General features: G+C 36.9%; 2 protein-coding genes across 2 annotated transcripts; one reads left to right on the top strand and one right to left on the bottom strand.

Annotated features, from left to right (window-relative positions):
* Positions 1–29,190: 29,190 nt before the first annotated feature.
* Positions 29,191–30,543, top strand: LOC146747388 (beta-1,4 N-acetylgalactosaminyltransferase 1-like). The gene has a single exon (XM_085498414.1). The coding sequence runs from the start codon at positions 29,191–29,193 to the stop codon at positions 30,541–30,543; it is 1,353 nt and encodes a 450-aa protein (XP_085354540.1).
* A 5,510-nt stretch (positions 30,544–36,053) lies between these two features.
* On the bottom strand, positions 36,054–37,646 carry LOC146747387 (beta-1,4 N-acetylgalactosaminyltransferase 1-like). The gene has a single exon (XM_085498413.1). The coding sequence runs from the start codon at positions 37,644–37,646 to the stop codon at positions 36,054–36,056; it is 1,593 nt and encodes a 530-aa protein (XP_085354539.1).
* Positions 37,647–72,089: the final 34,443 nt, after the last annotated feature.

Genomic DNA, 72,089 nt, shown 5'->3' with positions numbered 1-72,089 from the left:
CCAGAGCCCAAAGCTCAAGCACATGGGGGCATTAAAAATCATATGATGACATCTTTCTACCAACACACCACAAAAAGATCATCTTTCATCCTCTACCAAATTTCTTACATGCAAGTATCTGTTAGTTGGTGTAATTCTATGTAATAATCGAAATTGAACATCTCAATGAAACATCGTCCATAGTTGTATATGGCAGAATGTTAATATCTTGGAATTTTCAGTTTGCAAAAGAAAAAAACCCGCTCCACTTTCTTATAGCAGTAATGATATCGCTGTTAGACTTAATTGACGAATGTAATAACTATAAATAGTTTTAGATATTTTCTCATTGCCACCGGGAATATAACATATATCCGTCTTGCATGTTGTCTGTTTATTTTTTTTTAGTTTTGTTTCCCAATTTTTGGAGATTGCAGTAATTAAAGATTGATATTGAAGACCTTTTGGGGTAATATTCCATTTTTGGCTAAATACATTCAATGGCATAATATTTTTACTTTCATCCAATAAATCCCCGATTACATCAATTCGTTTGTAATGCAAATTCTTTTACATTACAGTGTTATTTCCTATCAATATTGCTGGGTTATATAAAAGTGGTTGATTTACAATATCTGCTTCCGTTTTGGTAATACAAATTTCTTCCCAAACAGTAAATACATCTTTCCAAAATGGATTATCACTCATTATTGTATCTCTAATATAACGTATTTGTTCCTCCCCCATACGCTTGAGCAAGTGATGTTTAAATATTAGTTGACTATTAAAAAGTTGTTTCAATGTATAAAAGTCATCACTGAGTAATTTGTAAATCCAGGATGATTTCATAAATTATAATAAATGGGTCAATTTCATGCCACCATCGCTGTATTCTAGGCACATTCTATTTCTATTAATTTTATCATAGTTAGTGTTCCAAATAAAAATGTAAATTATTTTTCCAGGTCTTTGATGATATTAGCCGGCATGTTTGGAAAAACTGTCAACAAATGAACCAGTTTTGAAATTGCTAATGTTTTTACCACTGTAACTTTTCCTATGAGTGTCAAGTGCCACTTTTCCCATGACATAAACAACTTTTTAATACCGTTGATATCGGGAATATAATTAAGGTCACATAGTAGATTTAAATTCACATCAAATGTGACCCACAGTACTTGAAAAGGATTGTCTGTCCAATTTAAACCTCTGTCTGATAAAAACTTATCAAGGCATAACACTATTATTTTCGTAACCTGGGCGAAGTCCTGAACAAATAGGGAACTTATCTAAGGTATTGAGCACTTCCCCCAGCGACCGTTTAGTTCCATCTAAAAATAAAAAGGCATCATCTGCATATTGCCTAAGCAAATATTCATATTTTATCAGGGTAATCCCTTTTACTTTTTCGTTATTTCTAAGGTAGATTTTCTAAAGTCTAAGAGAAGTAACATGCCAGAAATGTTTTGTTGGATTGCAAGAAACAGCACATCATAAATTAGTCTTGTATTATCACTGACGCTTCTGCCTTTCATAAATCCAATTTGGTTCTCACTAATAATTGATTGTAATATTAATTTCATTCAATTTGCCAAACACGCTGAGCCAATCTTATAATCAGTGTTCAGTAAAGATATCGGACGCCAGTTTTTCAAAAAGAATAAGTTTTTGTTTGGTTTAGGCAGACAAGTTATAATGGCCTGTTGTACTTATTTCTCCCGTTTCATAAGATTCATTTAGACTCATTAAAAGGTAAGGTGAAATATCTCTCCAAAAGAAGTTGTAAAATTCACTGGGGAAACCGTCTAGACCAGGTGTTTTTCCATTGACCATATTGTTTAATGCATTGGCACATTCTTGTATTGTAAGCTTTCCCTCTAACGAATTTTCTTCCTCTGTTGATAATTTTGGTATATTTGTTTTTAGAAATGAAAAATGTCGATCAGAAATATTCCCGATCGTTTGATTGGCAGATTAATACAAGTTTTTGTAAAATATTTCTTTGATTCAAAATGTATGAACCATCTGTTTTAGCCAGTTTTCCAATCGTTTTATTTACATACTGTTCTTTTTCCAGTGCACACAAATATTTAGACGGTATCTCCCCATAAAAATCAGTCATTACCTTTGACCTTACCATAGCGCCCTTCAACAGTTGAGAGCGCATTTGTTCCAGTTCGGACTGTTTATTTTCCAGTTCTATCAATTGGTTCTTTTGAATTTTTTTATTAATTTGTTGTATTTTAAGGTCAATTTCCTGTTCTAATAAATATTGTTTTTCATTATTTTCTAGTTTCCTATGACTGGAATACAATAGTTTTGCCCCTGATATTTAGTTTTAAAACCTCGAAAAACAACTGGTTAGAAATAGAAAACGTTTATCTACCTTATAATCATTCACCCTTTCCTCTATTGTTTTTTTGACAATATTAATGTATTCCTTATCCATAAGAAGGTCTACATTAAATTTCCAGAAACGTTTTCCTTATATTTTCCCTATTCTGGTTAATAATGATCGAAATTAAACTATGATCAGTCTTGTAGCCTGGTTTTATATCTACATTTGTAACATTAGATGCAATGTCGGATGTGGTAAGAAAATAATCTAGTCTACTTTGTTTAGGCTGATTATTTTTCCTCAATGTAAATGCTTTATCATTTGGGTGATGTTCTCTCCAAATATCCAAAAGGAAATATTCGTCTGCTATTTTATCAACGTTTTTCTTTTGCTAATGGGTAGTTATTCATTGAATAACCCATCGAGTCCTTTTTGTAATCTCTTACCGCATTCCAATCACCACAAATTATACATGTTGGTATAGCAAAGTCATCTAAGTACGAGGTCGCATCGTCAAAAAAGTCGGGTGTGTCTTCATTCGGTGCATACAGATTTACTAGGCATATACGCTTTTCTTGAATGGTCAAGTCAATAATGATGTAACGACCACGTGGATATGTTATTGTTTTATTCACAGTATATTCAAAATTTGGCCTGAATAAAACTGCCACTCCCACACTGTTACTGGAATATGCAGTAAAGAAGGACATCCCCCGACCACTCACCATCTGTTTACTACTCCTTCTGAGCAATGGGTATCTTCCAAACAATAAATATCAAAGTTATTATCACATAACCAATTAAATACATTTTTTTCTTTTTTTAGTATCCATGAGACCTCGTACATTCATGTTACATATTTTATAACTGGCCATAATATATTTCCAGTTTGGGAATTACCTGATGATATACAATATTGTAATACTGAAAGATCTTAACTATTTTGACAATAGCACGTCCTTTTCGTTGGACCCTAATTAGGTATTTAAATGTAATGACATAACGTAAACAATGGAAATTTTCGGTGTTAATATATGGACAAAAATTAACAAAATGATATACGTTATTGCGACCTCGCCGAACACATGTCTTGTTTCACTTTTAGAATTCATTCGAAGTTAAAATAGGTGCTTATCATGTCTTACACTATTAAATGGTTTTGTGCCCTCTACATTTCTTATCTTATCTTATCTTATCTTATCTTATCTTATCTTATCTTATCTTAAAATTCGTCAAAGAGAGGACGTACTAGACAGAAATACCCCTTGTCGTTGTTAACGAAATGAATACTATGTTTAGCATTAGTACTCTTATGTTTCAAAGGTGTTTAAGCGGTGATAACCAGTGTATTCCGGAAATAAAGCAGCCAATGACCAATCCAGTGAAGGAAGAAATGGAAGTGATAGAGGGACTGTGATGGAACTCAGACAACTAATAAACAAACTAACAACGCGGCGTTTTCTATTGAAAGATAGCATGTATATGACACCAGCTATCCTATGTTTCGGCACCCCTGAAAACAAAAACAAGAATTTTAATACACAAAATGACATCTTTCGAAACGCAGCGATATACCCTTCCGCAAATCTACAAAGCGAGAAATATCGTTTCAAAGTTTCTCGTTATATATTCAAACACTATTTGAGGTATATACATAGCTCATACCACTAATTGAAACTCCATATACGACAATGTTAACGACATTACCCTATGGAAATGATAAACAAAGTTGAAAATATGTGAAATCAACATGCCAGTAATCAACCACATGAGGAAAACTAACATGTTGGCCAGCTCAAACTCTTGCAAATATCAGGTAAACAAGACACACCTAGAGAAATTACTGGGAAAAACCAAGATTAGAACATCCAAATACAAACAGGATAAACCCACAGGTTCACAGCCGCTAATAAGTAAACAAAAGATCACATGTTAGTCTCACCTTTGACCCAGGTGATCACGCCCTCAAACAGCGACCACCTGAGAATATAAAAAAAATCATTGGTTTAAGGCTACTAACGGTCATTGATTGATTAGTGCATGAGACATACTAAGATATTCAGTTTCTTGAAACTCGCCTAAATGTTCGATTCTTAAAATTCATACACATCTATCGTAGTTTGAATCTATTTACGAAGAAATACGCAATTTTCGAAATGTGCAGAATATCCGTTGCTCGGTAAACTTCGCCGGTGTCTATGTAAATACGACTGAGCGTGGCACACATAGCATAAACAATAGGCGTTGCCAGTCTGTTGTATTAGTTATCTGTGGATGATCCCATGATCGTTTGTCAATGTTTGTTCACAAATATTTCAATGTTTGTGAACAAACATTGTTTCCTGTTAGCTATTTAGTAGCACCTCCTTACAATGGATTACGCTAATCTCGAGCATTCGGTACTTCTGAGAATGGTCGGAATCGATAGACGAACTGCGCATGTGAATATGTCATCTAGTTTGAATGTTGTAGTTTGCGAAGATCTTCGCGAGTTCAATGAAGAATTGGCAGATAAAATATCGATTGAAGAAAAATTGATGAACTAGCGGGAACCCTTTTGTATTTGTTTCATCAGAAACTGAATCAATGATTGATTGTGGCAATAATGGATTTGACGCCCGAAACTGTTCCCAAAGAGTACTGTCCACGATATTAGGTATGTTTTTTTTTTGTATTGTATTCCCGGTACTTATCTGATTGTGTTAACAAGTGTCGCTGTATTTTAAATTACTGTAATATACTTTGCGTGCAAATGTTGAAATTGAAGCTTGTTTCAGTTACGGAGCCGGGATGTGTGAATTCATGTTCTCGACCCTATTTAACTTACTTTGCTATCGATTAGCCTCGAAAATTATTAAAAAACATATAAGAATTTATTAGTAAACATTTTCACCGTTATTTCGCAACATGTCGACAACGTTTAGCCTTGCAGCTTCAATTGGTATACTGCTATTTTTGTCACGCATTTTTTTCTCCGCAGGCATTTTAAAACTGAGGTATACATTTTTTGTTTCGCTATAACGATCGCATTTCCGATAGCATTGCGATGCAATTCAGTGGCAAAATTCAAAACTTAAAATGCTCGGTTAATTACAAATAAAAAGCACTCTGGGAATTACAAAAAAAAAATCGGCAGCGTGATGCTGCGATGTTTTTAAACATCACGGAAACATCACGCATTCGGCGATGCCATCTTAGGTACCTTAATTTTAAACCCGCTTGTCAAATAGCATGCATCTGTTGCGATGTCGCAAAATACGTTGTACGGCCGTGCTTGGCGACCTCTGGTACCAAGGCGCTCTATGAATGAGGTATATCCTGAGTTCAGGGTTCGTTTCATTTGTATCGACCAGTCTCGTCTGTAGTTGAATGAAACATGTATCGATTTACACTACTTTCACTTCCATTTCAATTTTTCTCACCGGCGTTTGAGCGATTGAGTAGTAAAAACTGCGAATAGCCGTTGTGTAGCAAAATATTACGGCTCATTTCAGTGTAGCAGTCTTACTTCGCACGGACCATTTCACAGTAGATCGCGCAAAAAGTGCGTCATAAAAAGTATTTTTTTTCAAAGGTTTGAGGAACAGGTAAATTTAGACTAAACCCACCCAGTATTTATCTAACTGTGTGAATATCTCATCGGCTTTACGTAATCCATTGTGTCCCTCTTTCAGAGGCAATGATAACACGACGCCATGACATTTTTCACTCGGCGGACGATTTTACGTCAGTTTCCTTACAATTTTCACACTATTTTGACGACGTCTTCAAACAAAAGGGCGTCTGGGCTTAATTTTAAAGCTTTGCATTCACGGACAATGACATTCGAAATGTGAAATACTCACCGGGATTGAATGTATGGCACACATCCTGCTTGACAATTTTGTAATATGAAAAAAAAACATACTATACGCCTGGACGCTAATATTAGTTGTTGTTTTTTTTGTTTTTTTGTTGTTTTTTTTCAAATAAAATTTTATTTTCTAATAATGTTCACATAACAGTAAAAACGTCACAGACACAACATACAAAACATTACAAAAAAGTTTAGTACATGGGATGATCATTTCAACAACGATGCCAACGCACCCCATTTTAAAACGTAATTTGTTTCGTTCAAGACATTTTTTTCAATAGATTTCTTTTCTTTGACAATCTTTATAAAATAATCAAGAGAAGGCGTTACATTTTTAAATAACTAATATACGTTGTGTGAAAGTGTCACTTGAAATAAACAAGAATTGTGAGAACTATTTAGATTTGAACTTCTCTGGTAAACGGAAAAAAAAAACATTTCAAGTAGAGATAATGACTCATTTACATAAGTAAGAAGTTTGCTAATGTTCATAACTGAACTGACTATAACGGTTTCAAATTTTAACCTATTATCGTTTTGTAAGAAGTTAAATATAGTGCAGAATATAGAGACCCTGTCATTAATTTGATTCACAATGTTTCTTTTTGATTATTTATGTACAGCTTTCTTAAATATTGCTAAGCATTCAAAAGAGAGAATGTTTGTACCTGTTATTATATATTTTAAAATCGTCTTTTAAGTATCTTCCAGTATTCACAATGCTGCGAAATTGTAACAGCCTATAGCTAATAATGTTTGGATAATAAAAAGCCGTGAAAAAGCCCCAAAAATATCCCAAGTGCCCACGAACCTACATCTATACCTTAATTGACAGGCTGTGGCCAGGGCACAGTCACTTGAATGTATCTGTACAAGTTTTCATTCATTGTAATTAAATAATGCATTTCAGGTCATTTTTGAGAAGTTTCTAATTTGTAACTTGATTATATCTGATATTGCCAAAACATTCCTCATTCAATTTGTCGCAGTTGAACTAAAGTCTTCCATTTGCTTCGAATGCACTTGAAACACTTCTACTTAACATCTGCAATGGAGCGAGAAAAAACAAAATGTTTTGATTGGCACAACACCAAAATAAAAATATGAAGATTAACAAAGATATGAACTTTGTGTATGACATGCGTTACATTATCCAGTACTTAACATTAGACTATTCTGAGCTATCACCTGAGCTGCCAGTTTCACTCGCATCTGCAAAGATGGTTTCAAGTATATGTGTTTGGAAGTTATTCGTGGTAGTCTTCGGAGTTGTGCTATATTATCAGCCCATATATCATCCTCAACCAATTGTATCAGTTGTGGCCATTTTATAGTGGTTTTGGTATTGTGAATAAATGCATCATACGATTAAAAGACTATTGGTGAACCGTAGTGGTGGGATTATGTTCATATATATCGCTATTTCTAATTTGTTCGCTATTTCTAATTTGTTCGCTAATGTAATTTGTTCGCTAATGTATTAGCGAACAAATTAGAAATAGCGATATATATGAAAATAATCCCACCACTACGGTTCACATGCAAAAGTAATAATAACTTGTTTTCCAACATACACACACACAATTTTTATATGTGGTATGCTATATATTGTGAATAACATTGTAAAAAACTCACATGTATATTCCTACTCTTATTGTTATTATGTGTCGTTTTTGTGAGGTGAGGAACGTCACACACAAGGTATTTTTTGTTGCTGCTGTCATAAGGGTTTGGGTACAGTCCGGGTTGCCATGCAAGCGATACAACTTTCGGTTTGGAGTTGCGCCATCCGAAACAAATGCTCGCACTTTGAACCCAGATTATTCCAAAATACCCACACCTTCCCGCAAATCCCAGTACAACTGATGGGTGGTGAAACTACAGCATGGAAACCACCCAAAAACATCTCTTAAAGGTGAAACAAAATTCCGATTGACATAAATGTTAGAATATGCGTAGCCACGGGAGTGTTAGATTCATCACCATTAGGATCAGACATTTGTAATGCTTCTACATAACTGTTTATTTCCTCAATGACACCATCCAGGTTACACAATCGTACCAGCTTTCCTGGTGTCTTGTTGTACACAAGTATACTCTTTGTCTTGACGTCATAGACGACCAATGTCATTTTTTTGTAGTCAGGCATTTGACTGAATTCCCTGTCATTTTGTATGCGCTGTAATACTTCTTCATTAATGTCATTTTCTGTTGTTGTGAATTGTGTGTAAAGATGCACAGTGTTCTCATGTGGTAAAACCATTACACTTGAAATACATGAAAATCTGTACGCCAAAGGTAATTTTGAGTGAAGTGCAATGCACCATTTTATGACCAATGGATGCCATCTTTTTGGTTAATTTGTAACGAAAATTGTAATGAAAGAGACATAAAAGGCGTCAATACACGTGATGATGAATCTTACACGAAAATGTGGGATACAAAATGAATGTAGTAATAATCATTTAAATTATGATTTCATTTTCAGCATTCATAACGACGAATATTGTGAAATAAATGCCACTAAAACAGCGGAATATTGTTTTCAACACATAAATTCGTAGTAATGTATTATTGAATTTGTCCATGTGTGTCCGGGGTTCAGCTTGAAACAAAAATCGAACTTCGGCAAGAAAAGATAATATTTTTAGATGTCCTTAGGAATGTTTTTGTGAGACGATCGAAATCTTGTTGCTTTTACAGCTGCGAATAATTGAAACATGTGAAATCTGTTGAATTTCCGGTTGTGAAATGCGTAGCTTCACCTTTCACATCTAAACAATCCCAGTGCGCATGTGCGAACACCCTAGTTTCATAATGCGTATATATTTTATGATCATGTTAAAAAGTCAACGGAGTTATATCATGCTCTGCTATCCCATTACTTGTGTAAACAATGGCAATGTTAGGTAGAACTTGGATTGAAACAAAGAGAAATAAGACAGTTACGAGGCTTGTGTGGCCACTAGAGAGGCGTGGTGTCTCCTTTCGTTAGTACCTTCCATGGGCTATACAAGTGATCGACAGCACACTTTAGCATAGCCAAAAAAAAAATGAAATATGTAATATTACGATAGCCTAAAATATCATTCGATCGTGATTCATGATAGGTGATCTAAATGTCATTTACATTACAGTGTAAACATAATATCATAATACTATGTAGTGTATTGCAATATTTGATGACCAGGGGAAATTTCGTGATTTGGGTTTTTAAAGATTATATTACAGTAGGTTACTGTAACACAATTCTTAAATGGAGAATATCAAGGCCCTTACGAAAATGATATTGGTGGCTGGTAACTAGTATAATATCCATGTTCTGGGATTCCGGTCCTGGATTCATTAATTAGTCTAATTGATACTAAAATTCAACACGTGCCGAGAATCGTGCCGGCCGATACAACCCGGAACGTGCGTGTGAGCGGTAAAAACTGAGACGGCGCGCGCCGAATTTTTTTTACAAGTTTAACCGAGAATTGCTGCCTAAAAACTTGGTACTAGTCAAAATAACACCTTCGGTGGCGAACTAAATTTTGGAAGAACATACACTGATTAATACTAGTATGACATGGCGATGAAAGGAAGTGTAGATAGATATGGTCGGGTATTGTAGTAATGAATGGATTGAATGCAGAACAATATGGTATCGTCTGCCATGTTTACGTCAAATTGGCATCAAGTGTCATAGCATACTAAGCCTCAAGAGCCTGTTAACTAGTAACGGTTACGGCATTCCGATTGGTCAATCAAGTTCTCATTCTTTGTTCTATTTCTCATGGTTATCTGGCTTCCAACATAAGTAAAATCTGACATCATTTTTGCATGACACATTCAAAACACATTTTTTTCCTGAAAAAAAAAAATCTGCCTTTGAATTACTTCACCAATAATACAAATACGAGATGCGTTCAATAAGTAATGCCCCTGACTCACTTCCAGTTGTCTGATCTAGATGAAATTTTGCATGTGTAATGATTTACACCACCATGGTTATGTTGCGAAAACAGCTCTGAACTAATTGTGGCTTCTGATTTACAGGTGTTTGAATTGAGTCAGGTGTGAAATGGAGCCAGCTGAGTGTCGCACAGTGATTCGTTTTTTATGTATTTAAAATGACGAAACTTTTGATGAAATGAATGAAACTTATGGGAATGATGCCCTATCATATGACCTTGTAAAAACGCTGGCATCAAACATGGCCAGAAGTCTGTGGAAAAAGCTCCCAGATCTGGTCGTCCCTCTTCTGCCATTGATGAGGCATCTGTCCGTCAAGTTGAGTCATCCATTTTGGAAGATCGACGCATTAAAGTTCGCCAAATAGTCCAAGAGGTAAAGATTAGTACAGGCTCTGTGAAAACTATCATTCATGACAATTTGCATATGCATAAGGTGTCTGTCAGATGGATTCCCAGGTTACTCACACCTTTTCAGAAGCAATAACGTGTCGAGTGCTCGAGGATGAATTTGGAGATGTGCCAAGAAGAGGAGTCAAAGTTTATCAAAAGACTGGTTACGCAGGATGAAACTTGGGTCTATCACTATGATCCAGAGTCTAAAGCCTAGTCAATGCAGTGGAAGCACTTGGACTCACCACCTCCGAAGATTGTTTTGCACACATCGATTCTGTTGTAATTTTCAACTTATTTATTTCAATCAGACATTTCATTTTCGTAATTGGAGCGTCCTGAAAATCAATGTGTGTCAATATTTTGTACGATACCTTGACAATATTAGTAGTGTTCACAATATACAAAGTATGGGCTAATCTCATATGTTTGTATATCGGATAGATCAATTGCGTTCACGCACTAAAGGGGGCAGTAGTTAGCACGGTCTAAGGGACGCACAGACTATTAATATTATGCAAGAATTTTCAGTTTTTTTAACTATGATTACTAAGTACAGTAACTATACAAAAAGTCATATATTTAAGTTCTACGGCTATAAAACAAAGTCAAAGGAAGTGCAGATTGTACAATAACAGGAAGTATCACTATGTATCATCGCTATGTCTATTGTTAGTTTATTTTTTTCTCAAGAACAATGTAGATGTGGTCGCATTGACTGTCATGTCGGAAACGCCATGCCGAAATTAATAGATATCATGTTGTAACCGGCCTTTAACACCGGGTCCAGGTACGCTATGCCAAATGATGTTCACTACACTTATTATCATTAACAACAACTTATTTAATAATTAATAAATCTTATAACTACTAATACTCAACATTATGAACTCAAAAGTCAGTCACATCCATACCGAGTGCACGTCACCTAAAGATAATGTACTTATTATAACACAACCAGGACCACCTAGTTGGTAACCAGCAAGTTAGATTAGAGTGGCCACATTCAATCAACTCAATTTTTCTCTGAATACTTCAGGTACACTCTCACCTGTGTAACGTATACACGGTAGTTTAACAACCAATAATGGCAATAAACTATTATGTAACAATATGCAATACCGTGGCGCCTGAATTGCGGTAATAGGCACACATGACCACCGCCGGTAGAACCCGCGATTAAATAACACATGTTAACATATACAATTAACAATAATATAATAAAATACAGTTAACAAATCACTACGGTTCACTATAATCTCTTCATATATCTGCAATAATTGCGGCAGCAAGGTAGTTATCCAGCGTGACAACGCGTAGTCAGGTTCTTGCACATTCGTAACTATGGTGGTATTTTTGGTTGATACCTATTTGTACTAGTTTTTCCCATCTCTGAATGCTTACAGTCAATATATGTGTTGTATGGAATATGTTGTTCATAATAGTCTTCATCGGATTCACTACTAAAGTTGACAATGTGAATACTTTTCTTTTTCTTAGTGTACTGTCTGGTTATAGGGCGAGATATGGGTGAAGGATCTGATTTGATTGCGGTTACAGAAAAATAAACCACAGCTAATAGCATATTTCTGTAAACTGTTCTTTCTGGTCCATCTCCTTCTATTGGTCGAATCACGTATACTGGAATACAATCACCAACTCTTTTGACCACAGTATGCAACTCCGGTCTCCATCTGACAATTTGTGTTTACCCTTTAGCCCACAATTACGGACCAAGACCTGGTCACCAGCTCGGAGGTCGCAAACTCTGATTTCGCTATCATATCGCCTTGTGTTGTTAGTTACTAATTTGTCTGCCTCTCGTGTAGCAAGTTTGTAAGCATTTGTAGTCTACATTTTAGTTCTTCGGTACACTGCAAGTAGTCTGATCTGGAGTTCCAGGTGGACTCTAAATCAAAACAAAGGTTGAACGGGAGTTTCTCCCAAGCATTTGGTGCAAATATAAGCATGCACCAGGAAGTTGATATGCTGGCTCCAATAAGGTTTCTGCTTTTTCTCTAAGGTACAAATAAGTTGAGTTACGTACGATTGAACCGTTCATGTTGCGGGTCTCCTTGAGGACGATATGGGGTAGTTCTAGATTCATGTACACCTGCTATCTGTAATACCTCTTTTATCAACTGGCTTTCAAAGTTTCTTCCTTGGACCGAGTACAAACCCTTTGCTACAGTCTTAGCTTCTTGGTCGTTAGTGGGATAGGCCTGAGCATAGCGTGTAAAGTGGTGAGTTACTACCAGAATACTGTGATGGTTACTACGATCTGGTTCCACCAACAATTAATAAAGGCAAACTAGCTCCATCTGTCTACTAGTTGAAAAGTTTGCCAATGGCGCTGCCTTTTGTGGCAGACTTTTGCGCTTCACACATCGATCACATCTTCTTTAGTATATTGTGATGGGATTGAATCTGGAGATATCGATATCGTTTCAATTAAGGCTGGTGTAGCATTTGAGTAGTTGAGCAGATATTCGTAGGCAGATGTAGTGTTATACAATACATTATAACCCTGGGCATCCACAGCTTACTCCATTACACGCCGATGACTCATAGCAATAGCGCCAATCACTGCACCAGGTTGAACTTCTTTAGTTTCTTCTCCCTGCCCTTGAAGCCGTGACTTAAAACATGGGATTTTCTGCTCAGTGGTAAGAAAGTGTGGGTCATCAATGGGGGGACCACTGGGACATGTTGACAGTCCATCAGCATTGTGGGGCTTCTTCTGTACTACAGGGTGGGGTCATATGCAGCTAACGCGGTTACTGGATTATGAGTACCTTGATTTTAGCACCATACAAATATTCCCTAAACTTGTCTGTGATGCAACATTTTAGTGCCAGGAACTCTAACTTGTGCACATGGTATGCTTTTTCACTTTTGGTTAGGTCACGGCTAGCATATGCAACAGGGCGCAAATTACTTGCTTGTTCTTGGTAGAGTACACCTCCGAACCCATTCAAATTGGCATGTACATGCACAACAAACGACAAGGTAAGAACTGCAAACGTCAACACTGAAGCCTTAGTCAATCTGTCAATGATAGTCACCATTGCTTATTGACATTGGATCGTCCACCTGTTACCAAATGGCACTATCGCTGACTTGTAGGCGAGTGTTTGGTTAGACTAGATTGTATGTTACTGTGTTAATTTGAGAGGAAGGTAGCCAATTGTTAGATCATTCAAAGGTTTAACAATTTTTGAATAACCCTCTACAAATTACATGTAGTACCCAAGAATGACTATAGTTGCTTGATATTAGTAGGAGTGGGCCATGTGACTAAAGCTTCAATCTTGTCTGAATCAGGTTTCACACCCTCTTCACTGAGTACATGTCCAACATACTTGACGATTTTCTGAATAGCTGGCACTTCCCTGGTGACAGTTTTAAACCATGTCCACCAATATATCGAAAACTTCCATTAGCCTATCGTCTGCTTCAGTCAATGTTCTGCCAAATACAGTCAGATCATTCAGGTAAACAAGCACATCAAGGAGATGCATATCACTCATACACTTCTCCATTAACCACATAAAAGGTGCAGGGGTACCTGAAACACCCTGCGGCATTGATTCAAACTGAAAGCAACAAAGAGAGCAATTAAAATCAGTTTTTTTTTCTTGTCTTCATCACACATGGGAATTCGATAATAACCAGATTTTAAATATAAGACATAAAACCAAACACATCCATTCAATGAGCCCATAACTTCCTGAATATTTGGGACAGTGTACTGATCAAGAATTGTAGGCTGATTCAACGTGCAATACTCGACACAGAGTCTGGCCCGATCAGACTTCTTGCGTACTACTACTATAGGAGAAGCATCATGCTTCGAGAAAACATTGGCACGTTGGTTAAGATTATTTAGGATATGAGACATATCAAGAGGGGTTGAAAGGTGAATCTCCAAAGTCTAGAGTGTTTATTTATTTGTAATTATATAATTACACCAGAAAATGAAAATATTCACAACACGATTAATTTTTCCTTTTTACCACTGGAAAGAATTCTGGTGTGGGTCATGGAAATAGCTCATTTGAACTAGTCGAGTCCTTGACCCGGAATAAGAAATAATATTTTACTGACGTGAGGATTATCATAAAATTATCATATGCATATATTTATATAGTGATATGGCGCAAAACTATAGTTCAATTACTAAGTCTCAAAATTAAATAAATAAGTCATTGAAATTACCGAGTGAATATGAACATTATTTTGTCGCATAATAAACAAATCACTTATTATATTAAATTACTAAACTGCAGAATCAAGCAAACTATCAGTCAGTCGATCAATCAAATATATCATGGTAGTCATATATATGTATAAATGATTGTTATGCTCTATTCCGATATGGTGAACAATCATAATTCAATTGAACAAATAAGTCACTTAATTGCAAAATAAATAGATTACTATTTTTCTAATCGTAAAACAATCATTCACAATGTGCAAACAATCAGTCAATTAGTCGGCTTGTCAATCAGTTATTCAGTCAGTCCGTAGTGAGTTGTCCAATGCTTAATTGATGCAAACTTGTTATGCTATGCTGGGTTATAGAAAGTTTTGTTTTTGGTATAGAGAGGCTGCCATTTTTATTTAAATCGAAAATAAATAGACAAAAGTGGAATTTACATAGTTTGTGAATGTCCATAATTTGAAGAGAACGGAACAGTGTTGCCGAATGTGAGTTCCATTTTGAAAAAAAAAATCATAAGTCTTTTCTGGATCGTAGAATCGGTTCAAGAAGGGTAGAATAAGAGTTTCCCCATATTTCAACACAGTACGGTATTATATACTAGAATAAGAATATACTTTGGGACATAATGTCGAGTAAATGTATCAGACTGGGACTCTCCATTGGGTGATAAAGTGTTCACCCAACCAGGTAGCTATAAGTCTGCAATTATGGAGTGCGGTGGAAGTGAAATACTATGATTAGTATCATTATGAACCATGACATTTTTTTGATATCGCCCAGGCAAGAATGTAACAACACTGTTCTTTATAATCAAGACATTATGTAAATTGGAATTACATGGTCCTCTACCAATACTAGGGTCTTAGGTAGGCCTAATCCATTCGCCACTACAACTGTTAATTTTAATACGTTTTGACCTGGGTATGCAAATTGCTCCACATTTCGGCACCGTAAGTCGGAGGTAGGAAAACATGTCGGTGGGGTTAGTATTTTTTTGCTTCTGATTTTATAGTCATTTAAATGACGCCGTGTTAATGTTGCTGTCTAAAGAATCTTTGCAAATAGAAAATGATATTATCTTGGGCGTTGTCTATACTTCTTCGGAAGGGTCAACAATTTACAGATAGTGGAACCTAACGGAATTGTTAGGTTGGGAAATTGCATGGATGAGTATATTACAAAGTATGGCTTTTGTGATTTTATTTTCGGGGGTGATTTCAGGCGTGATTTCAATGCAAGAACAGGTGATATGTTAAATTACGCCACTGATGAGCAAAATATAAATATGCCTTAATTTTTGCAATATGAACTTGATGATTTTGACGTTAGTCGAACATCGAGGGATGGGTTAGTTGATAATGTTGGTAGATCTTAAATTGAGCCGTGTTATAAATATAACATTAATTTTTTTGTATGGTCGTGTATAGCCAATCAAGGTGCAAGTGTTGTCGATTACATAATAGCATCATCAACCCTGTTTAAACACAACACTAAATTCGTGGTCGAATCAATTGACGCCTCTGACCATTTAGCTGTTGTTTGTGAACTCTGTTTTCCCACACATTCTGTCAGAGGTCCCGAGTTAAATAACGTAATTCTGTTTCACCATGGTCTCGATATTCCTGGAAACCAGATATATGTGACAGTTTTCTTTTTAATCTTCAAAATGATGCGTCCCATACCCTTTGGAATGAGTTTGAAGTCATGGTTACAAACTTGCATATTGAAGCGGTCAATATTTTGAACGACGTCATATCCTTGGCTGCAAATAGCATGAAATTGCGGCCATAGCATGAAATTCTATAAAGGAAACCCTGTGTGGGAATCTGAATGTGAAAAAGTTGTTATATTTACGGAACTCTCGGGCTTCAAACGGGGGGGGGGACTTGGTTGAATATAAGTTTATTAGAAATAATTTTAAAAGTTTATGTAAAACTTAAAGAGTACCAGAACAGACAGAAAGAAATGTTGATCAGTATTCGTTATCAGCATAACACGTTTTGGCAAACAATGAACAATTTGTTGGATAATAATGGTGTTGGCCTTCCAAATGAAATCCCACCATACAAATGGTTTGACTATTTTAGTGAACTATTAAGCACACAGAATTCGAACAACCAAATGTCAGACTATTCTTTAAGTATTGAAAAGACGGTTGAAGAAAAAGATTGTAATAAATGTAATTTTAGTCTCCCTTTGTTGCGAAATAACTTAATTTCCATTGACGAAGTACGGTCTGCAGTAAACAAGCTAGCAGAAAACAAAGCACCGGGCCCAGATGGATTATTCCACAATTTGTTAAACGTTCACTCACTTTTATATCTCCATATATATGTAATCTCTAATGCTATTATGAATTGGTGAATGGTGCAAGGGTATTATCTAATTATTTAGAAAAAAGGGTTCTCGTTTCGATGTTACTAATTACAGGGGCATCTCACTTTTACTTTTTATTGTAAACTAAATTTTTACCAGCATTTTGAACAAGCGTCTTTATGATTGCGCCACTGAAAATGCTATTATTATTGAAGCTTAAGCGGGTTTTCGGAAACAATATTCTGCAATTGACAATATGTTTTAGTTTACAGGCCATTGTACGAAAATATTTATCAAAGAAGAGGGGAAGCATGTATTTAGTATTTATCGACTTCTCGAAAGCTTTCGATAGGATAAATCATAATAAATTGTGGCACAATTTGATTACAAAAGGCATACATGGTAGTATATTGAGGGTTCTTCGCTCAATGTACTCCCAACTAAAGTCTTGCGTTTGTGTTAATAGTTCCCTTACTAAATATGTTAGTTGTACTGTGGGAACAGGACAAGGATGTATTTTAAGCCCCTTTATTTCTCTATTTTTATTAACGAGTTGGCTATTCATGTGGATTTTGGACCAGGGGGAGGAATTTATGTTACTGAGGACTGTCCATCAGTCAGTATACTTTTATATGCAGGTGACGTAGCAGATGGAGCTGACATGCCAATGTATTTACAACGTAAATTAAATAAGTTGGAGTTATTCTGTCAACACTAGGATATGCAGATGAACCTTGATAAGACAAAAAACAGTAATTAGAAAGTTGCGTGGCATTTCGTTATCTGCTGCTTTCAAACATTTTGATGCGATCTGGGGCTACGAATATAGTCAAATTATTGAACGTGTTCAGGTAAAATTTTGTAGATTTTTATTAGGGGTCAATAACAGTGTTAATAACATAGCAGTTCTGGGCGAATGTGAACGAGTGCCATTATGTTGTATTTATTTTAAGCGCTGCATCGCCTATTGATTAAAACTTTCAAAATTAGATAACAATAGATACCCGAGAGCATGTTACAAATGTTCAAACGTTTGGATGAAGCTGGTAGTTTCTGTTTTTGTGGTGTTGTAATTAGTAGTATGTATTTCTTTCTCTCTGTAAAAACATCTCTCCCTACGTATATTTTTAAATATTGTACGATGGGTCACTGCCCAGTACTGAATAATGATAGATTGATTGATTGAATCTGCTACGCAGTTACACCAGTCCAGTTACACCACTTTGAATTGTACGACCACTCCTTCCAGCCAAACGAACGGTCCTAATCACCCAATCAGACATGCACTTCTCCAACGCTTCTTCTTTTTTGTATGCATTGGCACAAACATTGATTACATTACACACCCTCAAATAATTTCTTCCGAACATTTGTTTTACAGTAAGTAAAAGCTAAGGTCGTGAAAATCGTTGTTGTTCCTGTGACTCCCTCTGGAAAGCACATTTCCATCTGTATGAAACCATCATGTAGAACCACCTGATCAGCTGAACCTAAAACCACCAGGTAGTTCAATGGCTGACGCGCGAAATGAGCTAGATGCTCTTTGTAAAACCTATGGGACAACGTAGTAACTTGGGAGCCACTGTCCAAAAGTGCTTTGAAAGGCACACCTTCAAGAAAAGTGTCAACTTTTAGCATATCCCCAATTAAACCTTCAAGTACATCATTATTAGTGGTAGATGAAAAACTATAGTTGCTGTTAATGGTTATATTAGGTGTTGGTTTAGAAGAATCTTAGATTCTTTAACTGTGTTGGAACGTTCTTGTGATATGGCACCAATACGCCCCTTTAGTGGTGCCCTTGACCGTTTCGGTTCGACTCAAAATACCACTTGATAAACTTCTTGCTGACAGTTTCGGGGTTACCTCTTTTCTAACATGTGCGTGCTGGATGCCCTTCTTCACCACACTTGAAACAAAAGTTCGGTTGACTAGTAGGTGACTTGGGCATTACATCTGAAGGAATAGCTGGTTGTTCATGAGTAAAATTGGTAGTTGCGTACGAGGTGCCTGGAGTAATATTTGGTGTCTACTTCTTAGTGTCTTGCAAAGGTTATTTACTTGGTGGTTGGTCTAACGCATGAACTGTGGCTTGACTAGCTGAACATATTTTCTGTGATCACTGAGCTTCTGCTCCAGTATATTAATTCTTTCTAACAAAGTCTACAGCACTGACGATTCACTACTGTGGTTATTAGTCATGGAAGTGGCACTCAATGAATGGGAGTTATTCCTGTTTGATGACTTCACTGCGTGTAGTTTCCCTCTTTAACTGTTCAGTCTCTTTTTCCCTAACCAAAGACATTAGAGTGACACAGTCAGGGGAAGAGTCTAAGTTATATCAGAGAATCGTTATACAAGACCCCCTTTCCGAACTGTTTCCGAACAGCACTCGATCTTCAACTGATACTGCTTTCTTCAACACTGCCCTATTGAGAAATTTCCATAAATGATGAACTTAGGTTGTTGGTGTCCATTTCGGTCGCGTATATGCATCCTCTCCGTCTCCAGTCAGTCCAGATGCTTTCTCCAATGCGCTTAGACGGTCAAGGGTGGTGGCATCTGGCTTGGATTTCTTAAATGCTATGATAGTACCAATTGCTGGCTTTTTCGAATTTTCAGAGATTCGTTTTCATTCTTTTAGAAGAATCTTCTAACAGAGAATCTTGTCTGGCTTTTTCAGAACAGGCTTCATATACTTCTCCCCAGAGGGTATCGGTTCAGTTCCTGAGAAAACAGTTACTTAGAAATATTTTCAGTTTCTGATACTATGTAGACTCTTGGGTTTACAATACACTGCATGGAAATTCGAATTTCTGTCATAACGTCTTTTGCAGTAAATCCGTTGTTTACAATTGGGTAAATAAACCCTCGCGTAACCGTCAAAACTGAAACGACGTAAATTTAGAAGTTGGGTGTTTGATAAGTCTAGTGTAAACAGCGGAGATTTTGAAATTTGCTGTCGTTTTACGTTGCACAAAGAACTGATATACTACATTGCCCGTTGTATATTTTCAGCGTAATGGGCAACTCTGAGTTTGTCGTTGTTTTTCGTTCAACATATTAAGCGGAAAACACGCAGCTTGAACTGCAGCACTACTGGTTTGACATAGTAAAAATCAGTCACTTGTCATATAAACCTGCTTCCGTGCCCCGCTCTAAAGACTATAGAAATATATTTCTAACTAATCTGTTTATAAGTTAATAATTCATCGTAAACTATATATTTTGTGTTGTGTGCATATATTTATAATGGTGTCATTTGAACTAATACCCAATGATTCGATTGTGGCGGAGTGCTTGTCTAGCGACTGTAAGTATACATTACATAAATATGCCGTTATAAACTTCACAATTCAGTATCATGGCTTACACGATTGAATGGTTGTACGCCCTCTGGTTGTGCGCCCTCTTTCAGGGAAAATGTTGTGATCTTGTTTTATAAAGATGATGTCTACTCATGGGTTACTGTAGCACACGAATCTACAGGAGTGTTTTTGTGAACGGCATGTCGACCCTGGGATTCTGGCCCTGGATTCACGCGACTAATTGACGTAATTTTAAAACATACGACAATTTGTTCCACGCAAACCACTCTGTAAAATAGTGTTATTTCAAACAACACCAATGAGCATTAGTTAGTAATTATCCCTCGAGGCTTTTTATTCGCACAACATGAAGCGGGTGCGCCAACAACCAACAGCCAACATAGCGACAAACGTATTTATAATTCTTGTGACGTTGCTTCTCTTTCACGGGCTAAAAATCGTTCTACGATTACATCACTTCCGCTTTAATATCTCGTAGTTGTGACAAGCACTACGTTTGACGCTGTGACACCACGTCTATTCAGTCTTCCTACTTACATTTCATAATTGAGATTGTTCTAGCATTTACTAATAGTGTTGACGTTTATTATTTGGGCTTAAATGTAATATTCAAGATAATAAATGTTGTTGGATATCGATAATAAGGTGGTTTCACATTCACTCAGTTGTCGTGTGTGTTGTATCTAGTCCATGATACACCCAGTTTCGATTTTCGTAACATGCGACAGTAAAAATATACGTTTCACTTGGTATCGCATTAGAGTAAAGCTGTGGCGATGGCGCAAAACTGCAGGATATTAGATACCCTTAAACATGCAATTAAAATTACGTGCATGAAGTGCATTCTAATTATTCGTCGCAAATAAAACAACAATAAAAATAAGTACTTTTCATTATCAAATTTACATAATACTGTACATAATAATGACCGAGAAGACTGGTTGTTACAGTTGTTTACAGAAATATTTAATATGTAGTCTATTACGTGATATCGGTGATCAGTTGTTCACAGAAATATTTAACTTGTGTACGTGGTGATTTAACCCCGAATCGTTGGAATTTTGAAAAAAAGTTATTCGTTCTGACTCCTATCAACAACCAACTCCCAATCTGAACGGAAAGAAAATAATGTGCAGATGGCAGCTTATTGTGATTTGGTAGCACTAATGATTATTTTGGTCATGTTGACTGAAACCTGAACAGAACCAAAATGAGAGTACAAATAGAACCATTATGCATTCCGACTCGTCGATATCACATCTTATATGTACGACCGACAGTTTCAGTGTATGTGTGGGGGGCAATATCACACAATAAACAATGTAACACAATATCCGCCTTGTTTCCAAAAGAACAGTCGTTACCATGGGTTTGGTGAAACAAGAGAATAACGAAAATATTACATTACAGTGGTGATTTATTTTGGCGTGTTTGGCTAACATAGAGACGAACATCTGTGTCATAGTACTGAGTTTATATTTTTTGATATTTTTTGTTCTCGTCGCCATACATGTATGTACGTTTCCTTCCATCATGTGGCAGTTCCAAAAGGTAGATTTAATGTTGCATGTTTTGTGTCAAGTTACTATGCAATCGCAGATGTGAATTCACATAACAGGCGATGAAATGAATTTTGCCTTTCGATGTGTCGCATTCTAGTCATGTTTTACAATAAAAATGAAATCACACGAAACGATGAATTGTCTAAATTTATTATCTTTACAATTGCTACGCAATAGTAGCATTGACGTCGCCAGTAATTTAGTGATGTCATTTCGTAGGGACCAGAGAGTGAAAGTGAATAGTTTGTATATTGTTTACCGTAGGGAGCATGACAGCACCCTAACGGTGCTTGCATATATTACTGGTCACCGCCGTGGCATCGTGATTGGCAAATGGTTATGATATGTAGCACGTTCCAGATTAACTCCGTTATTAGTGTTGCTGTTACTAAATGGATATATAGCTCAGGTCATTGATTTAAGGAAGTATTATTAGCTTGTAAATAAACCCCGAAAGCAATCTTTGAACAGAAAGATGTACAGTCAATATTAGCTAGCTGGACGTGTACCCTAAAATATAAGTGGAACTTCAGTTCTCTTTTTGTTTAAATTGCAGCTAAAAACATAAAAAGTAATATTTGTTATATACAGTAAATTACATAGCGTTCTGGAAAATGCGAACAGTTTCAATGAATTCAAGTTTGCAGCTATACATATTATTACATTATCTTGTTACGTCATCAGTTGAAAAACAAATCTATCACAATATCAGTTATTTTGTGTTACATTATCGGTTAGAAAAAAAAATCTATTACATTATCGGTAATTTTGTGTTACATTATCGGTTGGCCTTTTTGTTACATTATTGGTTGCGGTTTTTATTACAATATCGGTTAAATCGTTTTACATTATCGGTTAATGATACATTATCAGGAATTAATTACATTAACGGGTCCAACATTTGCAATAATGATTCATTGTTGAACTTTGTTTTGAAAAGAATTAGATAAAAAACGCAACTTTTATAAATTCTGAGAGGGGTAATTGTTCCGAGTTTCATTGAAATATAACAGCTGCAGAACAACAATGGTTATTTAGCACTTTTTTCATAAAAAAAATAACGGTCGGCTGAATTGAATTGAATCACAAGAAAATATGATTGTAGATGTATGTACAAGTTTTTGATAAATCTGTAAAAATGTATTTGAGAAAAAAAAAACTAATGTTCACTGTTGTATCATATCACTTCCCGGTTGCGTTGAGGACATTGTTTCAAAACGTGTCATCTAGTATGAAAAGAAATGTGATACTCCACAGTGGTTCCGAGGTTTACAAACTGTTTATAACGACGAGGGGTGAAAACGACCGGCTTATGTGTTTAAATTACCTGTGCGGAAACTGCATCTACGGTTAGAATTGATGCAAAATTCTGGTAGTAATCATTGAAGTTAGCTCTTGTCAACCTGGGAAAAAATATATATTTTAATTATTACTTCATCATAAATTGTAAAATCCTTATGTACATTGCATATGTTTCGTTCAAAATTTATCAGAGAAACCGATCTAATAACACAAATATACAACTCAGTAACATAGAAAATCGTAAACTTCCAAGCCAGGAAGTAATCGTCAGGCTCTAAATTATATCTTAACAAAATAACACATAATGTTCTAAAAAATACATTTATTTTCACATGAAAGGTCGCTCATTATTTCCTAATATAATTTTTCTAATAAATAATGTCAAACGCGAAAAACTACTCTGTGAGTCGATGTGTTTTAAAATATGACACATTTTTGTCCCTGCTTTAAAATCAATTTTAAGTGATTTATAATTAAACACATTAAGTGTTTTTCTTAAAATCGCAAATGAGTTATTTTACAACACTTCTGTTATAAAATAAGACATTTTTACTGTTTTGTGATAAAACATTTAAAGCGTTTATAAGCTTGTCCTCCCCTTTGAAAACACTTAAAGTGTTTATAGTCTACATATTTGCGAGAAGTGTATATTATTAAAACACTTTTAGTGGAACATTTCAGGGATGTTTTTGCCCATAACACATTAGAAACACGTGTTTGAAAGTGTTTCAACCAGAAACATATATATAAAGTGCTTATTATCACAGTGTTTTTACTGGTCACACATTTCTAAAGTGGTTTCACCAGGAACATGTATAAAACGTGTTTACTATCACAACACTTTTTAAAGTGCTTTAACTAGACACACATTTTGTTTAAGTGTTTAAGTGTTTATAATCACGAAACATAGAAAAATTTTCAACCGAAGACATGTTTTAATAAAGTGATTTCACTAGCCACCCATTGAAAAGAGCTTCCACCAGAAATATGTATTGAAAAAGTGTTTATCATCGCAACACATTGAACAGTAAAACACAATATTGACAAGTGCTCGTAACAGAGACACATTTTAAATTGTATTTACACTTATAACATGGTAAAAAATCATTATCATTTTTGAAAAAAAAATACATCAAATGATGCGTTTCATGATGAGGCACTTTGCACTATTGCACAGTAATCATAACAAACGATAAACAAATCACATGATCAAGTAAGAATGTATTCATGACTATAAACATTAATAAAGTATGTTCGAGTGTAACATTTAAGAAAAACATGTTTAGTAAAAGATATTATCAATCGCGTGAGTAAGTGTGTTTACTAGTACTGAAACTCAAAACTCAACTATTTGCGAAACTTTACACTTTAAAACAGATGAGTAATTAACTTAAACAAACAATAACATCTTTGAACCCTTTCAGTAGTAACCCATATTAACAGGACAAAATTATTTCCCAACATTAGCAGTTTCATCTTGTTCGCTCCGATTGCTTCTCTTAAAACCTGAAAAATATAATATTATCAAAATGCAGTGAGTAGTGTTCAAATAATTATCATTATTGTTTAAACCAATGCGATATACGATGAAAATATTATTGTTTTTATAAACTAACGCGCATGTAATGAGAAGACAAAAATATGACCAGAAACGAATTGAACTGCAATTTCCTGTTAAATTCTGCAACATTTCTATGATTTTATTTGGTAACTTAGATCTTGATCTAGGGGATGTCGGCATGGACGTAATGTGGTATGGAATTCTCTGGTCCTGTAAATTCATGAACTTGAGTTTAATCAGTTATCCCGCACATAAATAAATGAATGGAGGCCGCTGCAAATATCAATTTAGTAAACAACTGCCGACGCTGGCTCTATCAATTACACTTTGCACACGCTTAAATATCATCATACCTTCAGGTTTGTTTAGAATAACTTCCGGTTCCCTTCTTTCCTCAACAAATCAAAAAAGACTTCATTCGATTCAAGTTGTTATTGCTTCTTCAACGAATATGTCATCTGTCTACGCACTCCCGATAATATAATTCAATTATGAATGAGCGTGCGCACGACTCAAGTTACCAGTTACTTGAACACGCAGCATACATTAATGTCAGCCGTCGTTTACGAAAGGTATCTCAAAATATTTGCAAAGAAGTAGCAAACTAATTTATTGTTCAATATTTGTTTTCATATTGTATTTATTGTATTAATTAAATTTCTAAATAACAATTGAATGGTTATGTATTATTAGAGGCTTAAAGGAGCTCGTTGAAAATTGACGACAATTTGCACAGGTGCATGGTAATCACCACATTGGAATTCAACACCGAGGCTCCGCCAATAGATTAAGAGCTGTAAAGAAATTGAATTTAATGATTAGATCACAGGGAATAATTGTCTGTTTAGCGCACCGTCGTCCACCTTACCAACTCGAACATTGATAAGAACACGGTGCAAGTTTAATTCCATCGGTTATTAAACCTGTGGCAGGTACATGGTATGCACACTCGCAAAATACTAAAATCGGTGAATTTATCGCTACATGCACAGTATGACTTGCTGCCAAATTTGACGCGTGTGAGCATTTTTTCCCAATAAATATGCTGCATAAAGTCGATAATAAGAATTGTGTATATTATAGATGCATACCGTAGTCGGCATACACAAGTGTCTTTTATATAATCGCGTGTTTTAGGTTGAAACATTGTTTGTTTGTTTTCTGAAGTGCCTCAAAATAAAACAGTTTCAAAGAAAAGTGCTTTAGTTACTTTTATGACCGTTCGTATATGTCATATACGTAAACACTTATAAAACATGCATAGTCGAGTGTTTTACCTTGAATCATTACATGTGTGTTTGTTTTAGAAAGTGTTTCAAGACAAAACAATTTGTAAGAAAAGTGTTTTAATTACACTGATGAAATTGTGTGCATGTCGTATACGCAAACACATATAAAACATGCATAGTCGAGTGTTTTTCTATGAAAAATTACATGTGTGTTTGTTTTAGAAAGTGTTTCAAGACAAAACAATTTAAAAATTTTGAAGAAATGTGTTTTAGCTTTTTACTCTTATGAACACAAATATGTATTATACAACAACACTTTGACAACCTTTATAGTTTGGTGTTCTGGGTTGAAACATCGTTGGTGATTTTGTTTTCTCAAGTGGTTCAAATTGAGAATGCTCAGATGTGATTGGAACTGCAGCTATCGTTCACCAAATGCGGATTAATAAAATCCGTTAGGCCACGAGGTACTTAATTCACAACGTGTCTCGATTTCTCGTTGTACTTAGGTTGGTAAGACCATATAGGTTGGTGCGTGACATAAAATTATTTTCTGGAGGTAATGTCATGAGGCATCGCATCATTACGTCACTTTCGGTGATTTTCTATTTGGCATATATACTATAATGTTTACTCACGAGTCCCCAGACTTTTCACTCAATTTTGCTTAAAGGTGGATGCAGTAGTTCGTAAATGTTCTTCAATAAACACTTTAATTACACATTTATGTCACCGTAAAACACCTAGTGTTTTATTTCGGAAAAGTGTATTTTTGTTTGTTTACAATGTGCTTAATTTTCATCAAAAAGTGCTTTGATAACTCACTAAAACACTTTTTTGAAAATACTAAAACACTACTGTTTGATAGAAAATACAAGTGTTTTATTATATAATACACATGTTTTTAATTATAACAGTGTGTTTTCAATTAAAACGGTGTGTTTTAATGAAAAAAACATGAAAGTGCTTCCGAGATTTACAGTGTAATGTACCGAACTAGATGGAACGGATTTTATGTATTCTAATAACACAGCTGGTTCGCGTTCAGCTGGTTCGCCGCTATAGTTAAATGTGTGTAGTAGTTGGAACTGAGACTAAAGTAGATAAGTAAGGTCGTATAAACGTTACCGTTATTTCACTTAGGATATAATATTGAACCGTTTTACATTTTGATACATAGAATTCATTTTGTCTACAGCAAAAGCATGCTTAATCTAAATATAGATATTATTGAGCAGCCTAATGATCACAATTGTTTTCTCCAAGAAAATGCATTTTTTTAGAAAGAGATGTCTTACTCGATCAACAACAATTTAGCGTTTCATATTTTGAGACAAGCATTTAGTGGAGTAATTTTTTTTACTAAATCAATTACCAATTACACATTTAATAGTATTTATAGTATTTTTTAACTAGGGAATATTGCTCTTATTATGTTGGTATATAACATGTTAGTATTTATGACTATATATATTGGTGATTGAATTTCTTTAGAAGATTTGGTCTTACAATTGTTTATTTATTATAATGCTGCCTGAAATGCATGTATGCGTGGTAGCATCGTGTTACATGCACACTAATCTAGGCAACCGGTATGTACCGGCGACTCAAACGACTGTCTTATATATTCGCATAATTTGACTCGTTTTAAATTCTTGAGTTTAGCGGACGTAAAGCAGACATGATTTGGTCTACCGTCTAATGAGTATATGCTTTCCATTCAATTAAGCAGATTTTGCTGTACAAGAATACACTTTATACTATTGTTTGTAACTTTTATTTATAATTTATGCCAGTAGCTTACAGCCAAGCAATTTAAGCCAGTATATTACAGCTCTCGTGAAAAGCAGAACACTACAACCCTTTTTCCAGCACAGTGGTACAAGCCTATGTCAGGTCAGTCAAATCTAACATCATACATTGATTTTCAACATATCGATGTTTTACTACTCAAAGAAAGTCTATAAACACTTCAGCCTCTATATAGCAGTTCAGTTGTAGTCTTTTATTTTTTTAATGCATTATTATTATTTATAAGAAAAGATTATAATTTAGGCTAATTTGTACAGATCTTTTTCAAATGTTCAAACTTCTCGACTCAGTTCACGAAACACATATAAAATCGGTCGTTCGCTAAGTTATATACCATTAACCGTATTGTTATCTCTTTTTGTTGTTGTTATGACATATTGACATGCAAGCCCTATGCTCATATTCATGAAAATACATATTTTTTAAATTGATTGAAAAGTTCCACAAAAAATGCTGATGGTCGCGTATAAGCTCAATGTATCAATTTGTCATTGATGTATGGATGATGTGTTATACAGATCCATATATTACAGTTGCATTGTTCAGAGAATCATTTCTGAAAATATGCATTCTTTTAAAGACTTCTATCTGCTCAAAGTTCTGAGATGAATCACAACCTATTCAGTCGAGATCGGGTTGTTTTCATTTATCTTTAAAAAATTATCCGGTGTCTAAACAGATTTATATTCTGATTTGCGCATTCTAGCAAAGAAAATCGTAGCAAAATCAAATGCTTTATATGAATGAAATACAAAATACAACAAATACAAATACACAATCTCATGACGTTTAAATCATAATAAATATTATAATTATGCAATTGAGGTCGTAGAATGGCGACTGGGTTAATCCTAAATCACACACCTTTTTGAAAACCTTCACATTCTCTGAAACAAACAATGACAAACAAATAGATTTAAGGTAAAATAAGATGGTATTATATACAATAACAAATTTCTATATTATTATTGATTGGAAAATAAGAATTATTTATCAATAACGTAATAATAAGTAATTATTTTATTAATTCAGGAAAAGAATGTCTACTATGTTTCTCTTTATGTACTCAACTTCAATATATATATATATGCATTAATATTGACATTTTGTAGGTGATTAGTCTTTTGGTGAAATAATTTAATTTTGTTCGTGTGTTTGTTTTCAGCTACATTCGTCATGGCAAGACAGACCGGCAAATTATTACCTCGCCTAGCTGTATTTTGTTTCATCGTGATTATGTGTTTATTCGTTATTAAACGATCATTGTTCCCAGGCTCTTATCAAATAATTTACGGAACTTCACAACTATCAACAAATTACGGAATAACTAGAATGCGCGTCCTCAAAGGCAAGACATGTAGTACTCATAGAAGTGCTGTTGGACCACTTCCATTCGATGCACGTCTGCGGTTGCAGAAAGAATTTAAAGATTGGCAGCACTATGAAAATAAACTGGAAGACCCTATAAGTAGATGTGTAGCCATGTCTCCTATAGCTTACATCGGATCAGGTATCACGGTTGAACCTTTAAACTCAGTCCGGCTTGTTGGCATTGAGGTTCAACCAGCTGCATTTGGAAAAGACAACTCAAAATTAAAAATATCAATCATGTCCAAAAGATCTTTAGGATATACTTATATTGAACCAATCATACACGCATTACACATAACTGGAAACAACACTCATCAAGTAACAATACAAGCTGGCAATGTTGATGATCTGAATACTGCTTTGGAACATTTAATTTACACAAGTACTGAGTACCATATAAGGAAGAGGGATGTTATTTACATCACTTTTCAAGAGTTTCAGGTCTCTATCAACGTCCTGATACAGCGACTTCATATGCCGAAACTATATGACCCTGGACTCGGTAATGACATAAACAATAAAGTCACTGTCATTTCAAAAACATTTGAACGATATGACTGTATCAATAGGCTCATTTTAAGTGTTAACAAATACTATCCAAATATGACAATATTAGTAGCTGATGATTCCCGGAAAAAACAAGATTTGAATGGAACTAATGTCAAGCACTTCTGGATGCCATTTTTAGAAGGCCTTGGTGCTGGTAAAAGCTTGCTTGTGAGCCAGGTGCGTACAAAATATTTTTTGTGGATGGATGACGATTTTGTCTTCACAAACGAAACAATTTTGGAGAGGTTTGTAGAGAAACTAGACTCACCTACTGCAGAGCTTGACTTAGTGGCTGGGTTTATACGAGATCCAAAGACGGGAGTTTCTGACAGTATAGACAATGATATTTGGAAATGGGTTCAGTACTCACGAGATGAAGATGGCAATGGCTGTTTAGTCAGAACGGACAAACCGTTTCCATATGGCAGCGTGAAGGAATTTCCAAATTGTAATTTCAATGACGTCGTGCCCGATTTTTTCATGGCAAAGACTGAATCAGTGCGAAAAGTGGGATTTGATCCAAGATTCGAGCGCATATCACATCGGGAATTATTTATAGATGGCTTAGGGCACTTAAAAATTGCACAGTGTGATGACGTCATCATCTTACACGCCCGGGGGAGAAATGCAGTTTATAATAGATACAGATATTCCCATTTTACAGAGACCGAAAGCTTAGAACACTCTGACCATGTATTGTTTAAAAACGGGTTCGAAAACTTTCAATCGTGGAATGAGTTTTATTTTGGGAAACGAAAAGGTTAGATTATTGATTTTGGCAGATCTTCTCTCATTATAAAGGTATGGATAAAATGCATTATTTTCGGTTTTTGTGGCTCTGTGTGTTGCTATTATTATATAAACATTGGGTGCTCTGGAACTGTCAAATGGTCTTATAGAGTAGTTTAGGAATTATGTTTTGAGTATACAGATACCAATGAGCCAAGATAAGTATGATGAAATATCTACATAAACAGAGATGTATTGGGCATGTTTATTGGAAATTGTTACAATATTTTCACTTGTGTTTTATTCGGTATAATATAACAATTGTTATTACAAACTGCATTTTCAACAATAAAATGTAACGTAACAATCAATCCGTGTCATTTCTTTATACATCTAGAATTTTGTAAATCTTAATTCACAAACAATGGTATTATATAGGACAATGTGTAAACCGAATAATGATTCTGACGTTATGCTCTACAAGTTTAATGTTAACATTTCCTTACAACGAGCCATGCTACGATGGTAACATTGAAAACAAAGTGCCATTGTTAATGATTTTTAACGCGCTAACCTAAACTATTTAGAAGATATAATCCATAAAAATGGGAAATTATCTCATATAGTTTGTGTACTTTCTCAGCATAATCTAAGTGGTATATTTATCAAAAATGTGTGAATGTACCAGTGGTAATAATCTGTGGTTCTGATGTCAAGCAACTGTGCATATATGCTAGTATGATATCCTACTGGGCACTGTCTGCCAGATTCATGCATTTTGGGATCAGTACTACATCTGGATATTGCTCGCTGTCAGCTAAAGTATAGACAAATGCTTTGCATGATCTCCAACTAGTGTACACCAGTAAAATAATGAAGATCTGGCAAAAGTTGAGACACAACCTAAATCGGTAGATTTAGAGAGCATTGAGGCTGCAAAACAGACTTCAGATGCTATTGCCTTAGTGGGATCCTTCGTGATGTAAAACTCAAAGAGCTGCTAGAAATAAAGAAAATGTTATGTGACACCATTGCCTCAAAGCAGACTGAACTCAAATCAACTACTACACTGACGTTGATCAATCCAGGTGTAAATAGAAGGGGTTTAATTACTACAACGATTATATTATTACTTTTAGTTAGATGGGTATAAAGTGAGAAAAAAAAATAGTTTAGTCCAAGATTATTAAATGTAGGAATGTTGGAAGACACAAACATACCGCTATCACTACAATCCTGGGTATGCCAGAAATAAACGAAATGTAATATTATAGGCAACACTGAGATCATAAATACTGTTTCGACTATGTTGAAAACAAAGTAGTGAACAATACATGTCAGAGCAACAAGTTTGGAACAATGTCATTTTAATATTACTGCTGCAGGTAGGACATTTTCGAAACAATATATTTGCTCTGTCTTAGTACACTCGAATATGCCTAAGCCTTTCATTGAATTATCAGTATCAATTTTAAGCTCATAGTCACCAAGATATACTTTTCAGACCACTCTTCGGAGAAATAAAGTATATAGATTCAGATTTCTTAGGCTGATTAATTTTATCAAAGACCGAACCATATTCATAACAAGCGTTAACGAGGGTTCGCAAACCATAGATGGACGGGCTAAGGTAACCAAGGCATCGGCATACATCGTTTGGTTGATAAAAATCCTCCAACGCAACTGTCCACTTTATATAGGTATAAACGAGAAATGAGGTCATCAATATACACGTTGAAATGAACAGTCATAATCATGCTACTTTGCCTGCAGGAAACTCGGTATTAGTAGAATTTTAACAGCTGAGTATGGTACCAAACCAATAAAATGCGAACAATATAACCAGGTAGCACCCTTTCAACCAACTTTCTAAACAGGGACCAATGGTTGACATGGTCAAAAAAGCATGCATATACTGTGCTATTATACGATTGATAATTGATAATAGTTAATTTCTTTAATGTTTAACCATCGATTAGTGGAAACCTAATTCGTAATTTCATTTTATTAGGTGATACTTTGCATTTGAAATATTCATTATAATATCTGACGCACACATTATTTCGTACCTTACATGAGAAGAATAACATTATATTGAATTCCACGTACTTATTAAATTAAATATTATATTGTTTGGTGTGTTCATATTATAATCTTGTTTGTCCGACATAACATGTGGTATGTTAGTTAAATGTATTTTGTAATATAGCGTGGTTGGTTATCTGTGTTTTTTGATATGATTGTTATAATGTGTTCCATCTCAGCCATGCTAAGTGACAAATTATGTGTACATTACTCCCGAAATATATTCACTTCTAGAATATCTTTCGTCGGATAGTTGTGTATATTGCTATTAATTGATCATTGCAGTACTATTTAACGAATTTAGTAAACATGTTCAAGCTTGTTACGGCAAATAATAATAAATACTATTCACTGCATGACGTTCCCACTTTCACTCTCACCAAAGAACTGCCAACATAAATGTTACTGTTGGTGTGTAACAGCAGTAATTATAAATTGTCGATATCTTATTATTTGTTTTAAAACATGGGTAGAAAACGACACATTGAAAAAGTCAATTTGAATTCATCGTCTGCTCGATGAATTCAATTCTGCGATTGGATAATCACTTTTGATGCGTCGGTTCGATCATAAGTTGATTTGTTGATTTCTCGATGACGTAATTGGGGTATATTGTAATAACAACACAATGGGAGCATTTGCAGAGGGTTAATACACTTGAACAGAGCTATCCACGTGACCATCAAATGCATAATGTTTGTTGATTTGCTCTTTTCAACCAAAATTCCATATTGGGATATGGTTAAATTACCCATATGCACCTAAAGCCGATTAGATACCAAAATAACCCTATCATAGGGGGAACGCCAAACAAAGAAATTAACCTTCAAATATGCGGGCTGTCATCATGGTAACACAAAGTCGGGACACAAATCAAACAAATCTCTAATCAAGTAGCAAATATACTGGAAGTACTTATCCCTAACTGAAGATAAAATCTATAAATGGTAACAACTATTCCTCAGTAAATGCGCTTATATTGTAATAGAGATAAACATGATATCACCGTGCAAAGTACAATTAAAATTGTTAATAACTGACCAGGATTTGCTTGTTAACAACAGACAATACGGGAACTGATTGTCGATCACAACTTTCTGAGCACCGTCCAACACCATATAACAATCTAAATCCTGCCAATCTCTTTCTCTCACACATTCTCATTCAATAACTAAAATTGCAGTAACGATAGGATACCCCGAGTAGCAAAACACAATGAGCAAAAATGTACGTCAAGACAATGACTTCATAGTCATACCTAGGCATTAGGGTCAGATTAGTTTTTCAAAGAGTAACTGCGGAAAATACACGCAATGTCAACTTAGTCTGTTTTTGGCTACTCCACAAACACAAAATCGACATTCATATCCCACCACACCACCAAATACAGAGCATCTGTATTTAACATCAAAGCTATCAAAATACAAACACCAACAATTCGAAATAGAATTATCCGAACGAAAAGTTATTATTAAACTCATCAGATAAGTTACTCACGAGTTACTTACTATCGTTAATTTTTGCATTTTCTACAATGAAAACTCCAATGATACTGTTTCCAAGTTGAGGTAACATGGTTTATTAGATTCTTTTTTCACCCTTTATTATTATACACGCGTATAAACGTCAGTAACTAAATAACATCACGCTTGTTTTTACTTCAGCTTACGTACCAACTTCTATTCAGATAACACTCAATGGGATGCCAACACCATATGCCAGAACTCAACTTCGATAAATGCAGTCCCATGAACCCCTCTATCATAACAAACCTTATTTCTTGCTATCAATTTGCAAGCTAACTTTGCAGCTTGCTCTTAGATAAACTTTATTAGCTTCTCTAGATCTTCAACGATCTCGTTTCCCGGTGCAACTGTCGTTGGGCCCCGCACCAATACGCGCCATATATGTGTATCGGGCTTCCCTGGTCTGGTGCGAATTGATAGGTGTTTAATATAGTAAGCATCCACATCGATTATGCAATGCGCCTGCACATTAAACATTGGTATCAGTTTTTGATCTCAACACTCTCTATAACAATAACTGTTGAAACTGGTTATACTTCCTATTTTGTATAGTCTAATTATCATGGCTACATCCTGCGACCTCTGGTTTTGTTATCAGATTTTTTTTTTTAATTTATAGACTTGTTGTGACAAATCAACTCTGCACATAGTACTAGAACTACGATTGTTATTGTTTTATCTGGTGGTTTTGTAAGGATTGGGAGTACGACAATACAGAGCATAGTACACTTTTTCCCTCAGAGCGAAGATCATGAGACCACAGGGCCCGCAACAGATTACACAATTTTGCCTATACAAGCCTTGTGCCGAGGTTATGTATTTCTGTTGTTTCAAGACAAGTCATTTTATAATAGAGACATCCACGTGATCCAGTTCTATTTTCACGTTACTATTACGTCTGAAACTGAGTGGGGAATATGATGACCGCATCAGTTTGAATGTGTTGAATTTTAAATAAGCCACATAGTTTTCAATGTATGACACATGCCCATACGTCATGCGTGTTACAAAGTATGCAGCCCAGTCATACATGGCATAATGCTCTGAGTTAAAAGTAAGATCTTTCAAAATAAAAAGGATTACAATACCCGTTGTGACTTATATAACGGGCATTCATATATAGTGTATTTACAGGTTGACTGTTATAATAATGAAAAAAAATGACATGCTATCTTTTGTTTTCATACTCATATATACAAACATCGTCAAATACGTTAACATTGTAGCTGTATTTCTTTCTCAGAGTGCTGAGCAATAAATACAATATTCGGCAATTCGGCATGAAACTTGTTAGGCATGAACACGAAATTAATGTTTTTGCTAAGACAGACTTTTTATTGTATCTAACACGAAAAATTGAAGTGTCTTAAACTTAAAATATAAGAACCATTTCAAAAACAGCATATTAATTGTTAAAAATATGTTAGAATTTGAAGAACTATTATTTCCATTATACTACGTACTGAACATCTGTGTTGCTTGGGGCTCGTCTATAGAGAATAAAACAAAAAGAAACAGGGAAAATGTCAAATATCATCCCAAAGTGTAGAGTATGAGATATAACGCACAAATATTATCCAATATTATTATCTATTTTTCTCTATTCTGTAATGAGGAACTGTAAAAATGGCGCCTGATCAATCAGTTAGAATACGATTAATAACTGTCAAAGTCAGTCAGAAGTCAGGAAAGAAGTTTGCAATTATAGAAGAACTGTGCTGTAGTTCGACAGACAGTGAAAGGCATGTTGTCAATCAATAGCTTTCATATAGAAAGCGTGTTATAGGATTAACCAGCATAATCTTGTCATATCGCCATTGAAAAGGACACTATATTGCCACAAAAGATATGTTTCATAATTCATGGTAACATGATTCTTATTTCATGCTGATCATGTGGTAAAATTTCCTATGACGGGATAACGTGACAGTGATGTTACTGTAATTTACTCTTTACTTCAAGAGATTTTGCTGAATGAGGAAATTTGTAAAAACCCCACCAGTAGCACATATTATTTTCAAAAAGGGCCATTGGATCGGAAAAAAGAATTGTCCTTGTTTCCTTTCTAAATCTATCATACCTTTCATTTTTGCCATGCACATGATACACTGAGCTGTCACTACAGAATGCACTTTTTGCTTTCCCTATTGTATTTATCCATGCCTCTTCGTGAGCAGCTTGTTTAATCAATGGATATGCCCCGATTTGGCGCAAAACTGCTGTTTTAGCAGCAAAAAAGAACATAAACATTTCTCCCCATATGCACTGTGGATAGCCAGTCACATCTCTATTGCGAGGGAAATATGGCCCTAAATTGCAATAACCCTGTGTATCATTGTAACCAATATTTCGAAAACCTGTAAGAATTCCCAATTGTTTAACTTCTCCACAATTTATATCCATATCAATATCAGGATCTTCAAGTTTTGCGACCATCGTCTCCAAGTTAGTGTTGTTTGTGAAGTACATGTCGTCATCCAAAAAAACAACATATTTTGTTCTGACCTGACTCAGAGCAAGATTTCTTCCCGGAAAACTTCCTTCTCGGAAAGGAAGAATAAAGTGTTTGACATGTTCCTTTTGTATAGGTTTTGGAAACTCGGAATCATCTGCAATTATTATTGTAATGTTTGGATAATATTTGTGAACACTAAAGACAAACTTTTCGATAACATCTGGTCGTTCGAATGTTTTGGTGATTACTGTGACTTTATCAATGATGTTGTCATTCTCCCCGGGATCATACAAATCTGGCAATGGTTCTCTACGTATACGAACATATATATTAACTGTGAAATTAAACAATGTGATTTGTAAATTATCACGTGCATCAAGTTCATATGTATGACTTGAATAAAGAATACTGTTATTGAGAACATTTTTAAGGAGCTCTATATTTTGTTTAAAATTCAGTTTCAAATCAAAAGTGTCACCAGTATATATGATTTGGTTTGCTTTCATAATGTCACTCATCTGTTTAGTAAGACGCAGCTTTCCAAGTTTTTTGGTTGAAGATAACTGAAGGATAATGTCGTTATTTACTTTAGGTAATATTTTTTCTACATATGAATGAAGTGACATTCCAATGATTGGTACTGTTTGATACGGCTCAACAGTGATACCACTCCCGATGTAGTTCAATGGTGACATGGCTTTGCATACGGACAGTGGTTCAATTCGCTTGTTCTTCAGCATTTCCCATTTCTTTCCTTCAGTTATTCTTCTTTTATTAACAGGTTTCAACCATGCTGGTGGTTCAGGACAGTTACATCTCGTCCTACCAATCTGCATTTGTTTGCGAAGAATATCCTGTTCAACAACGTCGCTACTCACGTCACCATTAAATGGAATTAATATAATTTCCTTCAATCTGTCATATTCATCGTGTTGGTATTTCTCATTGATAGTTTGTTGTTCACCAGTATGGTACAGACGAAACCCAATGTCTGCAGTCAGAAACAAAAGGAGAAGTATGGAAAAAATAACTTTGCTAATAAGTTTTTTTCGCAATCCTCCTAAAAAACTCATGTTAACCACAAATTGTCAAATGTGCTGCACGACAGGATCCAAGGATGTTCCTGATACAAATACAGTTGGTAGATGAATAATAAATGTTATTCTACATAATGAGAACTGATACATATTTATTGGAGCACGAGTAATTCTGTGTGTCAAGGTGCAAGCACATATTATTAATATTTACAATCTTGTTATGTACTCGGTTCTGCATAACCACAATTTATTTTCAAGATACGTCACATGAGTTAGGAAATACAGAAGATTATATATTTATTATGTTCATAGACACAGTAAATAAAAGCATTTCTAGTAGTAAGTTTCTAGTAGAAAATTTTCAATTACTGTAAAATATGTGAAAGAAATACCTTCAAAGTTTAAACAAAATTGATATAATGTCAGAATTTACGTTTACATCATGCAGCTTTTCTCTTAATCTGTAGTCAAATGTCAAATGTCATGAATCGTCAAATAAACGTTTGTACTTCAGGATTTGTAGTATTTAAGTTGTCTTTTCGGATATCAACCAAAAAGGAAATATAGTGAGATTTATTATGATCATTCACTAAATTTAAGTAATTGAGTTATTTCCACAATATTCAACACATGACACTGTTATTCTGATATTATTTGTACAACCTCGCGTTTAGGAAGAAAAGCACAAACCGAATAGATGTACAATTTATGATACAACCTGATAGGACCATGGAATATTTGGGCGAATGCTTGTTATATTCGTCCTTAAATTCTAATGAAAAATCCTAAGAATTATTATTGACGAAAAATTGAATTTCTGATAAAACTGTTGTGAGTTCATAACAAATGATAATAATAATTGCATGCCAAAACTGTCTGACACAATTCAGGCGACACGCTAAGTCTAATAGCCCAGTCTGGAAGGGTAATTTAAGGTCTGGTCGAAAATAGTTGCATGTGGTTGCATAATGATGGAAAAAATAATTCAGATGAACTTGAGGAAAACACGCCATTGGAGATAAATTTGTTCATTTATGCTAGTGAGTTCAACAAGCTCAATTTGTCAATGGTCAAAATGATAATGCCACGTTCCAGTGGACAGATTTTGGTCGATTCAAATTGTACAAGCACAGTGATTTCTAAGTAACTGTTTTACAAAATTTCAGAAGTTGAACGTCCATGTCAGATTCTTACTGGTCAGTATTCACTACATATCGATATTTAGTGACGACATTTAAAAGGAGCGCATTATATTCAAATTTCTTTTGTGAAAAAGTGAAATTTGGACTAATTTTTATAGAGGAAATGAAAGGTCAGCTGGGTTACAAACTGCATGAATTTGATGGAAGAATTATGCAAATATCCTCATGTAATTGTGTTATCTCAGATAAGTATTTTCAACTTATTATTAACATCTTTTGAGGATTTGTATTTCTCTCGCCTTTTTATTGGCATTCTTTTTTTAACTGGAAAAAGAAGGAATTTTATACATCGCTTTAGTTTTAAAAAACTGATGTCGCGCAAACGTAGTTCTTCCTTTATGTTCATGTTGGACGTTTCTTGCTATGATAGCTGCTTAAAAGTGATGCATCATGTGCAGTACAAGGTTCAATGTCTTTGATTTTCATTTTGCAATATCTTAAGGCCCAAGCCTGGAGGCCTATGTCCTTGTTATTATCGTCCGTTTTTTTATTCTATATTTCTTCCACTTTCTTTGTCAAGTTTTTTTTAGAAAACGACTGCACAGAATATTCTGATATTCTCTAAACTTATAGTCTCTAATGTGATTGGTGTCTCTCTTTTGATTGGCGGTTGAAGTCGCAATTGACCATGTTTTGAGGGTCTAGGCGTTCAGATTGTTCATAGCATGTAGAACAATTAATGTGTATTAGATATCAGCAACAACTCACGTGTAATTGATTTCAGCCATAACAACATTTTGGTTTTCTTCTAAACAGGAAGGAGTTTTTTTTTACTTATGTCACAACTACGATTATGTTCTAATGCACTACATTGCATATCCATGTTGAACTCTTTCAGAAAGTTACAAAAAAATCAGTTCAGTCAAATGGCCTCCATCTTGTAATTTCGGTAAAAATTACCAAAGGTTTAGGCATCTGTTTCTCTAAGGTGGACCCACAGATCAACACAATATTTTGTATATGTCTAGTCACAGTTTCATATGAAAAAAAAATAAAATTTCGATCTTTCACATGGTATGATCGCCATCTTGGATTGTGTGAAAATGGAAATTGGGCAATTACACGTATTGTATTGGACTGATTGTGGTGAAAATGTGTATGTTCATTCTACTATTGAGACGCATTGAGACTACTGTCATATTGAACACATAAAACAAACAAATTAACTTATATAAGAGATGGCCATATATGACCATATAACCTCATAAATAAGCACGTAGCTAACTATGTATTCTGAAAACCATATATCGATAACTATACCAGGTAAATACATAAAACCAACAGCGTTTTGGCCTTATGGTACCGACCATTTAAACTACTCTACTGGCAATCCAGTGACCAAATTAAATATGTAATATGATACTTTGAGTCCCACTGATGCCGCTTGCGACTTTACTTAGGGGCCTAACTCAAAACAGCTAGGCCCCTATTTATATCGTCCATTTGTTCATCTTTCTTCAACCTCTTCCTCTTTCTATCGTCAAGCCATTTGAGAAAACTGCTAACTAGTCAGAAATTCACCATACTAGTAGTCGCTAATGTGCACCTGACTTTCAGAATGTTTGTTGGTCAAATTGTTCGACAGCCATATTGGATTGAAGGTAAACCGGAAGTGGCTATTTGACCACTTCCTGAGTGGCGAGACGATCATATTTGTTATGGCATATAGTACAACTCATGTGTATTAGATATCAACAATAACATTCTAAACGCGCACATCAACTTCTTCTGTCATTTTTGATATTTTTGATATATTTTTAAAGATTTGGTAATTGCAAATTCTAAACTAGGATCATTTTGACCTTTGACAAATTGAGCTTGTTGAATTCACTAGCATAAATGACCAATTTTATCTCCAATGGCATGTTTCCCTCAATGCCTATATAAAATCTCGTATAAACTGCAATGTACAACAAAATGATCGTATTGTGTTGCATGGGTTTCATTTTCAAGACAATGTACTTAATCAAAGGTTGGCCAGGGAAAATGTCCGGAAAAGGTGGATAGAAACTCGGGTCAGTTTTTCATTGGCCTTTGAAGGATAACAAATCATATTCTGTCGTCTACTGCGATAGACAGTTTATTTAATTTTTCCATTTACTGACGTGTTCTTGACCATATTTTCTTGTAAGTTATACAAAACACGGTCAGACATGTATCATCTAGATCAACATTGCTCCGGCGATCTAAATGTGGAGGTTGACTGCCAATCGCGAAGCCCTGTCCAACATGAATTATTTTTGAAGGGATGGTGGAGGTGGCTAGATTTTCAGTTTCTCGCTCTAGTATCACGATATTTTTTTCAATTCATACTTTTCAGTATAGCAATACTCTACGCGCGATCACTACAAACAAAAAAACATGAAATGTGACATGACAAAGTACATGTATGCAGAAAAAGTACCAATTAAAATGGATCTTCTCATCGTAAATTTAAATATGAAATAAGGGGCGATGACGTTTTTTAAAAAGGTCATTCTAACATAAACTATTACTATTATAAACAATGCAAATATACAAAAATACACACAAGAGCTTAAAATAAATTTTACATTTCAGTAATAAACATTGTTTGAATTCATTAGTCTTTTTTTTTCAAAACAAATTGATAGTTTGTCAATTAATTTTTCAAGTAGACTCTTGTTGCTATCATGCATTTTAACTAGGAAATTCATAATTTCCGCATTGTTTTCTGCTTTGCATTGTTTATACTCGTCAAATAAACACATCTTTTTTGGTGGGTTAGGAGCAGCGATGTGGTTCAGTAAATACGCATGCATCTAGTGCAGAATATTGTCAATCTCAATAACAGCGTCCCCACTAAAAATGGAAATGAGGTAACCATAGAACGTTGTAGCGTGTGAAAGTCCAACAATGTGCGCAGACGATAACGATAACTGAATTGAAAATTTTGGGCCATTTTGTAGACAAAAACAACTTGTACTTTAATATGTATAGCCCACGCCTATTTATAGTCCTTGTAGATCGCCAAATACTGTGGCATTGCGGACTTCCGGCATCAGGTGGCATCGCCGCATCAAAGACTACCGGCTAATTTAAAATGTTTTTTGACAACATGATTTGCCAATGATTTTTCTTTTTTTACAATATAATTCATGTGCAGAAATTAAAGTCATTTGTATACAAATTTGCTAGTAGCTGAGCCGGGACGGTACACCAATATTCTTTCAAAATACATCATTATGAAAAGTTACAAGAACTTAAAGGGAACTTCTATGCCTACACTTGGTGGTCACAATAACACTTGAACTTCTATGACTGGACTTGGGGGCTGAAAATGCTATTTTCAAACCTTGAAATAAGTTCAACACCAGAAACCAGGCACAATTTACGCCCATGGGCAAGCAAAATTACCCCCTGGTTCGGACACAAAATTGTGCTGCAAATTATAGACCAGTGACAAAACAATAACATTTATTGATAAAAAAATGCCCCTGGTTGTGAATTCTTTATTTCAAGCCCTGCCTATTTTAATAGTAATACTCAACAAGAGTATGTTGAAAATGTCTGCTAAGGGGGTAAAAAAAAGGTTTTTGGATCCCGAGCGACACTGAGTTTCCAGCATAACTTTTTTTAAACAGAAACAATCATGTATATTGACCAAAAATTGGATGAGAAGTTTCGAGCACAGAGAGTGAGCGCGGTACTGAGAACAAATCATTTCCATTATTTTTAGGCAAAAAATTGCATGTCCAAAACACAATAAAAAACACCCACTGACCGACCCAACCTGGCAGGTTTGATTGCACACAAAACATTTGTGGGTCACCTAATAGGTATAATTTGGTAAAAAATGGATTTGTATTAACAAATATAAGGGCGTGTGAAATCACTTTCACCTTTGTGGCTATTCTAAGACTATTTATTTTACCATAAATTTACTACTGCACCTCTTACAATGGCCTTACCATGACAATTTGTCGGTCATAATGTCATGGCTGGCCAATTACTTCAAGTTATGACTAAACACTTTTAAGACTTCATTTTTCAACACGAATGAATTCAACATTCAAGAAATTTGCCATGGGACACAACAGGATTCCTTTTTCAAAATCTTTATCTTAAGAACATTTTAACAAACTGAACTATCATCTATCATTTGAGGAATACGAAACTAGTGCTACCGATATATATTTTCCTATTCACAGCCAACCCTTCCATCTATCTTCTACGGGTCAAACAAAAGGGTCTTTATCTTTTTTAAATGAAGTATTCATTCCTATGCATATACTTTAAGTACCATGTATACAGTACAAACCGAATTTCCATATATCACTACTGCACGCAGCGGACTCGCGCATTTACTTGGTTTAATGATACCCATGTTTTACCATATTTATGTGTAGATGTATTTAGACACAATGTCAAAGTGTGTTTATATTTGGGTGTGCTTAACACCCAAATATAAACACATGTGCTTAACAACAAACAAAGTAAACCAGCATTTACCTACTGGTACATGTATATCTCGTATCACCAACAGGTGTTTATAATCATGATATTTAATCTCATAAAATCAATGCTAAAACAAGCTGTATTCTTTTTTTATACTCACATGCAGTGGCAGCACTAATTTCTTTGGCCACCATTGCAATTTGTCTGCCCCCCTCCCCGAATGACAAAACGTTCAGGAAAAATAGAGAAAAGAACAGACAAATCAAGAAAATTAACAATTTAGTCTACTGCCAGCAATGAAATAGGCCAAAAATGTATTTTTTTCACCACTTTCCCCCCCATTAAATTTGGCTTGCCCTCCACTTGCCCCCCCCCCCCCAACATTCAGATGCTGCTGCCTCCACTTCTCACATGTGTCCATATACGGTAAATGCCATATTAGGTCAGTTATCAGCCTTTTACCATGTTACTTTATAATCTACTATAGTATCGCACCAGCAACCTCTGAAAGTTGACCACCATGACCATTTCCCTATTGATCTCCAACGCATTACAAGTGGTTATTATGTAATTATAAATACATGTACATCAGATTCCTCTTCGTATCTCAATTTCTCGCCATAAGCTGAGTATTTCGCTTGTTGTTGTGTAGTACATGTTCTTTGAAATTTTTACCCTAGTTATGCGCATGCGCTAATAACTAAAAATCCCTTCAATGACCATTACAACTTGGCACAAACACAATTACTGCCTATTCGGCTCTTAAGGGGACAATTCATGATTCTCTTTCCATCATCAAGGTCAACTCTATCAAAATTCACATTTTTAACTGGTAAGAATCCTTGACTGCTTTATATTACAATCCGCAAACCATTGTTTCAAATATGCTTCCATTTGGCCAAGAACTGAGAAAATGTGTCATTTTCTAAGTACTGTCGAGGACCCGACAGTAATTACAACACAGTACTCTATGGAGACTTTTTCAATGCTATAAAACTTGAAAATGAATTATTTGAATCAAGTGAAATTTTCCGACTACATTTATGTTTTACTCTTATTATTATTTAGGTAGAAAAGAAGTAAGGTTTTGGTCACCACAGAATCATGAATTGCACATTCAATATACATAATTTCCTTGCGACATTGTGGGTCATAAGTGGATAATCATTGGCTGCTTCACTTTCGTTCACTTATTAAGTAATGCACTTGTATATCTGAAAAAAAATCTGCTCCCTTATTATTAGCGCTGTGCACTTAACTGCGCATATATACGGTACAAGTTAGTTATCATAAATTCATCCTATGTACATGTGTATGTGTAATATTTAATAAAGCATTATTTCTCCACACAAATTTCTCAGCCATCTTTATACACATAAACATGCACTATTGCTGCATTGAATATGCGTCCTTGACTACGGCTAAACTTTTAGGCATCAGAAAAGATTAAAATAACTCCTTAAAAAACTGCCGAAAAATCGGCGATTTCTTGGTCTCATTTTATTTTGTTAAAAACCCGAACTCAAAAACGCAATTTATGGTACGCGACTTAAAAACGCAATTTAATCCACGTGAATTTCCCAACAAAGGTTTAGTTGTCTGTGGTGTCACAATAAGCGAGAACGTAAATCGTTTTTATGCTACGAAAAAATGCAGACCTTGAACATACATTTTGAACTTTAGTACTACGTCATTTTTGTTTGATTGCCTAAGGTTTTTAGGTTCATGTGCTGCAAGTTACAGAGCACATACTAAAGCGGCCGTCCCACAGCAAATAATGAAGCAAAGGAATTGTCGATGTCGAAATCGCGAAACTAGCCTTTTTTACGCAAACTGGAAAGTTCGAATTACTAAACGAAGTACAGGACGACGAAGATAAAATATCCAAAAATCAACACATACCAAAATTATATCTCAAAAGTAAAGATTCGTGATGTATTTTAGGTCTAATCGGACCGGAAGTGGAAATTTGTTAGTACTCTGAATATCCAAACATATTTTAGTATAAGGTAGTAATAAACATTTCCATAATGTCTCTCACACGAGCATAGCTGTGCCAAGGCGAGTATACAAGCCAGTGCCGCAACACATTCATTGTGCATTTAATCAAAATCCCTCTTCACTAGAGTAGTGCACTAGATGTGAACTTCGAATATAATTTATTCCAGGGACGTAACGACCAACGTATTTTATTTACCAGGGCCATAAACAAGCAGGACGAATTATACAGCTACCAGTCTACAGCTTTTTCAAAACCACCGCCCGCAATTGTTACGTGCACATTGCTGGATCTCGGCACGTGCCGAAATTTTAAGCCTTCATGTTTGGAGAGAAATACAGCACTGGATTTACGTTTGTCGGGACCCACATCGGAACCCACTCGGCTCGTGCAGAAATCACGCCGTCATTCGTCGATCTGTTAGTTGACCCAAACATGGAAAAGGATACACATATGATAAAAACAATAATTGACAAATTGAAATTAATTCCTTTTGTTATTATGGTATTCATTACGAGTCATCGTGTAATGAACGGCTCCGAAGATTTGTTTTTTTTTTGTTTATGTAAATGTAGCATTGCAAGAAAATACCGGTTGCAGCACATGAATATTCGTCGCCGTCGACAGTTTGCATTCATTTCATTCATTACTACTGTATCCGATCATATATATAGTTATGTGTTCTCTGAAAATTCACCACTAATTTCGGTTCGTGCCGAGCGTTCAAGTATATCTCTAACGTGAACGCCACTAATGTGTACTCAAAAGTGACTTGGCTGAGAAACGATTACGTACTACAATATACTAACACTGACACTCTTTTTTTAACTTTTGAAAGTAATGGTTTTAAGAAACATTCATTGTGTGTTTTAATCAACAGTATGTTTACAAGTTCAGTCACATCAGACAAAACAAATACCACTTGTAGCCAGAATGGTAACAACAACGTTTGTTGTAAAAGTAACACACGTGATTTGAAATAATTGTGAACTGTTTTGGCTGCGTTCAAGTGCAGTCCCTTACACTTTTTTTTTCCAAAACGAAAAATGTGACGAACTTCGTTCTATTATAGCCCAATTAGAATTTTTAAAATTTTGAAATGTGACAAAATTGATCTAACAAAGACGTACAAGAAGCGTTATGTATTGGAACTAAGCACGTCTGGGGTTAAATCAAGCCTCGACTGTGTTTTTTTGTTGATGGCGGGCGTGAGTAATTGTACTTAACGAGCAATTTAAAAACAAGCTGTATGAGGGCGCTATATACGAATCTGGACTAATTATATATTGTCAACGCTCCACTTAATATTATAGCTAATACACATTTTAAGTTGTAAACGGTTATACACACGATTTACGGATAAATATTATAACGCAGTTCCCCGAAAACGTCAAAATAAATGTAATTTACAATGGGCGTACATGACGTGAAAGAACACAAGAATACGCCGGAAACCGTTAACGTAATGATCGGTTACCCAGTTGTATATGCCGTTTCAGTTTCTATGTAAATTGGCGTATGTACTGCATTTACGTTTCTTCCGTCCAACTTAATCAGCGGTTATTTAGAAGTATATATTATAAACGTTGAACGGAAACCTGCGTTTTTTCAGAAATTACCGTTGATTTACGTTGAACTGAATGGACGACAAACGTATACCACCCCCATAGTCCGACGGTTACGCGATGGTTACGTACTGTTTTACTGCGTAACCGCTACGTAACCGTTGTGTAACCGGACCAGAAACACGCCGTGATTTCATGCCGTGTTTGTGCTATACTGTTTCCCTGCCATAAATTATTGAACGTATTATTATCATACATTCATTTTCATTATTTTCTTGTATTGATTTACTTTATTTTTTTTTTATTTTTATTATCTTAATTTTAAGAAAATATCACTAGATAATAAATTGATTAAAAGAGAGTTCTTACTCAACAAAATACGTTGCGAAAAACTGCTTAACCTGAAAATTATCAACATGTAGACTGGCGAAAGTCTCTGTGATACTACTATTAAAAAAAAGAAACATTACATATAATTCTAAGAGCATTGTTATACGCAACACGAATACGATGAAAATATGCCACAGTAAAATCCGTCCATAGGTAACTACAATACAAATTTGAACAATAACTACGAAATATCGTACACTTAACAGGAAGAGAACATTTACTAAATGTACGTAGTAAAAAATTGGCTCGAGCAAACAATCCACGTATTTGTTTTCTCATACAAATAGTGTGTTGACTAACACATTTTAGTGGCTTGCCATTAAGATAAACATTGGGAACTCGTTTAATGCCACACTTAGATGGTAAATTATACATACAGACATATTTCTTAAAATGTGGCTACTTATTGATTGATTTTTCTGTAATATATGGTGAATACATATTATTATTATACATCTGTCATCGTAACGCCAAAAGTTACAGCGTGCCCTAATTTTGCGGTATTTTACGTGGTATTTTATTCCTACCATATAAGGAAATGTGACTTCATATGGATTGATTACACATGTAAGCGTCCTCTAATAATACAAACAAACATGGCTGCTATCCAGACCAGACTGACCGGACTCTGCACAAATAAGTTCGCTGATTCAGTTCTAAACTTTTTGCATTTCGGCATTCCCATGATTTATCCTTGGAAGAAAAGTTGTATAATAAAAAGGTCATTACGAGAATAACTTATAGTATGCACTCAGACTGTTCGCCACGCATCGATACTCCAGCTGTTCTGTCGTAATAACCTCATATTATTATTTAGTATTATTATTATTACTATAGTGAGCTGTTTCATACATTGCACAAATAATTCAAATAAGTCACGTGGTTTGGCCGCCATCTTAGATTTTAAACAAAATTAACCAAAAGTTTGGACATTTGTCTCTCATATATGCTTCAACCGATCAACTATATATTAAATAAATATATAGTGCATATATAACATGTATGATCAGAACTCAATTTGACAAAAATATATATAATTTTGATCAGTCACGTGGTTTGGCCGCCATCTTGAAATTTACAAATACAAATTGCAATTTTGGCCCAGTCCCGGCACTAAATTCCCTTGATTGAAACAATTTTGGCCCAGCACCGGCACTAAATCTTGCATAAATTGCAATATTGGCCCAGACCTAGCACTAAGTCACACACAAATTGCAGTATTGATCCAGCCATGGCAATATATCCAGCACAAAATGCAATATTGACCCATCCCCGGCACTAAATCCTACACAAAATGCAGTATTGATCCAGCCATGGCAATATATCCACCACAAAATGCAATATTGACCCAATCCCTGGACTGAATCCTGCACTATTTGCAATATTGGCCCAGTCCCGGCACTAAATCCTGCACAAATTTAAATTTTGGCCCAGTACCGGCAATATATCCAGCACAAATTACAATATTGACACATCCCAGGCACTATATCCTGCACAAAATGCAATATTGGCCTGGCCCGGGTACTACATCCTGCACAAATCGAAATATTGTCCAGCACCGGAACTAAATCCTGCACAAATTGAAAAATTGGTCCTGACCCGGCACTAAATCCTATACAAATCGAAATATTGGTCCAGCACCAGCACTAAATCCTGTATAAATTGCAATATTGGTCCTGATTCGGCACTAATTCTCACACAGATTGCAATATTGGCCCAGGCCAAGCACAAAATCCCGCACAAATTTCAAAATTGACCCAGTCCTGGCACTGAATCCCATACAGATTGAATCAATTTTGGCACAGCGTCGGCTCTAAATCTTGCACAAATTGCAATATTGGCCAAGAACTTGCACTAAGTCACACACAAATTGCAGTATTGACCCAGTCATGGCAATATATCCAGCACAAAATGCAATATTGACCAAATCCCAGCACTGAATCCTGCACTATTTGCAATATTGTTCTAGCCCCGGCAATAAGCCCAGCACGAATTGCAATATTGCGCTGGCCCTGGCAGTAAATCCACAAAGAATGAAATATTGGTCCAGCCCCGGCATTAAATCCTGCACAAAATGCAATATTGGGCTAGTCCCGGCACTAAATCCAACACAAATGTTAATGTTGTCTGAGCGAAAGCACTAAATCCTCATAAATTGAAATGTTGGAAAGGCCCAGGCACTATATCCCGCACAAAATGAAATATTGTCCCTCCCCTGGCAATAAATCCCCCCCCAAAATTGCAATGTTGGCACAGCCCAGGCTCTAAATGCAGCACAAATTGCAATTCTGCCCCAGCTTCGGAACATCCCACACAAATTGTAATATTGTCTAACCCAAAGCACTAAATCACCCACGAATTGAAATATTGGCCCATCCTGGCACTAAATCCTGCACAAATTTCAATATTGTCCAAGTCCCGGCACTAAATCACACACAAATTGCAGTAATGACCCGGCCCCAGCAATATATCCTGCACAAATTACAATATTGGACCTGCCCTGGCACTAAATCCCGCACAGGTTGAAATATTGTCCCAGCACCGTAACTAAATCCTGAGCGAATTGCAATATTGGGCAATCCCTGGCAATAAATACAGAACAAATTGCAATTTTGGCCTAGCCGCAACACGATATCCAGCACACAATTAAAGTTTGACTCTGCCCCGGCTATAAATCCAACACAAATTGCAGTAATGGCGCAGCCGCGTCACTTACTCCCTCACAGATTGGAATATTGGCTCAGCCATGACAATAAATCCTGCACAAAATGGAATATTGGACCTGCCTCGGATATACATCCCCCAACAAATTTGGATAGAGGACCTGCCCCAGCACTAAATCTGACACAAATTGCAATATTCGCCTGGTTCAGGCGGTAAATCCAGCACAGATTGCAATTTAAGCCCAGCCTCAACACTAAATATCGCACAAATTTCAATTGTGGCCCAGTTCCTGCACTAAATCCCATATATATTGAAAAATTTGCCCAGCACTGGCACTAAGTCTTGCACAAATTTCAATATTGGCCCAGACCTAGCACTAAATCACACACAAATAGCAGTATTGATCCAGCCCCAGCAATATTTCCAGCACAAATTACAATATTGATCCTGCCCAGCATTAAATCCCCACAAATTGTAATATTGGACCTGCCCTGGCACTAAATCCTGCAAAGATTGCATATAGGAAAAGCCCCTGCAATAAATACCGAACAAAAATGCAATATTAGCCAGTCGCATTACTAAATCCCGCAAACATTTCAATAGTGGCCCAGTCCTGGTACTCAATCCTTTACAGATTGCAATATTGACCCAGACCTAGCACTAAGTCACACACAAATTGCAGTATTGACAAAGAAACCAGCAATATATCTAGCACAAATAAAATTATTGACCCTGTCCCGGCATTTAATCCCGCACAAATTGCAATAATGGACCTGCCCTGGCACTAAATCATTCAAAGATTTCAATATTGGCCCAGCCCGGCAAAATTTGTAATGTTGTCTAAGCCGGGGCTCTGAATGCCCAACAGATTGAAATGTTGGAATAGCCCAGGTTCTATAACTCGCACAAAATAAAATATTGTCCCTCCTCTAGCACTAAATCTTTCACATATTGCAATTTGCCACAGCGAAGTCTCTAAATTCCGCACAAATTGCAATTATGACCCAGCCTTGGAACTAAATCGCACACAAATTGTAATGTTGTCTAAGCCAAAGCACTAAACGACCCACAAATTGAATTGTGGGAACAGACCCGTCTTTGTATTCCGCACAAAATGAAATATGGTCCCTCCCCCGGCACTAAATGTCATACAAATTTCAATATTGGACCTTCCCCGGCACTAAATCCCACACAAATTGCAATATTAATCCCGCCTCTGCACTAAATCCAGCACAAATTACATTATTGACACATCCCCAGCACTAAGTCACACACAAATTGCAGTTTTGACCCAGCCATGGCAATATATCCAAAGCACTACATCCCCCACAAATTGAAATGTTTGAAAAGCACTGGCTCGATATGGGGCACAAAATAAAATACTGTGCCTCCCCGTCACTAAATGTCATACGAATTGCAATATTGGCCCAGTCCCGGCACTTAATCCCGCACAAATTTCAATATTGGTCCAGTCCCGGCACCAAATCCCGTACAGATTGAAATATTGGCAGAGCACCCTCACTAATTCTTGCACAAATTGCAATATTGGCCTAGACCTAGCACTAAATCTCGCACAAATTGCAATATTGGTGCAGCCCCAGCAATGTTTCCAGCACAAATTAAAATATTGGCCCTGCCCGTCATTACATCCTTCACAAATTGCAATATTAGATTCGCCCTGGCACTAAGTCTCGCAAAAATTGCAATATTGCCCCAGCGCCGGTACTAAATCGTGCACAAAGTGCAATATTGGCCTAGCTCCAGCACTAAATCCTGCACATATTTCAATAGTGGCCCAGCCCCGGCATTAAATCCCATACGTATTGAACTATTCACCCAGCACCGGCACTAAATGATGCACAAATTAAAATATTGGCCCAGACCTAGTATTGACGCAGCCCCAGCAATATATCCTGCACAAATTAAAATATTAACCATGCTGTGGCATTAAATCCGGCACAAAATGAAATATTGGACCCGCCCTGGCACAAAATCTCGCAAAGATTGCAATTTTGGCCAAGCCCATGACCAAATCCTGTAGAAAATACAATATTGACCCCACTCCGGCACCAAATCATGCATAGATTGCAATATTGGCCCATCCACGGCACTAAATCCCGTACATATTGAAATATTGGCCCAGGCCCAGCACTAATTCCTGCACAAAATGCAATATTGGCCCAGCTCCGGCACTACAACCCACACAGATTGCAATATTGGCCCAGCCCCTACACTAAATCCTGCACAAATTGCAATGTTTGCCAAGCCCTGGAAATATATCCCGCGCAAATTGCAATAATGGCACAGCCCATACTCTAAATCTTGCATAAATTGCAATTCTGGCGCAGCCCGGCACTATATCCCGCACAGATTGCAATATTGGCCTAGCCCAGCACTAAATCCAGCACAAATAGCAATATTGGACCTGCCCAGTACAAAATACTGCAAAGATAGCAATATTGGCCCAGCTCCGGCACTAAATCCCACAAAAAATTCAATACTGGCCTAGTCCTGGCACTAAATCCTGTACAGATTGAAATATTGGCCCAGCATCGGCACTAAATCGTGCACAAATTGCAATATTGGCCCCGACCTAGCACTAAGTCACACACAAATTACAGTATTGACGAAGCACCAGCAATATATCCCGCACAAATTGCAATAATGGACCCGCCCTGGCACTAAATCCTCCAAAGATTGGAATATTGGCCCAGCCCCGGCACAATTTGTAATGTTGTCTAAGCCAAAGCTCTAAATCCCCCCACAGATTGAAATGTTGGAAGAGCCCAGGCACTATATCTGGCACAAAATGAAATATTGTCAGCAAACATTTCAAGTTTGGTCCTGCCCGGGCAATAAACCCCACACAAATTGCAATTATGGCCCAGCCCCATCACTTAATTCCTCACAGATTGGAATATTGGCTCAGCCATGACACTAAATCCTGCACAAATTGCAATGATGGACCTGTCCTGTGTTTAAATCTCGCACAGTTTACAATATTGGCCCAGCCCTGGTACAAAATCCCTCACAAATTACAGTATTGGCCCAGCCCCGGCACTAAATCCTGCACAAATTGCGATATTGGACCTGCCCCGGCTCTAAATCCCCAACAAATGGGAATAGTGGACCTGCCCCAGCACTAAATCCTGCACGAATTGCAATTTCAGCCCAGCCTCAACACTTAATATCGCACAAATTCCAATATCGGTCCAGTCTCTGCACTAAATCCCAAACAGATTGAAATATTGGCCAAGCACTGGCAATAAATCATGCACAAATTGCAATATTAGCCCAGAACTAGAACTAAATCACACACAAATTGCAGTATAGACGCAGCCCCATCAATATATCCAGCACAAATTAAAATATTGACCCTGCCCCGGCATTAAATCGTGCAAAAAAAATTGCATTATTGGACAGGCCCTGGCACTAAATCTTGCAAAAATGTAATGTTAGCCCAGCTCCGGCATTAAATCCAACAAAGATTGCAATATTTGCCTAGCCATGGCACTCAATCCCACACAAATTGTAACGTTGTCTAAACCAAAGCACTATAAACCGCACAAATTGAAATATTGGCCGAACCCCGGCACTGAATCCGCAGAAATTTCAATATTGTCCAAATCCCAGCACTAAATCTTGCACAGATTGAAATATTGTCCCAGCACAGGCACTTAATCCTGCACAAATTGCAATATTGGACCTGACCCAGCACTAAATCCCACACAGATTGCGCAATTGGCCCAGCTCCTGCACTAAATCCTGAACAAATTACAATATTGACCCTGCCCGACATTAAATCCCCAAAAATTGGAATATTGTCCCAGCACCGGCATTAAATCCTGAGCGAATTGCAATATTGGACAAGGCCCGGCAATAAATACTGAACAAATTGCAATATTGGCCTAGCTGCAGCACTATATCCAGCGCACATTTCAAGTTGGACGCTGCCCCGGCACGGCAATAAATCCCAAGCAAATTGCAATCATGGCCCAGCCTCGTCACTTAATTCCTATCAGATTGGAATACTGGCTCAGCCATGACACTAAATCCTGCACAAATTGCAATATTGGACCTGCCCTGGCTCTAAATCTCTGCGCAGTTTGCAATATTGGTCAACCCTTGTACTAAATCCTTCACAAATTGCAGTATTGACCCAGCACCGGCACTAAATCCTGCACAAATTGCAATATTGGACCTGCCCTGGCTGTAAATCTCCCTCAAATTGGAATAGTGGATCTGCCCTAGCACTAAATCATGAACAAAATGCATAAATCGCCTGGTCCAGACGGGCAATCACGCACAGATTGCAATTTAAGCCCAGCCTCAACACATAATATCGCACAAAGTTCAATATTGGCTCAGTTCCTGCATTAAATCTTATACAGATTGAAATATTGGCTCAACACCGGCAATAAATCTTGCACAAATTGTAATATTGATGCAGCCCCAGCAACATATCCCGCACAAATAAAAATATTGACCCTGCCCCGGCATTAAATCGTGCAAAATTAAAATTGCATTATTGGTCAGGCCCTGGTACTGAATCCCGCACAAATTTCAATATTATCCAAGTCCCGGCTCTAAATCCCGCACAGATTTAAATATTGTCCCAGCACCATCACAAACTCCTGCACAAATTGCAATATTGGACCAGACCCAGCACTAAATCCTGCACAAATTGCAATATTGGCCCAGCCCCAGCACTAAATTCCACACAAATTGTCATGTTGTCGAAGCCAAAGTTCTAAATCCCCCAAAGATGTTGGAAGAGCCCAGGCTCTATATCCCGCACAAAATAAAATATTGTTCCTCTCCCGGCATTAAATCCCTGACAAATTGCAATTTGCCACAGCCCAGGCGCTATATCTCGCACAAATTGAAATATTGTCCTTCCCCCGGCACTAAAAGCCATATAAATTGCAATATTGGCCCATACCGGGCACTAAATCCCGCACAAATTTCCATATTGGCCCAGTGCCGGCGCTAAATCCCGTACAGATTGAAATATTGGCCCAGCACCGGTACTAAATCCTCCACAAATTACTATATTGGCCCAGAACAAGCGTGAAATCACACACAAATTACAGTTTTTACGCAGCTCCAGGAATGTATGTAGGACAAATTTAAATATTGGCAATGCCCCGGCATTTAAATCCTGCACAAATTGCAATATTAGACCCGCTCTGGCACTAAATCCTGCAAAGATTGCAATATTGGCCCAGACCCGGCACTAAATCCCACACAAACTGTAGTGTTGTCAAAGCCAAAGCACTACATTTTTCACAAATTGAAATGTTGGAAGAGCCCAGGCTTTATATCCCGCACAAAATGAAAAATTGTCCCTCCCTTGGCATTAAATTCCCCTAAATTGCAATGTTGGCTCAGCCCAGGCTCTAAATCAAGCACAAATTGAAATTCTGGCGCAGCCTCAGCACTAAATCCCACACAAATTGTAATGTTGTCTTACCCAAAGTACTAAATCACCCACGAATTTAAACGTTGGAACTACGAAGGCTCTATATCTCGCACAAAATGAAATGTTGTCCCTCCTCCGGCACAAAATCACGCGCAAATGTCAATATTATCAAAGTCCCGGCACTAAATCCTGATTGAATTGTAATATTGGCCAAGCTGTGACAATAAATCGTAATCAAATTGCAATATTTGTCCATCCCGACACTAAATCCACACAAATGTCAATGTTGTCCAAGCCAAGGCACGAAATCCAAAACAAATTTAAATATTGGCCCAGTCCCAGCACTAAATCCTACACAAAATGCAATATTTACCCTGACCCGGTACTGAATCTTAAACAAATGGCAAATAACGGCCCTGCCCCGGCACTGAATACCGTAGAAATTGCAATTTTGGTCCAGCGCCTGCACTAAATCCTGCTCAATTTGAAATATTTGACAACCCTGGCACTATATTGCAAATTTTGGCCCAACCCCGACACTTAATCCTGCACAGATTTGAATATTGGCCTAGTCCCGGCACTAAATCCTGCACAAATTGCAATATTTGTCCTGCCCGGCTCTTATCCCACGCAGATGTCAATTTTGGCCCAGTCCGCGCACTAAATCCTGCAAAAATTGCAATATTCGCCCAGCCCCGGTACTAAATTCATCAAATATTGCAGTATCGGCCTGTCCCCGCCGGTAAATTCTACACAGATTGCAATTTTGGCCCAGCTTCAGCACTGAAACCCACACAAATTGCAACATTGGCCAAGCCACGGCGCTGCACAAATTGGAAAAGTGGCCCTGCACTATTGCCTGCACAAATTGTAATATAGTGCTAGCCCCTGCATTGAATCCTATACTAATTGGAATATGGGCACATACCCAGCACTAAATAACAGTGCAATGTTGGCCAGCCCAAGCACTACATTTCGCACAAATTGCAATACTGCACAGCACAATTTCTTGTTATAAACGCATGGGCCATAGTGAGTTTAATCACAACATTCATCCTCATTATCGCCATGCATGAAATGAGTGGATTTCAATTTATTTGACATGTGGTGAAATCATGTCAAATCGTCTCATACATCTATGGTGATAAGTATGTCACACATGTTTATTAGTCTAGTTTATGCACCATGTGTAGGCGAAAGTATGATAATTTTACTTGTAATAAAGTTAACACGTTCAGTTACATCCATTCATGCATAAATATTGTGTCATCTTGTCACCTGTTATTTTAGCCATTTACACTGTCCATCGTTCTGACAACAGTTCTCGAGAATTGCTTGTGATTGCGCTTGATGCGTCTTGCATATTTAATAAAGTCACACGACCATATATGTTCACTTATTTTACTCGTGTCACTTTTTTGATGCATTTAATCTAGTTCTGAGCGCATGGCCTAGTGAAATATGCACAACACTGTGGCTAGTTAAATATTTTATATTGATTTTTTTATTTAATTTGAATTAGTTGTGTTGCAACACATTAGTGATATATACATATATTTCTATTTTATTGCTGAGAAATTTTCAAACTATAATTCCTTATCAATATTAGAAAATTGTTATGGAGATTATTAATTTCAATAAACAATATTCAACTACACTGCAACATCAATTAACGTAATTACTTATAGTATGCCACTATGCAGTATTACAAATTCGCTAGAGCGCTAAACTCAAAACGCTAATTAGTGACTTTCAGTTACAACTGTGTGTGGCCGACACAGTGATAGTGGCACAGAGAAAGAAGGCCAGATGGGGTGTTCACCTCCTCGAAAAAAATTTACATGTTGATACCTTTCGTGTCAGCAAAATTTGCTCCCAAAATTCAGGAAATAGCGTTTCAGATGGTCTAGATTTAAATTTTTTAAAGGGGCATGCGCTTCGGCGTGACAAATGATGAGCAGATTTCGCCCTTCCATACAAAATGTTGAGCAGCCGATTCTGCGACATCGATGACTATCACACAAACTGGGCAATTGGCTGGAACGGCCTGTCATTAAACGTTAGGGAATCTATTTTGGATGGCGAGTCGTTCGTCCGCTATAGGTGTTGGGCCATTTGTGGGCAATTCATTTTGAATGAGGCCCCGGTATGAGCACCACGCCGTCTGCTTACTTTCCCAAAGAGCTAGATGTTTATTTTGAGAAATTTATCTGTTCAAGACATTAAAAGCTTTTTATCTGTGTTGTTATAATCCGCTCTGTGCATTAAATAAAATGCTAATTCTAGTCCATGATTTAGTCAATGTTATATAATCAATTCTAGATGATTAAACTATATCGTTATAAGCGAGAAACATCACAAAAATATGTTGAATTAATATACACGCATACCATGAAATGCTAATATTAATATATTTCCGAACTTTGAGTTCGGAAACCTCAACCTAAACGTGGTCAATATTGAGATCTATTGAAACGTTATGCACCGAGCGACGAACAATGTTTATTTCACACCCGAAACAATAGTCCCTGCTAATCGGGCATGAATCTCCTTGTATGAACACTGGCTCGGGCGAAAAAAAAGCTCTGTGAACGTCACAATTAGCGGTGCAAGGATGTAGCGCGCATTACACACCATATATATATATATATATATATATATATATCAGTTCTTTTTATTTAGATCATGGCAATTTTTTGGTCAGAGCGCCCTCTAGTTTTGTGGAGAATCATGTTCATTTGGAATGCTCTGATTGGATGGAAGTTCAAGCCTAGCAAGGTGTGATAGAATTGGCCTGTTATGTTCAGATTCAAATAAGCATGAACCACTAATTTGACAGGGAAGTGATACTTATAATGCAGCAAGCTGTTCTAAATGCTGTTGTGGTAGAGTTTTTCTATTTTCCTGTCAAATGCATTTATTGGTCCACTGAAAAATGAAAATAATGTTCCCTGTAACTTAGACTCTTATTGATCAAGGCATTTTAAAAATCATGGGTGTTAACTCCCCTCAAGTTATGACCCGTTGTCCCCTACAGAATAATGGTTGCATCTAATATTAAAATAAAGATGGCGGAGTATAGCGTTGATTCATCTCGTTCTACTCTGGATTACTTGGAGTCAATAAAGATCCTAGAAAGTTAGTATTTATATGCCTGTGTGTTTTTTTTGTTTTGTTTTTTCACTGTCTTTGACTTTCCAAGTATGTTTGTTGCTGTTGACAACAATTCAGTCCTCTGCCAGGCTTCAGTCAATGTTTTTCTTCACTACCTACCCAACTCCTCGTCGGGCACTATGTAGCTGGTGTGGTATATTTATCACAGATAGTAGGGCAATTGTCACATTTAGTGCTCCAAGAAAATATTCTCTGTCCATGTGTATTTATATAAATAGATGCAGTTTCTTTGGCTTGAATAACATTCACTGGCTTCGTAACATACAGGTATACTGGTTTACCTGTTTCTAGTTGAAATATAGCCAATCTTATTAACCAAGGCAGTTGGACATTTGCCACATGTCACAACACTCATTTCCAAGTGCCATAGCTTGAAACAAGTAGTCAAATCTGATATTGGCTGGAGCTTTAGTTTATATGGACATGGTAAATGGCAAACTAGATGGTCAGAAAGTAATAAAAATAATCACAGCTTTACTCCACCCACCCCACTATGAAGTAAAAGGCTGTTTATAAGGCCATGTATGATGGTTTCATTTTTCTTATGGAAAACAATTTTAATTACAAATTTCTATGCTCCTGTACCCAACCGTGGGGGTTCATCACACTAAACAACAGGTGTCACTATTACTAAGATAAATGTACTTTTTTTTCATTAAAATTACTGAATGCTTATACTTATGTACTAAGACGTTAGTTAACATTTAATATCAGGCAATGCATTGGTTCATTACCCTGGCTACGTGTTAAAATGGGTCTGAAGTCACTCTGGATAAGTACGTACATAACCGACCAATCTTGGACTTTATTTCGATGTGTTGGTCAGGGTTCTGACCCTGTGTATTTTTCGGTGGGTACCGTTTAATTCCATTACCCTGGCTACGTGTTAAAATGGGTCTGAAGTCACTCTGTATAAGTACGTACATAACCGACCAATCTTTGACTTTATTTTGCATGCAGGTAAGGTACACCTACAGACCTAACTGTGGACATAAATTATGCTTATACTTATGTACTAAGACGTTAGTTAACATTTAATATCAGGCAATGCATTGGTTCATTACCCTGGCTACGTGTTAAAATGGTTATGAATTCACTCTGGATAAGTACGTACATAACCGACCAATCTTGGACTTTATTTCAATGTGTTGGTCAGGGTTTTGACCCTGTGTATTTTTCGGTGGGTACCGTTTAATTTCATTACCCTGGCTACGTGTTAAAATGGGTCTGAAGTCACTCCGGATAAGTACGTACATAACCGACCAATCTTGGTCTTTATTTCAATGTGTTGGTCAGGGTTCTGACCCTGTGTATTTTTCGGTGGGTACCGTTTAATTTCACTACCCTGGCTACGTGTTAAAATGCTTATGAATTCATTTTGGATAAGTACGTACATAACCGACCAATCTTGGACTTTATTTCAATGTGTTGGTCAGGGTTCTGACCCTGTGTATTTTTCGGTGGGTACCGTTTAATTTCACTACCCTGGCTACGTGTTAAAATGGATATGAATTCATTTTGGATAAGTACGTACATAACCGACCTATCTTGGACTTTATTTCAATGTGTTGGTCAGGGTTCTGACTCTGTGTATTTTTCGGTGGGTACCGTTTAATTTCACTACCCTGGCTACGTGTTAAAATGGTTATGAATTCATTTTGGATAAGTACGTACATAACCGACCAATCTTGGACTTTATTTCAAGGTGTTGGTCAGGGTTCTGACCCTGTGTATTTTTAGGTGGGTAACGTTTAATTTCACTACCCTGGCTACGTGTTAAAATGGGTCTGAAGTCACTCTGGATAAGTACGTACATAACCGACCAATCTTGGACTTTATTTCAATGTGTTGGTCAGGGTTCTGACCCTGTGTATTTTTCGGTGGGTACCGTTTAATTTCATTACCCTGGCTACGTGTTAAAATGGGTCTGAAGTCACTCTGGATAAGTACGTACATAACCGACCCATCTTGGACTTTATTTTGCATGTAGGTAAGGTACACCTACAGACATAACTGTGGACATAAATTATGCTTATACTTATGTACTAAGACGTTAGTTAACATTTAATATCAGGCAATGCATTGGTTCATTACCCTGGCTACGTGTTAAAATGGTTATGAATTCACTCTGGATAAGTACGTACACAACCGACCAATCTTGGACTTTATTTCAATGTGTTGGTCAGGGTTCTGACCCAGTGTATTTTTCGGTGGGTACCGTTAAATTTCATTACCCTGGCTACGTGTAAAAATGGTTATGAATTCATTTTGGATAAGTACGTACATAACCGACCAATCTTGGACTTTATTTCAATGTGTTGGTCAGGGTTCTGACCCTGTGTATTTTTCGGTGGGTACCGTTTAATTTCACTACCCTGGCTACGTGTTAAAATTGGTATGAATTCATTTTGGAAAAGTACGTACATAACCGACCAATCTTGGACTTTATTTCAACGTGTTGGACAGGGTTCTGACCCTGTGTATTTTTCGGTGGGTACCGTTTAATTTCATTAGCCTGGCTACGTGTAAAAATGGGTATGAAGTCACTCTGGATAAGTACGTACATAACCGACCAATCTTGGACTTTATTTCAATGTGTTGGTCAGGGTTCTGACTCTGTGTATTTTTCGGTGGGTACCGTTCAATTTCACTACCCTGGCTACGTGTTAAAATGGTTATGAATTCATTTTGGATAAGTACGTACATAACCGACCAATCTTGGGCTTTATTTCAATGTGTTGGTCAGGGTTCTGACTCTGTGTATTTTTCGGTGGGTACCGTTTAATTTCACTACCCTGGCTACGTGTTAAAATGGTTATGAATTCATTTTGGATAAGTACGTACATAACCGACCAATCTTGGACTTTATTTCAATGTGTTGGTCAGGGTTCTGACCCTGTGTATTTTTCGGTGGGTACCGTTTAATTTCTCTACCCTGGCTACGTGTTAAAATGGGTCTGAAGTCACCCTGGATAAGTACGTACATAACCGACCAATCTTGGACTTTATTTCAATGTGTTGGTCAGGGTTCTGACCCTGTGTATTTTTCGGTGGGTACCGTTTAATTCCATTACCCTGGCTACGTGTTAAAATGGTTATGAATTCATTTTGGATAAGTACGTACATAACCGACCTATCGTGGACTTTAATTCAATGTGTTGGTCAGGGTTCTGACCCTGTGTATTTTTCGGTGGGTACCGTTTAATTTCACTACCCTGGCTACGTGTTAAAATGGTTATGAATTCACTCTGGATAAGTACGTACATAACCGACCAATCGTGGACTTTAATTCAATGTGTTGGTCAGGGTTCTGACCCTGTGTATTTTTCGGTGGGTACCGTTTAATTTCACTACCCTGGCTATGCGTTAAAATGGTTATGAATTCATTTTGGATAAGTACGTACATAACCGACCAATCTTGGACTTTATTTTGCATGCAGGTAAGGTACACCTACAGACATAACTGTGGACATTCAGTTCTTTTTATTTAGATCATGGCAATTTTTTGGTCAGAGCGCCATCTAGTTTTGTGGAGAATCATGTTCATTTGGAATGCTCTGATTGGATGGAAGTTCAAGCCTAGCAAGGTGTGATAGAATTGGCCTGTTATGTTCAGATTCAAATAAGCATGAACCACTAATTTGACAGGGAAGTGATACTTATAATGCAGCAAGCTGTTCTAAATGCTGTTGTGGTAGAGTTTTTCTATTTTCCTGTCAAATGCATTTATTGGTCCACTGAAAAATGAAAATAATGTTCCCTGTAACTTAGACTCTTATTGATCAAGGCATTTTAAAAATCATGGGTGTTAACTCCCCTCAAGTTATGACCCGTTGTCCCCTACAGAATAATGGTTGCATCTAATATTAAAATAAAGATGGCGGAGTATAGCGTTGATTCATCTCGTTCTACTCTGGATTACTTGGAGTCAATAAAGATCCTAGAAAGTTAGTATTTATATGCCTGTGTGTTTTTTTTGTTTTGTTTTTTCACTGTCTTTGACTTTCCAAGTATGTTTGTTGCTGTTGACAACAATTCAGTCCTCTGCCAGGCTTCAGTCAATGTTTTTCTTCACTACCTACCCAACTCCTCGTCGGGCACTATGTAGCTGGTGTGGTATATTTATCACAGATAGTAGGGCAATTGTCACATTTAGTGCTCCAAGAAAATATTCTCTGTCCATGTGTATTTATATAAATAGATGCAGTTTCTTTGGCTTGAATAACATTCACTGGCTTCGTACATACAGGTATACTGGTTTACCTGTTTCTAGTTGAAATATAGCCAATCTTATTAACCAAGGCAGTTGGACATTTGCCACATGTCACAACACTCATTTCCAAGTGCCATAGCTTGAAACAAGTAGTCAAATCTGATATTGGCTGGAGCTTTAGTTTATATGGACATGGTAAATGGCAAACTAGATGGTCAGAAAGTAATAAAAATAATCACAGCTTTACTCCACCCACCCCACTATGAAGTAAAAGGCTGTTTATAAGGCCATGTATGATGGTTTCATTTTTCTTATGGAAAACAATTTTAATTACAAATTTCTATGCTCCTGTACCCAACCGTGGGGGTTCATCACACTAAACAACAGGTGTCACTATTACTAAGATAAATGTACTTTTTTTTCATTAAAATTACTGAATGCTTATACTTATGTACTAAGACGTTAGTTAACATTTAATATCAGGCAATGCATTGGTTCATTACCCTGGCTACGTGTTAAAATGGGTCTGAAGTCACTCTGGATAAGTACGTACATAACCGACCAATCTTGGACTTTATTTCGATGTGTTGGTCAGGGTTCTGACCCTGTGTATTTTTCGGTGGGTACCGTTTAATTCCATTACCCTGGCTACGTGTTAAAATGGGTCTGAAGTCACTCTGGATAAGTACGTACATAACCGACCAATCTTTGACTTTATTTTGCATGCAGGTAAGGTACACCTACAGACCTAACTGTGGACATAAATTATGCTTATACTTATGTACTAAGACGTTAGTTAACATTTAATATCAGGCAATGCATTGGTTCATTACCCTGGCTACGTGTTAAAATGGTTATGAATTCACTCTGGATAAGTACGTACATAACCGACCAATCTTGGACTTTATTTCAATGTGTTGGTCAGGGTTTTGACCCTGTGTATTTTTCGGTGGGTACCGTTTAATTTCATTACCCTGGCTACGTGTTAAAATGGGTCTGAAGTCACTCCGGATAAGTACGTACATAACCGACCAATCTTGGTCTTTATTTCAATGTGTTGGTCAGGGTTCTGACCCTGTGTATTTTTCGGTGGGTACCGTTTAATTTCACTACCCTGGCTACGTGTTAAAATGGTTATGAATTCATTTTGGATAAGTACGTACATAACCGACCAATCTTGGACTTTATTTCAATGTGTTGGTCAGGGTTCTGACCCTGTGTATTTTTCGGTGGGTACCGTTTAATTTCACTACCCTGGCTACGTGTTAAAATGGATATGAATTCATTTTGGATAAGTACGTACATAACCGACCTATCTTGGACTTTATTTCAATGTGTTGGTCAGGGTTCTGACTCTGTGTATTTTTCGGTGGGTACCGTTTAATTTCACTACCCTGGCTACGTGTTAAAATGGTTATGAATTCATTTTGGATAAGTACGTACATAACCGACCAATCTTGGACTTTATTTCAAGGTGTTGGTCAGGGTTCTGACCATGTGTATTTTTAGGTGGGTACCGTTTAATTTCACTACCCTGGCTACGTGTTAAAATGGGTCTGTAGTCACTCTGGATAAGTACGTACATAACCGACCAATCTTGGACTTTATTTCAATGTGTTGGTCAGGGTTCTGACCCTGTGTATTTTTCGGTGGGTACCGTTTAATTTCATTACCCTGGCTACGTGTTAAAATGGGTCTGAAGTCACTCTGGATAAGTACGTACATAACCGACCCATCTTGGACTTTATTTTGCATGTAGGTAAGGTACACCTACAGACATAACTGTGGACATAAATTATGCTTATACTTATGTACTAAGACGTTAGTTAACATTTAATATCAGGCAATGCATTGGTTCATTACTCTGGCTACGTGTTAAAATGGTTATGAATTCACTCTGGATAAGTACGTACACAACCGACCAATCTTGGACTTTATTTCAATGTGTTGGTCAGGGTTCTGACCCAGTGTATTTTTCGGTGGGTACCGTTAAATTCCATTACCCTGGCTACGTGTAAAAATGGTTATGAATTCATTTTGGATAAGTACGTACATAACCGACCAATCTTGGACTTTATTTCAATGTGTTGGTCAGGGTTCTGACCCTGTGTATTTTTCGGTGGGTACCGTTTAATTTCACTACCCTGGCTACGTGTTAAAATTGGTATGAATTCATTTTGGAAAAGTACGTACATAACCGACCAATCTTGGACTTTATTTCAATGTGTTGGTCAGGGTTCTGGCCCTGTGTATTTTTCGGTGGGTACCGTTTAATTTCATTAGCCTGGCTACGTGTAAAAATGGGTATGAAGTCACTCTGGATAAGTACGTACATAACCGACCAATCTTGGACTTTATTTCAATGTGTTGGTCAGGGTTCTGACTCTGTGTATTTTTCGGTGGGTACCGTTCAATTTCACTACCCTGGCTACGTGTTAAAATGGTTATGAATTCATTTTGGATAAGTACGTACATAACCGACCAATCTTGGGCTTTATTTCAATGTGTTGGTCAGGGTTCTGACTCTGTGTATTTTTCGGTGGGTACCGTTTAATTTCACTACCCTGGCTACGTGTTAAAATGGTTATGAATTCATTTTGGATAAGTACGTACATAACCGACCAATCTTGGACTTTATTTCAATGTGTTGGTCAGGGTTCTGACCCTGTGTATTTTTCGGTGGGTACCGTTTAATTTCTCTACCCTGGCTACGTGTTAAAATGGGTCTGAAGTCACCCTGGATAAGTACGTACATAACCGACCAATCTTGGACTTTATTTCAATGTGTTGGTCAGGGTTCTGACCATGTGTATTTTTCGGTGGGTACCGTTTAATTTCATTACCCTGGCTACGTGTTAAAATGGGTCTGAAGTCACTCTGGATAAGTACGTACATAACCGACCAATCTTGGACTTTATTTTGCATGCAGGTAAGTTACACCTACAGACATAACTGTGGACATAAATTATGCTTATACTTATGTACTAAGACGTTAGTTAACATTTAATATCAGGCAATGCATTGGTTCATTACCCTGGCTACGTGTTAAAATGGTTATGAATTCACTCTGGATAAGTACGTACATAACCGACCAATCTTGGACTTTATTTCAATGTGTTGGTCAGGGTTCTGACCCTGTGTATTTTTCGGTGGGTACCGTTTAATTTCACTACCCTGGCTACGTGTTAAAATGGTTATGAATTCATTTTGGATAAGTACGTACATAACCGACCAATCTTGGAATTTATTTCAATGTGTTGGTCAGGGTTCTGACCCTGTGTATTTTTCGGTGGGTACCGTTTAATTTCACTACCCTGGCTACGTGTTAAAATGGGTATGAATTCATTTTGGATAAGTGCGTACATAACCGACCAATCTTGGACTTTATTTCAATGTGTTGGTCAGGGTTCTGACCCTGTGTATTTTTCGGTGGGTACCGTTTAATTTCACTACCCTGGCTACGTGTTAAAATGGATCTGACCCTGTGTATTTTTCGGTGGGTACCGTTTAATTTCACTACCCTGGCAACGTGTTAAAATGGGTCTGAAGTCACTCTGGATAAGTACGTACATAACCGACCAATCTTGGACTTTATTTCAATGTGTTGGTCAGGGTTCTGACCCTGTGTATTTTTCGGTGGGTACCGTTTAATTTCACTACCCTGGCTACGTGTTAAAATGGTTATGAATTCATTTTGGATAGGTACGTACATAACCGACCAATCTTGGAATTTATTTCAATGTGTTGGTCAGGGTTCTGACCCTGTGTATTTTTCGGTGGGTACCGTTTAATTTCACTACCCTGGCTACGTGTTAAAATGGGTATGAATTCATTTTGGATAAGTACGTACATAACCGACCAATCTTGGACTTAATTTCAATGTGTTGGTCAGAGTTCTGACCCTGTGTATTTTTCGGTGGGTACCGTTTAATTTCACTACCCTGGCTACGTGTTAAAATGGGTCTGACCCTGTGTATTTTTCGGTGGGTACCGTTTAATTTCACTACCCTGGCAACGTGTTAAAATGGGTCTGAAGTCACTCTGGATAAGTACGTACATAACTGACCAATCTTGGACTTTATTTCAACGTGTTGGTCAGGGTTCTGACTCTGTGAATTTTTCGGTGGGTACCGTTTAATTTCACTACCCTGGCTACGTGTTAAAATGGTTATGAATTCATTTTGGATAAGTACGTACATAGCCGACCAATCTTGGACTTTATTTCAATGTGTTGGTCAGGGTTCTGACCCTGTGTATTTTTCGGTGGGTACCGTTTAATTTCACTACCCTGGCTACGTGTTAAAATGGGTCTGAAGTCACTCTGGATAAGTACGTACATAACCGACCAATCTTGGACTTTATTTTGCATGCAGGTAAGGTACACCTACAGACATAACTGTGGACATAATATGCTTATACTTATGTACTAAGACGTTAGTTAACATTTAATATCAGGCAATGCATTGGATCATTACCCTGGCTACGTGTTAAAATGGTTATGAATTCACTCTGGATAAGTACGTACATAACCGACCAATCTTGGACTTTATTTCAGGGTTCTGACCCTGTGTATTTTTCGGTGGGTACCGTTTAATTTCACTACCCTGGCTACGTGTTAAAATGGTTATGAATTCATTTTGGATAAGTACATACATAACCGACCAATCTTGGACTTTATTTCAATGTGTTGGTCAGGGTTCTGACCCTGTGTATTTGGGGGGGGGGGGTACCGTTTAATTTCACTACCCTGGCTACGTGTTAAAATGGTTATGAATTCATTTTGGATAAGTACGTACATAACCGACCAATCTTGGACTTTATTTCAATGTGTTGGTCAGGGTTCTGACCCTGTGTATTTTTCGGTGGGTACCGTTTAATTTCACTACCCTGGCTACGTGTTAAAATGGTTATGAATTCATTTTGGATAAGTACGTACATAACCGACCAATCTTGGAATTTATTTCAATGTGTTGGTCAGGGTTCTGACCCTGTGTATTTTTCGGTGGGTACCGTTTAATTTCACTACCCTGGCTACGTGTTAAAATGGGTATGAATTCATTTTGGATAAGTGCGTACATAACCGACCAATCTTGGACTTTATTTCAATGTGTTGGTCAGGGTTCTGACCCTGTGTATTTTTCGGTGGGTACCGTTTAATTTCACTACCCTGGCTACGTGTTAAAATGGATCTGACCCTGTGTATTTTTCGGTGGGTACCGTTTAATTTCACTACCCTGGCAACGTGTTAAAATGGGTCTGAAGTCACTCTGGATAAGTACGTACATAACCGACCAATCTTGGACTTTATTTCAATGTGTTGGTCAGGGTTCTGACCCTGTGTATTTTTCGGTGGGTACCGTTTAATTTCACTACCCTGGCTACGTGTTAAAATGGTTATGAATTCATTTTGGATAGGTACGTACATAACCGACCAATCTTGGAATTTATTTCAATGTGTTGGTCAGGGTTCTGACCCTGGGTATTTTTCGGTGGGTACCGTTTAATTTCACTACCCTGGCTACGTGTTAAAATGGGTATGAATTCATTTTGGATAAGTACGTACATAACCGACCAATCTTGGACTTAATTTCAATGTGTTGGTCAGAGTTCTGACCCTGTGTATTTTTCGGTGGGTACCGTTTAATTTCACTACCCTGGCTACGTGTTAAAATGGGTCTGACCCTGTGTATTTTTCGGTGGGTACCGTTTAATTTCACTACCCTGGCAACGTGTTAAAATGGGTCTGAAGTCACTCTGGATGAGTACGTACATAACCGACCAATCTTGGACTTTATTTCAACGTGTTGGTCAGGGTTCTGACTCTGTGCATTTTTCGGTGGGTACCGTTTAATTTCACTACCCTGGCTACGTGTTAAAATGGTTATGAATTCATTTTGGATAAGTACGTACATAACCGACCAATCTTGGACTTTATTTCAATGTGTTGGTCAGGGTTCTGACCCTGTGTATTTTTCGGTGGGTACCGTTTAATTTCACTACCCTGGCTACGTGTTAAAATGGGTCTGAAGTCACTCTGGATAAGTACGTACATAACCGACCAATCTTGGACTTTATTTTGCATGCAGGTAAGGTACACCTACAGACATAACTGTGGACATAATATGCTTATACTTATGTACTAAGACGTTAGTTAACATTTAATATCAGGCAATGCATTGGATCATTACCCTGGCTACGTGTTAAAATGGTTATGAATTCACTCTGGATAAGTACGTACATAACCGACCAATCTTGGACTTTATTTCAGGGTTCTGACCCTGTGTATTTTTCGGTGGGTACCGTTTAATTTCACTACCCTGGCTACGTGTTAAAATGGTTATGAATTCATTTTGGATAAGTACATACATAACCGACCAATCTTGGACTTTATTTCAATGTGTTGGTCAGGGTTCTGACCCTGTGTATTTGGGGGGGGGGGTACCGTTTAATTTCACTACCCTGGCTACGTGTTAAAATGGTTATGAATTCATTTTGGATAAGTACGTACATAACCGACCAATCTTGGACTTTATTTCAATGTGTTGGTCAGGGTTCTGACCCTGTGTATTTTTCGGTGGGTACCGTTTAATTTCACTACCCTGGCTACGTGTTAAAATGGGTATGAATTCATTTTGGATAAGTGCGTACATAACCGACCAATCTTGGACTTTATTTCAATGTGTTGGTCAGGGTTCTGACCCTGTGTATTTTTCGGTGGGTACCGTTTAATTTCACTACCCTGGCTACGTGTTAAAATGGGTCTGAAGTCACTCTGGATAAGTACGTACATAACCGACCAATCTTGGACTTTATTTCAATGTGTTGGTCAGGGTTCTGACCATGTGTATTTTTCGGTGGGTACCGTTTAATTTCATTACCCTGGCTACGTGTTAAAATGGGTCTGAAGTCACTCTGGATAAGTACGTACATAACCGACCAATCTTGGACTTTATTTTGCATGCAGGTAAGTTACACCTACAGACATAACTGTGGACATAAATTATGCTTATACTTATGTACTAAGACGTTAGTTAACATTTAATATCAGGCAATGCATTGGTTCATTACCCTGGCTACGTGTTAAAATGGTTATGAATTCACTCTGGATAAGTACGTACATAACCGACCAATCTTGGACTTTATTTCAATGTGTTGGTCAGGGTTCTGACCCTGTGTATTTTTCGGTGGGTACCGTTTAATTTCACTACCCTGGCTACGTGTTAAAATGGTTATGAATTCATTTTGGATAAGTACGTACATAACCGACCAATCTTGGAATTTATTTCAATGTGTTGGTCAGGGTTCTGACCCTGTGTATTTTTCGGTGGGTACCGTTTAATTTCACTACCCTGGCTACGTGTTAAAATGGGTATGAATTCATTTTGGATAAGTGCGTACATAACCGACCAATCTTGGACTTTATTTCAATGTGTTGGTCAGGGTTCTGACCCTGTGTATTTTTCGGTGGGTACCGTTTAATTTCACTACCCTGGCTACGTGTTAAAATGGATCTGACCCTGTGTATTTTTCGGTGGGTACCGTTTAATTTCACTACCCTGGCAACGTGTTAAAATGGGTCTGAAGTCACTCTGGATAAGTACGTACATAACCGACCAATCTTGGACTTTATTTCAATGTGTTGGTCAGGGTTCTGACCCTGTGTATTTTTCGGTGGGTACCGTTTAATTTCACTACCCTGGCTACGTGTTAAAATGGTTATGAATTCATTTTGGATAGGTACGTACATAACCGACCAATCTTGGAATTTATTTCAATGTGTTGGTCAGGGTTCTGACCCTGTGTATTTTTCGGTGGGTACCGTTTAATTTCACTACCCTGGCTACGTGTTAAAATGGGTATGAATTCATTTTGGATAAGTACGTACATAACCGACCAATCTTGGACTTAATTTCAATGTGTTGGTCAGAGTTCTGACCCTGTGTATTTTTCGGTGGGTACCGTTTAATTTCACTACCCTGGCTACGTGTTAAAATGGGTCTGACCCTGTGTATTTTTCGGTGGGTACCGTTTAATTTCACTACCCTGGCAACGTGTTAAAATGGGTCTGAAGTCACTCTGGATAAGTACGTACATAACCGACCAATCTTGGACTTTATTTCAACGTGTTGGTCAGGGTTCTGACTCTGTGAATTTTTCGGTGGGTACCGTTTAATTTCACTACCCTGGCTACGTGTTAAAATGGTTATGAATTCATTTTGGATAAGTACGTACATAGCCGACCAATCTTGGACTTTATTTCAATGTGTTGGTCAGGGTTCTGACCCTGTGTATTTTTCGGTGGGTACCGTTTAATTTCACTACCCTGGCTACGTGTTAAAATGGGTCTGAAGTCACTCTGGATAAGTACGTACATAACCGACCAATCTTGGACTTTATTTTGCATGCAGGTAAGGTACACCTACAGACATAACTGTGGACATAATATGCTTATACTTATGTACTAAGACGTTAGTTAACATTTAATATCAGGCAATGCATTGGATCATTACCCTGGCTACGTGTTAAAATGGTTATGAATTCACTCTGGATAAGTACGTACATAACCGACCAATCTTGGACTTTATTTCAGGGTTCTGACCCTGTGTATTTTTCGGTGGGTACCGTTTAATTTCACTACCCTGGCTACGTGTTAAAATGGTTATGAATTCATTTTGGATAAGTACATACATAACCGACCAATCTTGGACTTTATTTCAATGTGTTGGTCAGGGTTCTGACCCTGTGTATTTGGGGGGGGGGGGTACCGTTTAATTTCACTACCCTGGCTACGTGTTAAAATGGTTATGAATTCATTTTGGATAAGTACGTACATAACCGACCAATCTTGGACTTTATTTCAATGTGTTGGTCAGGGTTCTGACCCTGTGTATTTTTCGGTGGGTACCGTTTAATTTCACTACCCTGGCTACGTGTTAAAATGGTTATGAATTCATTTTGGATAAGTACGTACATAACCGACCAATCTTGGAATTTATTTCAATGTGTTGGTCAGGGTTCTGACCCTGTGTATTTTTCGGTGGGTACCGTTTAATTTCACTACCCTGGCTACGTGTTAAAATGGGTATGAATTCATTTTGGATAAGTGCGTACATAACCGACCAATCTTGGACTTTATTTCAATGTGTTGGTCAGGGTTCTGACCCTGTGTATTTTTCGGTGGGTACCGTTTAATTTCACTACCCTGGCTACGTGTTAAAATGGATCTGACCCTGTGTATTTTTCGGTGGGTACCGTTTAATTTCACTACCCTGGCAACGTGTTAAAATGGGTCTGAAGTCACTCTGGATAAGTACGTACATAACCGACCAATCTTGGACTTTATTTCAATGTGTTGGTCAGGGTTCTGACCCTGTGTATTTTTCGGTGGGTACCGTTTAATTTCACTACCCTGGCTACGTGTTAAAATGGTTATG

This window comes from Saccoglossus kowalevskii, chromosome 4 (genome assembly GCF_978046115.1).
Source record: "Saccoglossus kowalevskii chromosome 4, keSacKowa6.1, whole genome shotgun sequence".
Taxonomy (NCBI): Eukaryota; Metazoa; Hemichordata; class Enteropneusta; family Harrimaniidae; genus Saccoglossus; species Saccoglossus kowalevskii.
This window is presented reverse-complemented; position numbering and strand designations above follow the sequence as displayed.

Bases quoted from the DNA above. Each gene is read 5' to 3' on its own strand.
- LOC146747388 (XM_085498414.1), top strand. From the start codon at position 29,191: ATGCGCGTCCTCAAAGGCAAGACATGTAGTACTCATAGAAGTGCTGTT.
- LOC146747387 (XM_085498413.1), bottom strand. From the start codon at position 37,646: ATGAGTTTTTTAGGAGGATTGCGAAAAAAACTTATTAGCAAAGTTATT.